This window comes from Brassica oleracea, chromosome C7 (assembly GCF_000695525.1).
Source record: "Brassica oleracea var. oleracea cultivar TO1000 chromosome C7, BOL, whole genome shotgun sequence".
In the NCBI taxonomy this organism is placed as follows: Eukaryota; Viridiplantae; Streptophyta; class Magnoliopsida; order Brassicales; family Brassicaceae; genus Brassica; species Brassica oleracea.
In genome coordinates this window covers 45,254,916-45,310,017 of record NC_027754.1, presented here as the reverse complement: position 1 = coordinate 45,310,017, position 55,102 = coordinate 45,254,916, and the positions used below count along the sequence as shown (strand labels likewise).

At 33.5% G+C, this 55,102-nt stretch overlaps 8 protein-coding genes across 10 annotated transcripts in view; 3 read left to right on the top strand and 5 right to left on the bottom strand.

Moving 5' to 3' along the window:
* Window positions 1-1,632, bottom strand: part of LOC106306795 (villin-4-like) — a 7,094-nt gene extending 5,462 nt beyond the window's left edge. Inside the window, exons 1-4 of the mRNA XM_013743548.1 lie at window positions 1,373-1,632; window positions 477-603; window positions 257-356; window positions 112-180 (exon numbers count right to left, since the gene is read on the bottom strand). Coding sequence (XP_013599002.1) covers window positions 112-180; window positions 257-356; window positions 477-532 — 225 coding nt within the window. The 5' untranslated portion in view covers window positions 533-603; window positions 1,373-1,632. The remainder of the gene's footprint in view (window positions 1-111; window positions 181-256; window positions 357-476; window positions 604-1,372) is intronic.
* A 1,405-nt stretch (window positions 1,633-3,037) lies between these two features.
* Window positions 3,038-3,844, bottom strand: LOC106303428. Its single transcript, XM_013739699.1, has one exon. It carries the CDS (start codon window positions 3,842-3,844, stop codon window positions 3,038-3,040), a length of 807 nt encoding a protein of 268 aa, XP_013595153.1.
* A 10,406-nt stretch (window positions 3,845-14,250) lies between these two features.
* Window positions 14,251-18,959, top strand: LOC106305763 (cadmium/zinc-transporting ATPase HMA2-like). 2 transcript variants are annotated; one of them, XM_013742137.1, is made up of 9 exons: window positions 14,251-14,404; window positions 14,707-14,913; window positions 15,614-15,871; window positions 16,152-16,249; window positions 16,323-16,716; window positions 16,811-17,138; window positions 17,226-17,428; window positions 17,514-17,710; window positions 17,786-18,959. In XM_013742137.1, the coding sequence occupies exons 2-9, from the start codon at window positions 14,721-14,723 to the stop codon at window positions 18,821-18,823; spliced, it is 2,709 nt and encodes a 902-aa protein (XP_013597591.1). In that variant the 5' UTR covers window positions 14,251-14,404; window positions 14,707-14,720; the 3' UTR covers window positions 18,824-18,959. The 2 variants fall into 2 exon arrangements, with proteins under 2 accessions (XP_013597591.1, XP_013597590.1); XM_013742136.1 differs by having other exon boundaries at window positions 17,508-17,710.
* Window positions 18,960-19,022: 63 nt separating this feature from the next.
* Window positions 19,023-24,605, bottom strand: LOC106305762 (probable helicase MAGATAMA 3). Of its 2 annotated transcripts, none has more exons than XM_013742134.1 (8): window positions 24,395-24,605; window positions 22,983-24,216; window positions 22,153-22,332; window positions 21,947-22,042; window positions 21,745-21,868; window positions 21,508-21,640; window positions 19,662-21,425; window positions 19,023-19,578 (listed from the first exon to the last, which is right to left on the bottom strand). In XM_013742134.1, the coding sequence occupies exons 2-8, from the start codon at window positions 24,163-24,165 to the stop codon at window positions 19,183-19,185; spliced, it is 3,876 nt and encodes a 1,291-aa protein (XP_013597588.1). In that variant the 5' UTR covers window positions 24,166-24,216; window positions 24,395-24,605; the 3' UTR covers window positions 19,023-19,182. The 2 variants fall into 2 exon arrangements, with proteins under 2 accessions (XP_013597588.1, XP_013597589.1); XM_013742135.1 differs by having other exon boundaries at window positions 22,983-24,213.
* An 8,090-nt stretch (window positions 24,606-32,695) lies between these two features.
* Window positions 32,696-35,852, top strand: LOC106301220 (auxin response factor 16). The gene is made up of 4 exons (XM_013737572.1): window positions 32,696-32,853; window positions 33,401-34,498; window positions 34,719-35,536; window positions 35,632-35,852. The coding sequence occupies exons 2-4, from the start codon at window positions 33,422-33,424 to the stop codon at window positions 35,699-35,701; spliced, it is 1,965 nt and encodes a 654-aa protein (XP_013593026.1). The 5' UTR covers window positions 32,696-32,853; window positions 33,401-33,421; the 3' UTR covers window positions 35,702-35,852.
* Window positions 35,853-42,504: 6,652 nt separating this feature from the next.
* On the top strand, window positions 42,505-43,381 carry LOC106305466 (defensin-like protein 183). The gene is made up of 2 exons (XM_013741831.1): window positions 42,505-42,585; window positions 43,071-43,381. Exons 1-2 carry the CDS (start codon window positions 42,528-42,530, stop codon window positions 43,379-43,381), a joined length of 369 nt encoding a protein of 122 aa, XP_013597285.1. The 5' UTR covers window positions 42,505-42,527.
* Window positions 43,382-45,030: 1,649 nt separating this feature from the next.
* Window positions 45,031-45,631, bottom strand: LOC106305481 (defensin-like protein 182). The gene is made up of 2 exons (XM_013741845.1): window positions 45,539-45,631; window positions 45,031-45,401 (listed from the first exon to the last, which is right to left on the bottom strand). Exons 1-2 carry the CDS (start codon window positions 45,594-45,596, stop codon window positions 45,067-45,069), a joined length of 393 nt encoding a protein of 130 aa, XP_013597299.1. The 5' UTR covers window positions 45,597-45,631; the 3' UTR covers window positions 45,031-45,066.
* Window positions 45,632-51,247: 5,616 nt separating this feature from the next.
* Window positions 51,248-52,002, bottom strand: LOC106305445 (defensin-like protein 182). The gene is made up of 2 exons (XM_013741813.1): window positions 51,901-52,002; window positions 51,248-51,611 (listed from the first exon to the last, which is right to left on the bottom strand). The coding sequence occupies exons 1-2, from the start codon at window positions 51,956-51,958 to the stop codon at window positions 51,307-51,309; spliced, it is 363 nt and encodes a 120-aa protein (XP_013597267.1). The 5' UTR covers window positions 51,959-52,002; the 3' UTR covers window positions 51,248-51,306.
* Between the last annotated feature and the right edge of the window lie 3,100 nt (window positions 52,003-55,102).

The window sequence follows — 55,102 nt, the reverse complement described above, 5'->3', positions numbered from 1 at the left end:
TTTTTTTTTTTTTTTTTTTTTTTTTAAAAAAACGAGCATCATCTCTCAAAAGTTCTCTGTTCATTCTACTAAACGAAGAAGAGATAAGTGAATGTTAAAAGAGTGCTTTACCTGAGAGGTATCTTTACCAAGCCAGTAATGGATATCATGGCGCAATGCACCCGTTTTTAACGCTGTTGTCTGACCATCAAAGGAGTCAAAACACTTTAGCCAAGGCTCCATCAAGAAAAGAGTAGTTACTAGGGCGCCTAGTTACCTTCAATACTATGTAAGAGTCTCCGGTGAAAAACCTCCCAATGGAAGACTTTGGGATGGGGGTAGGGCTGAAGTTCTCTATACGCCATACCTCAATACCGCTAAATTAACCGTCAAGGAGAACATCATGTAGATATAAAAAAAAAAAACAAAAACTGAAATGATTTGAAATCAAAAGTACACAATAAGACTTGAGTAAGAGATGCGAAGGTGAAGGATACGCTTTCTGTCCAGCTCCTTGGAAAGCTGGATCCAAGTCTCTCATGGAAACAGACATACTTAACCAGTCTTTTTACCCCCACTCTCTCCAACTTATAAAGGCCGCAAAGGATAGAGAACACTAATAACCTATGAGGCAAACACCAAGTAAGAGTAAATATTCAAGATTCAACAAAATGCAAAACCAATTCTATCAAAATCAATACTCAAACATGCAATTCTATCAAAAAACAATCCAAGAACACATTCCATCATAGACAACAAAAAGCTTATTGTAGCAGGCATAGTTCAAATTAAAGCCAAAGAAACTAATATCTATTTCACCAATAATACCATACACTAATGACTAGAAGGGAAACCAGAAACCAAATAGAAGCCAGGAACAAACAAACAAAAAAAACAAAAGTTTTCTTCTGGGTTGAAATCAAATGACTATACAACTCAGAATCCAAACCAGTCAACATCAACTCAGGTCAAAATCCAAGGCGTTAACATTCATTATCAACAACCCCCACTCAAATTAGCCGCCAAAGAAAAAAAAATTCTGAAACTCATGTTACATTGGAACTTGGAAGTAAGGTTTATGTAGTTTTAAATTCCCCAGACAATATGAAACAAAGGCAAAGACTCCATTCAATCATCATCATATCTCACCAAACCCCAACCTTTCTATATCACAAAGCCCAAAGTAAAGCTCAAGGATTTAAATATCTCTACAAATCTATTTCACTTATTAAACTAAACATTTTGCCTTCACACCGATCAATAACAACAGAGGACATCTATATACTCCCAATCAGATCAATGGCACCAAAGATGAATCCACGACAAAAACCCAGAAAGCTGAAAACTTTCAGAGAGAAAACAAAAAACCCAGAATATACGTTTCAGTATTTACCTTATTCAGCTCAAAGCCCAGATCCAATCTGATGAGAACAAATTGCAAAAATTACAAAACGTTAGTCAAATTTGCTTCCTTTCCTTGAGAGACGAAGCAGCAAAGATGAACAGAAGAAGCAGACGAAGGAGAGAGAGGGAATCAAATTGAAAGCTTTATCTAGAGAGAGAAGGAAAAGGCAAAGGAACAATTTTTAAGAGAGAGAAAGGTTGGAGGGAATGATGATGAGGAAGCCAGGCGTGCTTATCACTAACCCATGAACTGTAAAAATCTTTTGATTCTTCTTTTGATTTTATTAAACATTAAACAGAAACAGAGGAGTCAACAGACCTTTGCAGAAAAAAACTGTTCTTCAGAAAACAAAATACAGTAAAAACCAAAACTTTTTACAGTTTTTGATTAGTGATTAATGTCGTTACTACTCCTGGGTTTTTGACCATATTAAACCAGTAATGAGTGGAGATTTGTCGCAAACATAAAAAATTAAAAATCCAGTTTTTTTACCATAAATGTTTTGACTACACATACCCTTCAGGTTTAGACCACAAATGCCAGAAAAATTGATATATCATTTAATGAAACATATTTTTCGGAGTTTAGAACTAAAAGACCATGGTTCTCTTTATAAGATATCAGTGAAAAAAAAAAAAAACTAAAAGACCATTAACAAATAAATTTGGTCACATCTCTTTTTATTCTATTTTTTCTTTCACAAGTAAGAAATTAGATTATTTCCATCAAGTCCATCTTTTCAGAAATACTTTGCCGTCACTAGTTATGGAGTCCCAAAACATTTTTAGGAATCTGAAAAAGAAATTGATTGTTTCAAACGTCTATAATCATAAGTTCAGAAAATCAGATTTAAGTACTGAAATGAAAATTTGCACAAAAAAGAAGAACAAACAAAAGGTACCATTAGTATTACTATTACCTTTAACTTTAAGGCTGGTTGTAATACTTTCTTGCTCTTTCTCTTCAGTCTTGGTTTAAATAATGTTGAGCTTTTTGATGATTGATTAGAAATGGGTTAGTTTCATGAATTAGGAGAAAAGAAAAAGAAAACTCTGATAGTTTAAATAACTTCCTTAGGTGATTTAACTAGACCAATCTTTGTTGATAGAAAAATGTATTTCCTCCATTTCATCGTTACAGTTTTTTGGAATTCTCACAAATGTCAAGAAATTGTTTATAATTGACTTATTTAAGTCATTTGCATTATTGTAATTAAACTACAACTATAACTTGTATAAGCAAATATTTGCTAGCTTTCCCATAACTAATTTAAATATCTTTAGTTTGATTTATTTATTTTTGGAATTATCAAAAATATTAAGAAACGTTTTAATTGACTACTTTAAGTTATTTTATAATCCAGTGTTTAAAGTATTTTTCTTAAATTGGAATTTTTAAATTTTCCCAAAATTAATATAAATATCTTTAGCTAATTTATTGATTTTGATTAATATGAAGTACAAAGAAATATAATCTTCAAGCATTGATGCACGTACGTACCTCTGGTTAGTAAACAGAAAACGAGAATTTCTCAAAAAAAAAAATTTTTGGTTTAAATGTTAAGATTTATACCAAGATTTTCAGTTTTTTAGAATTGTGGCAAGCCACTTATTACAAGAAAAATAAGAGAGAGCAAAGACAACAGAGCAAGAATTACAGACCCGCGGGCAACAAAGAGAGATAGAGCAGGAGCAACGAAGGCGATGGCGGAGGTTGGGCGTGACGACTGATGGCAAGCAGGCGGTCCTTGATGAGACGGTCCACCCGAGAGAAGACTTCAGCAACTGATGTAGAGACTTGCTGGAAGATGCGCACGTTACGCTCCCGCCAGATGCAATACACAATTACCTGCAATATAAGCTTCAGCACAGCATCCATACCAGCAACTCCAGCGAGTTGGGGATGAGCAATAACACCAGCAAGCGCTTGGATAGAGACTGGAGCAAGCAGAACTGGAATGGCAGCGAACTTAGCCCAAATTGCTGCAACAAAAGGACATTGAAAGAAAAGATGAGAATGAGACTCTGTTCCGAAGAGACAAAGAACACACTGCGTTGGAACGTTCATGCCCCACGAAGCAAGCCGATCCCTGGTGGGAAGCCTAGCGAGAGCCACCATCCAAGTAACAAAAGAACATCTCGGTATTTCTTCCTTGAACCAGACTAGTCTGCTCCATGGTACCAGAGGTGAGGGTTCTCTTAGCCTAATCCAAGTAGCCTTGGTCGAGAACTTCTGGACATAATGGTCCTCTCCATTCCTCCACAGATAGACATCCCTGCCATTCTCATCAGAAGGAGGGGTCATTGTTGAGAGGACAATCTGCGGAGTCTCTGCCTCGTCGGACCGAGCATGAGGAAGTAGCCAGTGGCCACTAGCAGCCGCCTCACACACGTTTGCCTCCCTTCGAAGATGAAGCTCTCTGGTGCCAGATTCACCAAACGCACAGATCAAGGGTCCCATATCATTCCAGAAATCATACTAGAACTTAGCTGTTTTCCCATCACCCACACTACATCTTAGGAACACAGCAACACTTTGATAAACCAACATTTACCGAGTATTTTTAAGCTTTGATAAAAAAAACGAGAATTTCTAAGCTTGAATGAACGTACCTCATTGGTCGGCATATATCTAGTATTCAATGGTCTTAAACTTAAAAAAAAAAAGTATCAACGGTCTTTTTTTGCTAAAGGCTAAGTGCCAATGGTCTTGTCTTCTTCTTGTTTTTACTATGACGTCTGCTGTTTTTTCTTGAAAAATGTATAAAGAATTAGCACAGAGATAGGAAGACTGAACAAGAATGTTCTTTTTCAGAAACGAGGACCATCTTGTCTATAGATTTTATGTGTTTGGTATAGTTTTTACTTTTTTGTTAATTTTCGTTTACATATGGTTAATTTTTTTGTTTACATACGTAGACGCACGAAAAGTTTACAAACCAATAATTGTTTTAGACTTGCATCTCTCTAAAATCCGAATATATAAATGTGAACTAGTTTAACTCTTATTAGCAATAATGGACACACGTTTCCCATGCTTTGATTCCATGATCTTGACCCGAAATTTGATTCCATACATATAGACCCAACAAACTTAAATATATTAAGTACTCTAGTGATACTTTAAATCATTATACAACAAGAACAAGAACAACCTATGATACCACTTTTATATTTCCTTTTCGACTACACGTCCACAACTATACACATATAATCACAGAAAGCCTATTAATCACGTTTCACGTAATGAATAAATAAGTAACAAAAGCATTAACTTTCGTTGTCAAAGAAAACAAACGTACGTTAGCAAACCTTGCCAGCGTTTTTATGGGACCGAAATGAACAGAAAAATTGTATGTAGTGTTTCCCTAACTAAATTTTCTTCTAATTCATGTACGTCACTGTTATCATAATGATAAATATCTGAACGCGTTCAATAATTATGATGTGGTTGGTTAACATTTTAGATTGTATATATGAATACTTTGGTAACTAATATGAAGTATACAAATAAAATCAAGAAATGAGAAATGATAGGAATTTTTGAAATCAGCTAGCAACAATCAATACTGATGTATTTTTTGTTAAAAATGTAAGAAAATAAGAAATTCATCGATCGACTGGAAAGACCATCATCATAAGTTCATAACATTAACCAAGATGATTCCCATATTATATAAACCAGACTGCAATATACAAAACATACACAAACCAAATAGTTACTGCAGTGTTTTTTAACCAAAATTGTTCGTTAATATTTGTATATGTGTAATGTGTGACTCAGGAAATACTAACCGTGTTCTTTTTTTCTTCTTTCTAACAACTACTAAACATGTTCGAAAAACAATAAAATACTGTGAAAAAAAAATTATTAGTGACCAGTTGCCTGTAAAAATTACCCGTATTTTACAAATGCAAATTGAGTTTGTTTAATCTCTTACAGATGGTTTTTGTTATATCATGCAGAGAAATTGACATTTTAATTTTTGTGGGAGTTCAATATGTTTTATTGTCTTACAGGAAAAGCATACATCAAACTAATTTTCTATCAAAAAATAACAATTAATAAATATAAAAACCCGACCATACTAAAGTACACTTTCGGCTCCGATAGATATAATTCGACTAAAAAGGCTATGACTTTGTCTTTTTGAGTCACAACGACTGCCGCACTAATCGTCTCCATGAATATAAGTCAACATAGCCGCCGGTTGGAAACTGGATGCCAAAGCCGCCACAGAGCGGGCCGAGAGGCCGTGGACCATTTGGTTTGACAATCATTGGCCAATTTTTAAAAATACTAACTATCATACTATATTTTCAACTTTCAAGCAAGGAGGGTGGTTGATTAGTGGCAGACACGAACCAAAATATCTTTCATGGTTTGAGTAAATCTTGTCTTTGGGCCCGACTGGTTTAAACGCAGCGGTTGCGGTTACGGTTGCGGGTGCAGGAGTTTGCGGATGCGGGTGGTTGCGGGTGGTTGCGGTTTCAAGTGTTATTAAGTGTTTTGTATGACTGGTATAACGTTTGAAAATTGTTGCGTTTGCGGGATATTTGTGACTGGTTGATTATAAGATATTGCAGCGGTTTAATAATAAATTACCTATATTAACTTATTATAACATTATAAAAATATAAAAAACATACTATTGTAATAAAATATAATAATTATAAATATAGTATGATTAATATAAATTTTATTTTTATATATAAAAATTTTAAATTAGTTGAAAATTATAATTTTAATAAAATTTGTTTTGAAAATTTATACATGTGTACATAAATGTTTAAAAATTCTAATAATTAGTTAGTTTAAAGTTTTTATAAAACAAATTATGATTATGTTTGTGAATTTTAATTAATATATAAAATATGTATATATTTTTTTTATAATATTTCTATTTTAAAATTTTAATTTTAAAATTTAAAAATATTTTTGAAAAAAAATTATATTTATTTTTCCACCCGCAACCGTAAACGCTAGCTGGAACCAGCTTTTGATTTTAAGAGGTTCGGAGCGGTTTGGAGCGTTTTGTAGCGGTTTGTATGATTGTTTCGAAATACTGTCAACCGTTACCAACTGCAAAAGCTGCGTTTGTGGGTCGTAACGGAAAAAATACCCTTAATTACTGATTACTATTCTCTAAAATTAATTAATAAAGGTATCTTTTCAAGATATCTTTACCAATCAACAAAATGAGCATATCCCATTAGCGTTTCTAAGCAATTTACCCAGTTATAGAATTAGAACCTTGAAAAGATGGAACAAGTAAATAAGAAAAGGGTATTTACCATCAAATACTGTATGGAGATACTGAAAATCTTTAGGTGAGCAAGAGTCTATACGAGCATACACAATAGGCCTTAAAGCTTCATCTAACTGACCTTGCAAAAGTTGCAAAATTATTATATTCTTATCCACTTGTTTTGGTGACATCTTAAAACTTCAGGAAAAAAATCACCATCTCAAGCCATATTTGCCTTAAACTGCAGTTTATGGAGTCTGTCTGAACTAGATTCTTAAGGGTTTAACGGAAAGTGAAATGTATGAAGAGAGATATAAAAGGAAGAAACCCAAATGTAGGTTGACAAGAACTTGAAACAGTGATGTCTAAAGACTTCCTTCTGCTTTCTTAGTTGCAGTTCAGTTGTTTTAAGAGCAAAAATAAATAAAAACGAGATATTCATAGTTGTAGAATCATTAAGACATCTGGTCTTAATTGCTCAAAACGTCAATCTAAACTTAGTTGATAGCTGTTTATTACACAAGCTTTGTAGAACTTAAAACAGGTTTACATTCTCAAACCCAAAAGGAAGAACAATAAAACAAGCACATCTGATACCCTCTTCCACTTCCAAAGAAGCACACTTGCAATATCTCTTCGATGTGGATGCTAAATAAAATTCCGTGCATCGAAGCTAATATGAAGCGGGGCTAGAGAGTTTCTACAAGAACTTGTTTGCTTGTAATACTCAATAGTATGATGCCTACTACGCGATGAGAGTGAAGCCGCGTCTGCATGTTCCCATGCTTCTCCTTCGTGGCCAGTGAAGCTTGAGGAGCCTGAAGCAGAGGATCTAAAAGTGGACTTGTTGCTGAAGAGAAGGGAGACAAGTTAATAGAGTTGTTTCAGTGGGCCTAAGCCCAAAGGACAATTAACAAAACTGAAAACCGTCTCCTGATTTGGTATATATCTTAGTCGCTTGCAAGCTCCGGTTATTGTGTTACCATATTATTTATTTGAACCGAATTTCGAAGTCCTTTTATTTTGTATAATAACAATTTTTTTAAAGTACTACAAATTCAATTTATTCTGCAAATAATATAATCCTACAACAAGGTTTTCTTTTTGTTTTTAACATCCCTACAACAAGGTTAGATCACGCTGGAGTTCTTTTTTCATAAAAATAAGAAATATAGCTAACTAGAGTTATATTTCAAATGTAACTATAATCATGTTAACTAAGCCTACAATTTTTTTGTAGGCTTTCAACTCGACTAAGAGTGTGATTGATAAATGTGAGAAGAATTGAGAGTAAATTAAAATAGAGGAAATGAGTAGAAAACTTTTAGAGTAAATAAAAAAAAAAAAAAAAAACAGTAAAAATAGCGCAACCATTTTTTTCCATAAATCATAAAGTACAAAAGTGAATGGTTTTACTCCATTTAAATAGTATTTAGAGTAACAAGATTAAAAAGTCTTTTACAAAACAACAAAAGTTGAAATGAAAGTAAATATTAAAACCAGAATAAAATTTTATTTTATTCTAGTGAATACATACAGTCATACCCTAAGATCAAAATATATATGTTATAAACATCTACTCGCCTAACAAACATGTTAATTTTACGGTCTAGTATTTTTCAAATTAGCATATTAATTTCAAATATAGCTTCACAGTATACAAAAAAAATTTTCCACGAATCACTTTGTATTTTATATGAATTGGTAAATAATAAGTATAATAATTATATAAAGAATTGAATGTTTTGTAATTTGTATTCACTCAAGTATTGGGAAACGCTTCTGGATCTCTGAGACTGCATTTTCAGAAATCCGATGTTAATTTTTTTTCAAATGGATAATTTTACAAAATAATAGTTTTTTTTTCTGCTCAAATCAAAATGATAGTTTAACATAACTCAGATTCCGTCCAAAAACGTTCGGGGAAAAAGCACGAAAAAGTTTATGAAATAAAAGAAAAGAGCCATGCGTAGTGGCCAATGGATAAATCGATGGATCATATATGCACAAGTAACTAAGCAAGGGCCCTATCACAAATCATTGCGTCTTTGATAACTGCTAAACCCAACATTACATTATTTGCTACAGTGAGTGTCACATTTAACGTTTGACTAATATGAAATGTCACCACCAATAAGAGGAATATATTGATACTTATGGCTCATCTTGGTAGCCACTAGCCATTATAGATATATATATACTTATATAGTATCTCTTCTATTACCTGGTTATAAAGTTGATATTGAACTAACGTTGATTTTGGGATCGAACTTGGTATTCTATTAAATTTTAGCAATCTATTAAATGATATTATAACACGCATGATCTTGAGAATGTTAACGTTTAAATTATTTATCGTAGATGATATCCATATTAAGGATATTTAAATATGATATTTTAGTAATTTTATATTAGTATATAGTTTTTTTTGAAACACATATTAGTATATACTATATAGTATATTTTTAGGGAATTTTCACCCTATATACAAGGAGAAAAGTTTATTTAGGTATTTGCCCACTTGGTTCGTCTTCTTTTTAGTGGTGATTCTATATATGGATTCGTTTTGGTATAGTGTGTAGAATCCGTTTGCAATCCGTTTCCGATTGTATGATATTGTGGGCTACTGAGTCATTTACAATACACTTTTTTTTTTGCAACTGATTTTAATTACAATGCACTTACAACTATTGTCTTATTGTCTTTTTTTTTTTTTTGAAACACTTTTGTCTTATTGTCTTAGATTTTTTAATTTTTGTTTTTACGTTTTACAACAGATTTAATATTGGTTATGGTTTGAACTAATTATATTATACTCCTTCTGTTCCTTAATATTACATATTCTAGGAAAAAAATTGTTTTAAAAAGATCCATTTTACATTTTTAATACATGTTTTATTAACTAATTACAAATTTCAAAAAACTTAATTGCACTTATTGAATTGTTATTGGTTTAAAATTATGAAACAAAGATAAACACAAAAAATATGCAAATTTAATATGTTTTATTAAAATGTGTGAAAAATCTAGAATATGTAACATTAAAAACGAGGGAGTAGCAGGTAACTAAATTAATCTGGTGGGCACTAATATTGCTGGGAAAGTGTTATATAAATATTTAGAAAATTGAAGGAAATTAGTAACTTTTTGACTCGACAGATTATGACATGATATCGATTTACAACCCGAATATTCCTGGTATATTCTTTATCTATAATATCATAAACAGTTCTTTTGTAATAATTCGCAATTTACTTTTAGCAAATCCGATATGCCAATATCTTCAGCGCTCCTATTTTTAATGAATACCAATTTTTTTTTTTGAGCAACATAAAATTTCATTAGAAAATTAAAGAGAGTTTTAGTTTGGGTGTATAACAGGTTGGGCTACAAGACAGGCTTTAGCAAGCCCATCAGTCAACCCGTTTTTGGCCCTAGGAATGAAAATAAAACGACAGTGGGGAGAAGAAGAAGAAAGGCGAGTTCCGTCGTATGCCGCCCAGAGTTGATTGCTTGTGAAAGTACTTGAGTCTGTTTGAATACAGATGTTGGAGTAGTGACTGGAGGCTGCTTGCAGTAGAGCTTCTCTGGGAGTATATGATGAATGCCGAATCATATATTACTATTATTACATATACTATTAGGTTTCACCTTTAAGATATGGATTCACTGGAGCGTACAGTGGAGTGTAAATCACCAAAAAATAATGAAATGCATAAGCATTGGGAGTTGAAGCCGTATGGCTATAGAGTCTACGTATATGCATATCAATATTGGTTAGGTACAGTTCGATTCTTGCTAATGTGGTCTGCTGAACTATGTCCACTATTCTCATTGTGTTCCATTATTATATGACTTGTGCTGATTATACACTTGTGTAGTGTTATGCTTTTATCATTCTTTTTTTTTTGTGGGCTCGTGAGTTATAATATATTTTCTAATTTTATTAATTTTCTTATTGGTATCATGAGTGATAAATCATACGAAAAAGGATGATTAGTGTCTATTCGAGAACAAGCATTAATGGATCATGAGAGTCTATCAAACATCCGCAAATGTTTCTGGTCTCCTTGATTTTACATAAAAGTTATCTCCTCAAACATTGAATGTACGTTCATTAATGCATATTTTGCACAAGTTGAGATATTAATTGCAAAAAAAAAAAAATTGAGGGGATCTGTTTAGGTCATAACATGGTTAAGTTTTAAGCCTACTAAAATGATACGCATCGATATTTATTTATTTTAATTGATTAGAACAAAAAGATGGGATATATGCGAGCAATATTTTATAGAATTAACTCTAGCGTAAAAGCTTGAGAATAAAATTTTTGGAATTTTTTTATTTACTTGATTTATTTACTCTAGTGATCAATAAGACATATCCATCAAGGCATCAACATTCTGTAATCCAATAGATCTCCGAATTAGTGCATCACTAATACATATCCACCACTATTATAATTCATATTCGCAAACTAAACTTTTGAAAAAACTGACAAACTAAACTTTAAAATGCTCGTCTTGAGGTAACTTGTAAAGTAAGGTATTACTTCAATCTGAATCTGAGTTCTTACATCTTTCAAAGGAAGCAAAAAGAGAGATGTATAGGTCACTTCTTATCAAACGAGAAATATTTTGGGAATTTAATTCAAGAAACAAATTCACTGAATTATTTAGAGATTTTTTTGGTAAAAGTAATTTAGAGAATTCGGTAGCTATAGATGCCTTTCCCAATTTATACTATTTCATAGCAATAAATTATTTCTAATCATTAGCAACAATATATATTAGTTTTTAAAATAAATAATATATAAAGGTAAAGTTTACTATTTCAGGAAACAGTTCCGAAGATTGAGGAACTAATATTTTAATATTTTAATGTATCAGGTGGTAGAACAAATATAAGTAGAACAACTTATCGAAACACAGAAGAAGGTTATCTATCATTGCAGTTCATATTTCAATTATATTCTCTACCACTAGACGTTTGTTTATAATAATATCTGTTTAGTGTTTGGCTCATTTACGTTGCCTTTTACGTTGATATATATTTTGTTAAAAAGGAAAGTAAGTTGTTTTGTTTTGAAACATTAGTAGATTCCTCCACTACTCGAACCTTTTGGAAAGATAGTGGAAGTGCGCTGCTTAAATTATTTCTGGTCTTCTTTTACGCAAAAGACTTTAGTCTTTGATTCTTTATGATCTCAAAGGGACGCATATATAAACTTTCAAATATAAAATAAATGTGGAATATTTAGGCTATAGGGGGGGGCTTAGGCCATCTTCGGTCGTTCAATGCTGAAAGGTTTTAAATAGCGTCATACAATCAGGATGCTCGGGCCGTTTTTACATGTTCGGTTCTATAATTAACTCCTTTAAAAATAACCCTATCTATATTCTAACTTCGTTTTGACAAACATTATAAGTATACACATGTGTAATACACTAATACTTCTTGCTAAAAGTGGATATACCGAGAAGTACGTGCTAGTTAAGATGTCAAAATAAATCTGAGTATGGTTATATAAACAATTTATGTATACTAAATAAATCTGAGTATGGTTATCAAAATCTCCCTAGAGAAACTAGACAAAGTGAATGTCACTTGGGAAATATTTGGTGAGAATCGACAACACGAAAAAAACAGTGTGGACTATACTCTGCAAGTTGGGAACAATGGCAATAAAGGCCAATAATGGAAGATTTGGTGGGAAATGCCACACTTTAGCTCTAATGACATTTTTTTAAAAAAATATTGAAGATTAACTCAATCCAACAATTACAAAACATTTCGATAATTATGGTGATGACTATCTTCGCAATCATATTGACGACGACAACAATGATGCGAACAGCCACATTGTTACTGTAACCACTCTGAAATTGTGGCTTCTATTTAATCTGTCAACAATAACATGTTTATCTTGATTAGATTTTTTTGGGTTAGATTTAATGTTTATCTCTTTGTTAAACCAACATAATTTCGGTAGGAGAATGTATCATATCCATAATTATTTTCAAAATATCTGCTAATTCAAAGTATACATGTTACAATTGTTACAAGTAATCTCTCTCAGGGGTAAAAGGCTTAAAAAGCAAGATTACTTTTTTGGTACAAATGAAAGATTACTTTCTAGTAGAAAGTTTCTATTGTTACCGCCATCGACAACAACAAAAATTATGTGGCCAAGTTGGGCCAAGTCTTAGGTTTGACTATGGTCAGTGGTCCCATTACTTTGTGTATGTGAATGTGATGGTTTTAACTTTTAACTAGCACTCTTCTATGATAAAAATCCTTTGACGCTCCTTATTGTATAATATGTGTTCGAGTTTACAGAGGTGAGTATCGCGGCTTGTAATAGTTATGTTAGTTTGGTGGCCAAATCAAACTCCTTAAGGAGTTACATTACAAAAAGCTAGGAACGGAAGCAATAAAGAAACTCAATCTCTAAATAGCCATCAAAATTGATTAGATGAAGTCAATTTAGTAAACAACGTCTAGGTGACTAGAAAGCTAAGAATTAAATGAATCGGTAGGTTGAATTTTGGTGAGATAACATATGTTGCTCTCTCGCCATAGTTCATAATTAAATGGTGATCATATATAGGTCTGGTCTCAAGCCTACGCCAGTAAAGGACATAAAGCCAAGCATGGGAAGGTGGCACAGCTAGCACCTTCAGTAATGCACGTTAATAGATTTTTGGTTATATTTTACGAGTATTATTTACAAGTATTAATGAATGTAAGTAAATGATATTTTATATTTTCTATACAACTTCAAAATAAATTTGGATTTTATATTTCTTAGAACAAAAAGCAATTCTGAAACTATTTCACATTATATGATGTTTATTCCCCTAATACTTTCACATTTAGCCTCATTTAGAGAATCTATCTAACCTTACCAAAATAATAAGGAAAAAAACTGTAAAAAACATTGAAATGAGGAATCACACATAGATTTCCATTCTGTAAGCTTGTACTTTGGATTCTCCACTATAATTTGTAGTACACTATCTTTTGCCAAACATACATCTATCTTTTTGCAAAGGCTTGACAAAAATAGTTTAAAGCATATTGTATAATGTATGCCTGCCTAAAACCGTGAACCATCGAACAAGTTCTCTTTTTCCCCTATTTTTTTTAACTCAAACGTTTCTTCAGTCTCAGTATGTTTATTATTTTAAAGTCTTTGAATATGTAAATAGAAAATTCTTGGATAGATATAGTAGTTTAATTTGTAGTCTCTGAAATGATTTAAGTAAATATAAATTCTTAAATGTTTTACCAAAATTAATGAAACTGCAAAACTAGAATGGAACATTGAGATTTGAGAGAATAGGAATCAGAAACAAGCAGCCTACCACAGAACTATGGAATTTACATTATTGTCATACTATATATGAGGATTCTTTACACAACCATAATACATTATTATCAACATAAATAAAGGAATTTACATTTATTACGATAATTTATTCAAAGATTCTTTACACAACAAATATTAATTCGGAAAGCATATTATCATGGCAATGAAGTTAATTAAACCCACCAATGATCTTTAACCACCCTTTCTAACACATTTGCCTATATAAAGAAACCACATCTCTCATCTTCTTTCACCCTCAGATCATTATAATCTCCACATAGGAAAAACAAAAAAACTCTCCTCTCTTTGACTAATTAACAAAGTATATAAATGGAACCAAACTAAACCGGTCCGGTAATTGCTCTCTGTCCCTCGGCTACCTCTGTCTCTATCTCCTCCGGTATTCTTCTTCTCCTGTCTTCTTCACATACATCTCAATGACCTCTCTTTTTTTTTCTGAAATGTCAGTATTTTTAATGAGAGAACTCAAAACTCATTTCTTTTTTTCGACAAGTGTAGAATGAACCTAACGACAACGTAATCAAACATCTTGTTATAGACATATCTTTGACACGTTACGTGCATTTCCCCAATACATTCTTGCTTATATCTTACATCAGCTGCCACGAAATCGTGTTCAGCACATAAACACAAAAACCCATAAGTAAGATTCTCACAGTTTTTGGTTTCGTTCTTTCGCAGATTTGTAAGCAAAAATGACGTTCAAGAACGAGAAGAAGATGACGAAGAGTTACTTCGACGTTCTTGGAATCTGCTGTACATCAGAAGTTCCTCTGATCGAGAATATCCTCGAGTCTCTAGACGGAATCAAGGAATATTCCGTCATTGTGCCGTCAAAAACCGTCATTGTTGTCCATGATAGCCTCATCATCTCCCAGTTTCACATTGGTAACGTTTTTCATTCCAAAAGAAAAGAACAAATTTTATAAAATGTATTTTGTCTATGTGGTTGTTGATATAATAAACGTTACATCCGAACAAAAACGTCACTTTCAAATAATTAATAATGCTATCTACCAAGGACTGCACTTGAAATTCAATGGGCTAGTTTAGACTCATAGACCCTCGCATACACGCATCACCATAATTTTTGAAATAATTTATGTTAAAAGTTTGGTAAAAAAAAATTAATGTTTTAGAGTTTTCACACCCATTAAAAAAAATTAATTAGAAATGCATTATTTTTGTGATTAACTACTTTCTTAACTTTTAGTCAATCAAAATTTAATAAGAATTAATTTATTCAAAATTTATAATTTACTATGATTACCTAATTAAAAACACATTAAAAATAATGTATTTAAAAAAAAAAAAATTTGTCTAAAACATGAATCATCTTAGTGAGAACAACTACCATACAACCATTACATGCTATAGATGCTAGGCAGTTTACATAACACTTCAAAATATTACATCGTGACCTCATTACATTACGTAACGTACCTTTCACATGATTAACGTTTATATATTTTCCCTTAATAAATTTTGTAATTTTTATTTTCCCATTGACTCATTAGCTTTGATTACTACTTACTAGAATACAATAGAATATGTTTCTGAATTTATTAAATAATTATATTGGTTGCAGTTAAGGCACTTAACCAAGCCAGGCTAGAAGCAAACGTGAGGGTAACCGGAGAAACGAGCTTTAAAAATAAATGGCCAAGTCCATTCGCGGTTGTTTCCGGCGTTCTCCTCCTCCTTTCATTCTTCAAATATCTCTACTCTCCGTTCCGTTGGCTCGCCGTCGCAGCTGTCGTCGCCGGAATATATCCAATACTAGCTAAATCTGTAGCATCCATTGCAAGGACTAGAATCGACATCAATGTTCTCGTTGTAATAACCGGTAATATTTCCGTGTCATTTTTCTTCTATTTTTCTACACTAAACCACACCGACCGGATCCGATTTTTATATATTTTTATAAAAAATATATTAAAGTTATACTGAAAAAGTAAAAAAAAAATATCAAATATATTTATTTTTTGTTTTCATCATTTATAATATTTTTGTAAAAAATTATTAAAGCTTTTAAATTAAAAGAAACATTAAGAGTCAAAATTAGAGCTCATAGAAATGTTGAGCAGCCCTGAGTTAAGCTAATACTTTTACATTGTTACAAACAGTGGGAGCAACACTCGGTATGCAAGACTACACAGAAGCTGCAGCTGTTGTCTTCTTATTCACAATAGCTGAGTGGCTCCAATCTAGGGCAAGCTACAAGGTTTTTACTTCCACCATTTCTTGTCATGCAAGTTACCAAAGATGCTGTGATTTGATCAAGTGTTTGGTTTCAGGCAAGCGCGGTGATGCAGTCGCTAATGAGTTTAGCGCCACAGAATGCGGTGATTGCAGAGACAGGAGAAGAAGTTGAAGTGGATGAGCTCAAGATCAACACTGTTATAGCAGTCAAAGCTGGCGAAACCATACCTATTGATGGAGTTGTTGTGGATGGAAACTGTGAGGTTGATGAGAAAACTTTAACCGGTGAAGCCTTCCCTGTGCCTAAACTGAGAGATTCAACTGTTTGGGCTGGAACCATTAATCTAAATGGTTACATAACCGTGAAAACAACTTCTCTAGCTGAGGATTGTGTTGTTGCAAAGATGGCTAAGCTAGTGGAAGAAGCTCAGAACAGCAAAACCGAGACTCAGAGATTTATAGACCAATGTTCTAAGTACTATACTCCAGGTTAGTAAACAGAACCAGCAACTGATTCTTGTTCTTTGTGTGTTTTGAGTTGTGTAGTGATTGAGACCTCATCTTCTATTTGCCTTGTATGCAGCGATCATCATAATATCACTCTCTTTTGTGGTTATCCCATTCGCTTTAAAGGCTCACAACATGAAACATTGGCTGCACTTAGCACTAGTTGTGTTAGTAAGCGCTTGTCCTTGTGGTCTTATTCTCTCAACACCAGTAGCCACTTTCTGTGCTCTCACTAAGGCAGCCACATCAGGACTTTTGATCAAAGGAGCTGATTATCTTGAGACCTTAGCCAAGATCAAAACCGTTGCTTTTGACAAAACTGGGACCATCACTAGAGGCGAGTTCATCGTCATTGATTTCAAGTCACTCTCCAGAGATATAAGCCTGCACAGATTGCTTTACTGGTGAAACATCTGTTATGTTCTGTCCTTTTAACCCCATTTTAGCTTTCTTTATTTTGTTTGAGAGTTTTGGAATGTAACTTCTGCTAGGGTATCAAGCGTGGAGAGCAAGTCAAGCCATCCAATAGCTGCTGCACTTGTGGACTATGCAAAATCTGTCTATGTTGAACCAAAGCCTGAAGCGGTTGAGGACTATCAGAACTTTCCAGGAGAAGGTATCTATGGGAAGATTGATGACAAAGAAGTCTATATTGGGAACAAAAGGATTGCCTCCAGAGCTGGATGTTCATCAGGTGCATATCAAATGAATCTTTGAGGTTTTTGGTTTTTGTTTACACTCTGATTGTTCTTTGCTTTGGTGTATGTACATAGTTCCAGATACCGATGTTGATACTAAAGGAGGAAAGACTGTTGGATATGTCTATGTTGGAGAAACACTTGCTGGTAGCTTCAATCTCTCAGATGCTTGTAGATCTGGTGTAGCTCAAGCGATGAAAGAACTGAAATCTTTAGGGATTAAGACTGCAATGCTTACTGGAGATAACCAAGCTGCAGCAATGCATGCTCAAGAACAGGTGAGAGTCAGTCTTTTGAGTTTAATGCCTCTCTTGAAACTAGTTTTCACTGAAAATGTTATGTTGAATAAACAGCTAGGGAATGCTATAGATATCATTCATGCAGAGCTTCTTCCAGAAGGCAAATCTGAAATCATCAAAGAGTTTAAGAGAGAAGGTCCAACGGCTATGGTGGGAGATGGATTGAATGATGCACCAGCTTTGGCTACGGCTGATATTGGCATCTCAATGGGTATCTCAGGCTCAGCTCTTGCAACAGAGACTGGCAATATAATCTTGATGTCTAATGACATCAGGAGAATACCACAAGGGATAAGGCTTGCACGCAGAGCTAAAAGGAAAGTGGTGGAGAATGTGGTCTTGTCCATCACTATGAAAGGAGCAATTCTTGGTTTGGCATTTGCTGGTTACCCGTTGATTTGGGCAGCTGTGCTTGCAGATGTGGGGACTTGTCTACTTGTGATTCTTAATAGCATGTTGTTGCTTAGGGATAAACAAAAAGGTGGAAACAAATGTTATAGGTCTTCTTCTCCTCCTTGTGTCTTAAACGGGGAGAAACATGAAGGTGGTGCTGCTGGGGACATGGAAGCAGGCTTGTTACCACCAACGAGGAGTGATAAGCATTGCAAGTCAAGCTGTTGTGGAAAGAAGAAACAGAAGAAAGTGATGAAGCCGCACCATGGTCACTCTGGTTGTTGTGACAAGAAACAGAAAGAAAATGTAAAGATTGTGAGGAAGAGCTGTGACTCAGGGTGTTGTGGTAGTGGTAACAAGACTCAGCAACCAGACCAAGACGAGGGCTGTCATGACATGCTATCGGAGGAGATAAGACTTGACGTTGGTGATGGTGGTGATTGCAAGTCCGTTTGTTGTGGAACTGGCACAATTCAACAAGAAGGTTCTTCAAACTTAGTCAATCTGGATGGAGAAGTGAAAGTCTCGGTCACAGGTTGTTGCTCAAGGCCTGCTGAACATGTGGTAGCTAGCTTGAAAGTGAAGAGCAATGGGCACTTTGAAAGTTCCAAGGAAGATAAAGAAGAGACCTGTTCTGAGGTGAAAATGAACTGTGGTAACAGGGAGAGGAGTCACAGTCATGATCACCACCATGCTTGAAAGAGATTGTTATTGAGTTCGCTTTAGCTTCTCGCTCACTTTTGTAACCTTTTTCATCTTGGAATCATATATCAGCAAAGATGATGTATTATTGATGTGGATTCATTGAGGAATCCTTTTCATTTGCTATCTCAAGTCAAAAAGTGTTCAAAGTATATTACCAACGACGCAAGCTTCATTTCCAAAGTGGTTGAATCTGTTAAAACTTAAAAAGAGAAATTGACAGACATTTAAAGAATATATGATTTTTCATTGATATAAAAAAAGATTATATGTACAAAACGCCAACACATTGAACTGGCCAGTGTGGGGGGGTATGGAGATTACTCGGGTAAGAACTATTGTAAGACTTAAACAAATTAGTCTCTTCTCCCAAAAGGCCGTCCAAAATTTTGCCTCCTCTGGATCGTCCCATGTTGCCAAGACTGATCAGAATCATCAACTACTGAATTCTCCCTTCGAAAATTACCATTTCTTGGAAACGTCGTCATCCTTGTGCTAAGCTGCTGCTGCTGCCTCTCGTCGTCTTCTGATGGTGTCCCTGACCTTGTCTCATTGTGCAGCATATCGATGGATCTGGTCCTTGACCCACCTGGCCTAAAACCTCTAGCATTAGGCGCTTTAGGGATAAAGCTAGGTACAGGAAAATCCTTGGGAAGAGACTCCATCTCCATAAAACAGTTCCTTTCTCGGGCGTCCGTGATCAGTGCTGCCCAATCCTCACACTTCATCAGAGCAGATGCGTTTCCCATCACCTGTTCAAGAAAAAAAGACAAGAGTCTCAAGAAACACCAAAAATATTATTATATCAACAGAAAAATAAGTACGTGCATCATACCCATAGAGCTCTTTTGGCACGTGTGAGAGCAACATTCATCCGTCGTATATCAGCAACGAACCCAACCCCGTGACTGGAAGCACGCACACATGACATGATTATGACATCACGTTCTTGACCCTGAAACGCGTCTACGGTATTAATATAAATCTCTTTCACTTCATCTGGTCCCAAAGCGTTTCCAAACTCCATTTTCAGGCATTTTAGCTGCAGTTTATATGGAGTTATCACCCCAACAGAGACTTTACCCCCACCCAATGACTTGAGAGTTCTCTGAAGATGCATGTAAAGTCCAACACAGAAGCGAGCTTCATCAATGTTCTCGTAAGAAACTGATCCACCTCTATGGGATTCTCGTCCATGACTGATGTTAAAGAAAAGGTAAGGCTTGAGGACAGAATCTTTGTAGTAAATCTCGTCAGGAGCAGTGGTAACACTTTCACTGTCAGTGAGGCGTCCTTGGTAGAAATATCGTGAAGGGAAATCACGAATCTGAGGATGCATCCTATACTGAAGAGTTAGCAACAAAGTTGGGCAGCCTGCTAACTGAAACCTTTCAAAGAGACTTCTGCTGTATAACAGGGTTCCAGCAGCTTTGCTGATAACTGTAGCAGGAAGCTGCTGAGGATCACCAACAAGTACACATCTTGCAGCACCAAGAGCAAGTGGAGGAAGAACTCCAACTTCACTAGCTTGGGCAGCCTCGTCGATGACCACCATATCGAAGCCATGTGTAAGACGAGAAAACAGTTTACGACCACTGCTTGATACGGTTGTAAAAACAATTTCAGCCTCGTTAGCGAAACTCGCCTCAAGACTTGCGCGAGCTTCTTCGAGGTTAAAACTGTTACCAGCGCGAAACTTCCCCTCAACAATTAGAAGGCGAGACATTTCAACAAGATCTTTATCTCTGGCTTCCACCACAGCAGAAAGGCGCTGTAACAATGCATCTCTGGTCTGGTCTCTAACCATAAGAACATCAGGGTCAACACCAACGGATCCCTGCGAACGATTAGTAAAGGCCGCAGCAGTAAGTTCCCTTTTAAGTCCAGCAATTTCTTGAGAGAGCTGAGCTTCTCGTAACCTGAGGTTGTGCATGTGTCCTAGAATTTCATCACGGGACTTGGCTAATAGCTGATCACTTCTTCGCTCCACAGAGACTGCTTGAGCAGCTCTAGTTTGAGTATCAACACCTACTCGAGCAACATCAGGTCGATAAACCCTCATTTCCCCATCAATAAAACCACGATCAAGGACACGTGAGAGAAGTTCATCGGTCGCAGCATTCGAAGGAGCACAAACGAGCATCCTTGGTTTCGCACACAGTTTTGGCAGAGTACGGAATAGGTTCTGATCCATGTTTTGTAGGACTTCGTCAATAGACCCCGACACAATATTATCTGAACTGCCCTCATTAACTTGTTTATAACTTTCAGGAGCTAATTTCTTCAGCAAGGAAGTGTAATACTGCTGATACTGAACCAAATGGATGACATTCAACATTCCCCACACGGTGTGTGTCTTGCCTGTTCCAGGAGGGCCTTGGACAAGAGTAAATGGCCATGGATCTTGCCTCTTAGCCCCACTGCTGGTACCAGCTGCAGTGTGCATTGCAGCCCAATGGATTGCAGCCAACTGTGGAGCATTAAAGCTTCTATGCAAATGGCCAGCAAAGCTCGGAGTAAAACAATCGGGTACTGTAGGAGTTTGCTCACCGTAATTAGGAAACTGCTCGGGGCTGGGTCTGAGAATTGCATTTTGCATCTGAAGGATATAATAAGAATTTGACAGCGTCAGAATAACTGAAAGCGTCTATGAAAGATTTGTTAGAGGAAAGATTACCAACCTGTGGGTTAAGCTGACCAAATGCATGCAAAGCAACATATTCCCTCTGTGTGGTTGCAAGCGAACCAAGCACTGTCAGATGCCAGATCTCCTTAGGTTTAAGCTTTCGTAAAATATGATTATCATCAACATTGCTGGAAAAGAAAATTACAAAGGAAATAAGAGAAATGAAATAATTCTTTCAGTAAGAATGGATAAAACTCAGATATAGTATCAATAGCTAAAGGTAAGTATATACCTGCCGGAGTCATAAGAGTCTCCAACATAGAAATGGAGAATCGCTCCATGGGGATCTCGAGTATCAACAGGTATATATCTCCTAACTGTACCAGCTACACGTCCACCATCCTCATGCTCTCCTTCTAAACATAAAAGTACAAAATTAAAGAATTCGGAGAGAAGCATAGCAATATGAAAACCACCAAGAATTATAACTTTACCTGATTCAGGCACAGGAGTTGACAGAACTGCAACATCACCCTCCTTAAAAGGCCATTTACATTCATTTAGTGAATTAAGTATCACATCATACCAACCTAAACCAGGTGAAAACAAAGGTTAGCAGTCAGGTAACAAGAGAAACAAAGGGTTAACATTGTTGGCCACGGGGCTTTTAAATGTCTATTAGGTCAGTGGTGATTATTACCTCGCTCTCTTCGTTCCACGAACTTTATTCTGACCTTCATGTATGAATTTGCCTCGCATGATTCTTCCCATGAACTGTAAAGCTGTGCCCGGCACTCCTCAAAAAGTAAAGGTTCAAACACTCTAACATACTCATCCATGGATTCAAACCGCTCAGGAACACACTGGAGCTCAGTATCCTCTAAGATACAAGAAAATTGTATGCCAAAGTCAATAACACAATGGCAAAAAAAAAAAACAGAAAAGACAAACATATGAAAAGGTTAAAGTGAATCATTATCATCCATACAAGTCAAGCATCTCCAGTGTGAGGTGTACAGAAAATACCAGAAGCATGTCAATCATAAAGCCAATCAATGTCCAATATTCAGTTTCATTAACAGATCTATCAACTTTTATATAAGCATTTAAGCATCCAATTTCCCCATACTTGACCAAAAACGCCTACTTACCCAAGATAATTGAAACTTTTATATTCCCGAGTGTTCAGTGCCGTAACAGGCAATAGTACCAAAAATGAAAATATTACAATACAACAGGAGAGAGTAACATTTACTGCAGAGAACTGAGATATGAACCAGGACAAGTGCATAAAAATACTAACACAAACTAGAAGTACTCTGTCATCTAAAAGTATGATTTAATCGTATCACCTTCCAAATCATGTGGCCATTATGATTCTCACTGAGCCATGATTGAGGACACAGGGAACTGGCACCAATAGATTTAATTGGCATATAAATTTCTTACCTTAAATCAAGAGAACTTAATTAAAAAAGTAGGAGCACTCAAACACGAGTTCCATAAGCAGATAAACAATATAGGACATACCTGGATGATGCCAGAACTTTTCGTTGGTCACCTCTCGTATAAGACGCTCCACAGACGTATCTTGGTATTGAGTACTATTTGTGACTGGCTTCTTGAACGAAGTAAGCTTCTTGTTTCCGAACTTTGAGTCTGCAGAACTTTGACTGCGCAAGGAGACTTGTCTACTTGACGACTGACCAGGCTTCGACTGTGAATATGTTGGTTGCTTCCATGAACCCTGCCTTGACACAGATGTCGTTGTCCCCTCTGAAGAAGGTCCTGCATCCCCGTTCATCCGCCTAGTTTTAGCAACCAATCCGGGTTGTGATTCCCCATTAGATTCTGACTTCTGTTCAGACGTTCCTTGCTCAGCACCTGCGCGAGATTCTCTAACAGTGCGTGTGACAACAGGCTGTGGGAAATTCTGTCTTCTAGGTGTTGTGGTCTTAATAGGGCCAGCTTGCTTGACATCTTCGGGGTTGAGAAACATAGTCTGCCTGTTGCGTTTCTTTCCCAACATGGTCTCTTTCTGTTGATCCCACTTTCTTTTGACAGTGGTATTTGCGCACTTGATTGCATGCCTTGCTTCAACTCCTTTCGTTTCTCTCTGCTTCACAGTTAAACCCTGCTCTTGCGGACCATCTATAGACGCACCATCTTTACCACTGCCTTCTGAAATCAGGTTGACGTTCCTCTTTTGAAGACCAGAGTCTGAGGTAACATCTAATCCTACTGTGCTACAACCTTTCTCTGTAACTTTAGAATCATCAGAAGAGACACCAGTTTCTGGCATCGCCATACTACCATGTACATTCTCACCGGCAGGAACCTCAGACTCCATCAATTCCCCTTCTTCTCTCTCAGGTGCTCCAGCATCATCTGGAACTACTGATGATGAAGCAACATTCGCTTCCTTATGAGCAACATTCGCTTCCTTATGAGCAACCTCGTCTGTCTTCCGTTCAACCACTACATCTGTATGTTGAGAAGCCGTGGGGCGGACAAAAGGCTGAAAGCCAGACGCCGTTGATGCATGCGAGAACACTCTGCTGTTTGCTTTATCTTGGGGTGTTGCCAGCAAGCCAGCAGAAGTATTGGGGCTTGCAGATGGGATAGCCTTCTGAGGCTGATTCACACTACCACCATCATCATCTTCCGTAGGAAGTTCATTAAGATCAAATAACAATTTTCCTTCTGAAGCCATCTCGAAATGTATTATAAACGCAATCAAAAGACGTATCGTATCCCCCAGCTTCTGCAGAGGAAAAAGTTCAAATCACAAATCAAACAATATCGTATCCCTCAAATGGGATCCAATCTAGTGCTTTACTCAGTTCGAATGGATTCAATTCGAATTCGATTCAGGCAAACAGCAATCACGCACACGAATTAACAAAAGTCAAAATCGAAGATCGAGATCTAAGCAAACGAACCACTGACGGTGTCGGTGAGGGGAGGGGGGGCGGCAGAAGCAACGAGGAGAAAGTTTGAAACGGCGGAGGATCAATCGACGGCGACGGAGATAGATCGGAGATCTGGGATCTTGGTTTGACGGAGGAGAGAGCGGAGAATCTGGTGGTGGAGAGACGATGAGGGAGAGAGAGAGAGTTTTGATCGAAACTAGGTTTTAATGTAATTTTTATTTTATTATATGGTTTGCTGATAGCGAATTTATTTAAAAAATCAGGGATACGCTATTTATTACGATTAAAATAAATAACTAAGAGCTCCATCTTCTGGTCAACATGTGTCGTATAGGGTAGATTTTGTACCGAATATGGTGTGAGTTATTTGGGTTTTAGCAAGGATAGTTGAAGTTGTATAATAATTACAGCAGAAATATATAATCTATATACGGTGTAAATGTGAAATGATGCATGACGATAACAAGTTGGCTGAAGAAGTTGAGCCAGAGCTGTTCTAAAAAAGCCAGGTCTCTTGACTCTCAGTAGCGACAAATCTTAGAACAATCTTTTCATGTAGATCCAGAGATGGCATGTTTATACGTCCAGGCCCAGAACAATTGGGCCGTTACAAGTCATACTAAAAGTCTTAACTAAACGGGCTTAGTGACAAAAACTGATATTTTCAAAAGGATCAGGTTATATTGGAATATATTTATCTATTTACAGTAGAGTTGGAAGAGGCTCATCACAAGCCCACTAAGAACTACAAAAATCAGATCTGACTCATTAAATAAAATAGTGACAAAACGTACTTGATTATAAATAGAAGACTAATCGGATCCGCGCACCTCATCTTTGTATATAAATAAAATAGTTAAATGATATTGATATATAACAAAGAGTTGTTCAAAAAAGATATATAACAAAGTAATGTGTTTAATACGAGCGCCTATGCAAATATTTTCCAAAAATTACATGTAACTGATATTTGAGAATGTACTTAGGCCTGGGTTCGCGGGTCAACCCGCCCCACACGACCCGCCAATCCGCGGATCGTTTCTTTTTTTTTAGTTAAAATTTCGACCCGCTCAACCCGCAAAGAAATAAACTAATACCCGCACCCGTCCCGCTTTATTTTGCGGGTAACCCGCGGGATCCGCGGGATATATTTTTAATTAAAAATAATAATTATTTAATTAGTTTTTCTATAAAATAATATATTTATAAGTAATTTATTATATTATTTTTTAAAAATTTAATTATTTTTTTTTAAAAAAAAATTATTTTTCTAAAAAAAATCGAATTTTTCAAAAAAAAAAAAATTATTTTTTATTTTATTTTGTGGGTTGGCGGGTATCCGCAAATCAAAATCCACCAACCCGCACCCGCCCCGCAAAAAATAGTCTTAACCCGCACCCGCATCCGCGACTTGATTTTTTCAAAACGCTCGACTCGCACCTGTCCCGCGGCGGATCAAATGGGGCGGGCCCCGCAGGCTTTGAATTAAATTCCCATGCCTAAATGTACTCGACTTGAATGTTCTTGTTTGTGTAGTCGATGCATATGTTCTGTTATTAGATTTATATACTTTTAAAAAAAATTAGTCGCTAAACTTTATAATTTATAACGGGTTTGCGGGTGTTTTCTCTACTATTATATATGACTAACTTTTGAGAATGCACTCAACTTGATTCTTCTTGATCATCTCGTGTTGTCGATGCATACATTTGTTTGATTTTATATTTGTTAACCTTTTTCTATGAGATTGGTATTCAATTTCTTTTAAGATATCTATTCTCCTAAGATGCAAAAATTTTGAGATTTAAGTATACTTGATAGCTTTAGTAAATTAAAAGATGGCTATTTAGATTTGAAATATATATAATAAGTATAAATTTGATTTAAGAGAAATGATATTGTTATATTAAAAATGAAGAAAGAATTTTATAACTGATAAAACCCAAAATATAAAAATAAACATACAGGAACTGATCAACCTTGGTATTTTCCAACTTTATTGTCTTCGTGAACAACTTCTTAGATTTAGATTTTATGTATTTCAAGTAGGCATCTTCTTCCTTGCACTTGGAAAATAGGGTTAAAAATCTTCAAAGAATATTTTTTTTAAGAAAAAAACCTTCAGAGAAATTTTGAGAGTTAATACTACCATAAACACTTATATATTCAATACAAACCTCTCCATCAGAATGAGTGGATTAATCAGTTTCAATCCGGGAACATTAGGGTCCAAAATTTGGGTTTACAGTTTGGGTTTAGGGTTTAGAATTTGGGTTTATCGTATAAGATTTGGGTTTAGGGTTTACTATTTGGGTTTACTATTTAGGTTTAGGGTATAGGGTTTGGGTTTAGTATTTAGGGGTTAGATTTAGATTTAGGGTTTAGAGTTTAGAATTTAGAGTTTTGTTAGGCATTATTCTTTTTTTCAACTATTTTAAATTTTTTAAATAAAATTTAATATTTTTTATTATTTATCTAGGTGGCAATTTAATTGGTTATAAGAGGGCTGGTGAATTTAAAGGTTGGGTGAACCTAATTTTTGTCCAAAATAAAACGTAAGAGATGTATATAAATAAAACGCAAGAGATGTATGGCGATTTCATATGAACAATACTTAGGTTCACCCCTATGGTGAATGGTTAAATTCACCACACTCTTCATAACCAATCAAAATACCTTGTAGAAATAGTTTAAAAAGACAATAAAAATAAATAAATAAATAGCTGGAAAAAAAACAACACTGATATTAATTAGCGTCATCTGCAAAATTCTAAATTCTAAAAACCTAAACTCTAAAACCATAAACCCTAAATCTAAAACACTAAACCATAAACCCTAATCCTAAAATCTAATCCCTAAATCTTAAACCCTAAACTCAAACTCTACACAATAAACCCTAAATCCTAAAATCTAAACCCTAAAGCCTAAACCCAAAACTCTAAACCCTAAACTCTAAATCTTAAAATCTAAACCCTAAATCCTAAACTCTAAACCCAAAACTTTAAATCTTAAACCCAAACCCTAAATTATAAACCTTAAACCCTAAACCCAAAACTTTAGATCTTAAACCCAAACCCTAAATCATAAACACTAAACCCAAACCTCTAAACCGTAAACCTTAATCTTATTAACTAGCAGATGGGTTTACGGTTTAGAGGTTTGGGTTTAGGTTTTAGGATTCAGAGTTTAGAGTTTAGGATTTGAAGTTTTGGGTTTAGAGTTTAAGATTTGAGTTTAGGGTTTAGGATTTAGGATTTAGGGTTTAGATTTTAGGGTTTATGATTTAGAGTTTTGGGTTTAGGGTTTAGATTTTAGGATTTAAGGTTTATTGTTTAAAGTTTGGGTTTAAGGTTTAAGATTTAGGGTTTAGATTTTAGGATTGGGATATATGGTTTAGTGTTTCAGATTTATGATTTATGGTTTTTTAGACGGCGTTAATTGACGTCGGTGTTGTTTTTTTTCAGCTATTTTTTTATATTTTTATTGTCTTTTTTAACTACTCCTACGTGGTATTTTGATTGGCTATGAAAAGTGTGGTGAATTTAACCATTCACCATAGGAGTGAACCTAAGTATTGTTCATTTCATATTAGTGAGCTAATCAATTTCGTATTTAATAATTAAAGTTTTCATTGATTGTAGGGATTTTATATTTGGTATATTCTTTTCTAAAGTTCGGAAAGATATGTTGGGTCCGATTGGTAATGGTTGTACCTTAAAATTTTTGCCGTAAAAAAAATCTGTAAACTTTTTGATGTGGCTTTAAATTTTATTGCTATAGAATTTTATGAAAAGCACTAAAAAATTGCTTTGGATATTTGGCTATGCAGAGAACTTATACAACTGTAGGTTATTTCAAGAGCTGTGGTTTCAAAAAAAAAATTAAAGCTTGATTTCTCTGAATCCGGTGCTGTAAAAATAAATAGGGTTGTGGATAGCAGCACCTAACAATCACCCCGTCGTAAAATTTTATGAAGAAGGAATGTTAAAAGCAGAGCATATCACACGGAAGATAAATGCTAAATTTTAGGTGTAGATATGTAAAGTAATTAATATGACAGTTCATTTTAATCGAAAACCAAGATATTTTTTTTATAAAACTATGGTTTATTTTGTTAGTGGCATAAGGTTGTAATTATTAAAAAAAACTAAGGGGTATTTCAAATTTGTACTCTTGTTTTATTAGTTTATACATGTTAAAAGCATAGCATATCAACGCTAAATTTTAGGTGTAGATATGTAAAATAATTAATATGGCAGTTCATTTTAATCGGAAACCAAGATAATTTTTTATAAAACTATGGTTTATTTTGTTAGTGGCATAAGGTTGTAATTATTAAAGAAAACTAAGGGATATTTCAAATTTGTACTCTTTTATAGTTTAGATATCAGATTAAACGATGGAACAGTCAAAAACGTATAGAAAAAGAGAGCATAGCTTCTTCGATCACCACAAAAGTCTTGGACGAGCTCGTCCTATATGACCAGACACCAAAAATAAAGAGATGGTTGCGAACACTTCTAGTTTTTGCAACTGACCAAGCTTTTTGTTTATTTCTGATTATTAATACTAAAATCTACGGAAGTATGAATTTTATAATTCTTCATCATTGACAGGATATGCAATCCACAAATAGGATAAATGATTTTAAATAATAATATGTTATTTGTGAAGACAAATAGTGAGAAAGAAAAGGACAAGAGAGAGTCAATGTCTATAACGACTGTTTGTGTCTGATCCCAGTTCATGTCTTTATATGTCTCCTCCTTAAAAGGTCGCTTTACAATTTACTCTCTTTGTTGTTTGAGCTTTCATCTCTCTTTATCATCTATCTTTTCAAATTAACTCCATAACTGTGGGAAAACCCTTTAGTAAAAAAATAAAAATAAAAAAAAACCCTTTAGTCAAAAAAAAAAAAAAAAAAAAAAAAATTAGTCAAAAAAAAACTGTGGGAAAACCCCTTAAAAATCTTGAAGCGTGCGTCGTTTACTATCTCTACAATTCAAGATTTTATTTACAACAAAAAAAAAACAGGTTTATTCCAGTTTGATTCATATAAATTACTTTGTATTAATTTTCTTTTCTCTGTGGTTTGACAATTGACTTAGTACACTTGTGCACTCGCAAGAACAAGAATAACTAAACGCGATCAATTTGCAAGTACAAAGTTAACGCTGAGAAGAGACTACAGCAAAGTTCTTAATGATAAAAAAAATATTATACTAATGTTCTCGTAATTAAATACTTGGTCCTTTAATCTACGGATTTCTAAGTATTAATTTTACTTGACATTATCAAAGTCCCAAGGAGTATATAATTCTAAACTTGGCGTACAAAACTATAAATTATACCTATTAGAAAAATATTAACAATCTTCAATTGGCACGCATCAAAACGTATGGTCAAACATGAGGAGTATTTACATGCAAAACCAAATCTGACCGACTAAAGAAGACATTCAGAGATCAGATTTCAGATCCACTGGTTTATCTCTGTGACGAAATTGCCCTCGTGACATGCAAATATTACTGAATGGACATAAATGGAGACACACGTTAATAACTATTGACAAGGAGAGTCCTAATGTTGACCTACAATATAACAATATATAAACAGACACTTCAAAATTAACCATGGTTAGTCGCACGTGTTATGCCCTCTGGTCAAATATGTTTTCTCATTGTTGATTTCTTGTTATGAATTCTTGTTCATATTACTGTTTAAACTTTAGTAATGTTTTAATTTTGAACTGGAATAGTATTTTCGGGTTCGCATAAACATTACTATAAAAAGCTGACACAATGGCAAAAATGTGATGATAAAATCACTGTCAAAAGTTGTTCAGAAAAAGTGTTAAAATATGTTTTGCGTTTACTTTTTTAACCAAAAAACTTAACCGTCAATCGCGTAGATTTTGGCGAATTTATATAATATATTTCATAAATGTAATAGATCTTGAACTATATTAGGTTTATCTGCACGTAGATAATTTGATTTTTTTTTACTAATCTGATAATGAGTGTTTATTTACGAATGGCGTAGATCAAACTCTTCGTAATAATGGAGAAGCTTATCTCTTACGACAAGAAAATACAAAGACACATGCGGAAATTTATTGAGCCTTGCGTGCTATCATCGTAGTATTGATATCTGGAAACATGGGGTCATAGTTATAGTTTTACAAGAGAAATTTTCCAAATGTTTTCTTTTTAATTTCTTTCTATATCAAAAGCATTTAGTTCATTCTTTGCAAGTTAAGCATACATTTTAATATTATTATTTACTCAAAAAGCAAGTAAAAACATGAGTAACTAACCATAATACCATATATACTAGATGCCGGACATTATGCAACATTTTTCATTTACATCGTTACTTACAAGATTACTACTTATTTAGTCAAAAGTCTAAAGGCAATTTAAAACTTAAGAAACGAACCAAAGTAAAATACAGGAAACTGTGCAGCATGTTTAATAAAACATCTGAATATAGTTGCTTATATTGGTTAGAGAAGGACTGTTTGGTATCAAACCGATATTTGAACTGTGTGTATGATAATGGATGATTCTAGTTAATTAGTCTTCGCATGTGTTGTGAATTGATTCCAAATCTATTCAAAAATAAAATGACACTAAAAGCAAAATGTTTCTTAATATAGATGAAAACAAAAAGTATAAAATACCATATTCTTTGAAAACATTGAACTATTTCAGATAATCAAAGTATATAATAGAAACATAGTCAAATAGTAGTAAAAATAAATAATCTTGAAATACAATGGTAAACGGCAAATGATCTTTTAATATCTATTTGGATATCACTTTGAAATAAATGTTAGGAGGTTGATTGTTTCCAGTTTTTGAAATAGTTTTTGGCTTTTGTTTTTCTAAAACAATTAAAACAATATATACTAGAAACAAATCAGATTTAGTAAAAAGCATATGTTTAATATATATATAATACAAAAATAAATTTCTAATAAGAACATTTCTAAAACTTGTCAATAAAATTAACTTAAGTATTTAAATTTACTTTTATGTAGAGTTTACATGTTTTGTTAATAATCTATTGGTATTATTTATTTATTTTTGATATCTTCTTTTAGTAATTTAAGTTTGTTTTTAAATCAATTTATAATTTATAAATTTTTAAAATAAAAGAAACATTAATTAAATCTAGGAAAACAAAAATATTATTAAAAAATTAAAATTTAGAAAATAAAAAATCTAAACTCTAAAATCTAAAACCAAAATCCAACATTTTCTAGTTTGTTGTTTTAAAAAAATTTATATTTATTTTTAGTACAAATAAAAAAATAATGATCCAACTTAAGTAAGTTTTTTAAACTAATCAACACGTATTAATTGTTGATAATAACATTTTCTTTTTATTAATATTAAAAACAGAAACTAAAAACTAAAAACTAAAATCTAGAAAAACCATTCATGTTTTAAAAAAAAAAAAAAATCTATTGCAAAAACAGAAACTAAAACTAAAAACCAAAATCTAAAAATATAAAATCTAAAAATTAAAAACTAAAATCTAAAAACCAGCAAAACAATGAACACCTAAATATGATGCTTGTATGCACAATATTATACTAGCAGGAGATAAGTAGTATATGGGTTTATGAGTCGTGCCATACTGATAAAGGCTGTATTTTAGACAGTCTTGTAATTAATTACATAAAAACGAAAGCAGGACTGTATTTTTGTAAATCGCGTTATTACCCTTTGAACAGAGTGGTCTTAATAACCAATATAACCATGGTCAGCGACAGCAAATTGATAACATGAATAGCATCAACAAACTATCGTGTTCCGTAAACAATAAGATAAAAATTAAATGATATTGGGATTACCAAACGGTTAACATTAGTAAATTCAAAGAACAATTAATGGCTGAGTTAGAAAATAAAATTTGAATAGTAAAGTAATTAGATGCTTCTAATCAGATTTCAAGGAGATATGTCGGAAGCACCGACGACACGTGCGGACCCGTCACGTGCCCGATTTAACTCTTTACTCGTATGTCGATATTTTTCGTTATATATAAACATTTTATAATATATTTTTACACTCCGTATTGTCGATTTTTATGCCCGGAATCAAGGGTTTGACTTACCAAATTGTTACCATTTTGGGAGCGTAATTTAAATGATTTAAAACATTGCAATTTTTAATTTTTAATTTTTAATCTGATCAAAATCACAACATGTGAATGAGTTAATGAAAGTTGAAAAAATAAATGGCTTTTATATATTTATTTTATTTTCCAGAAAGCCAAACCTTTCTCCTTCATATACACGAACCCTTTTCATTTCCCTCTGTACAGCAAAAGTGAACTCTTATCCGATTCTGAAGCAGAAACTTAGCTGCAGAATCTTCAGATTCTCAAGAAACCAAGAGAAGGGTTTTTTAGAACATAATCTTCAAGAACTTGTCTCAGATCTACTACTACTGTTCAAGGTTTGAACTCTTTAACTTCTGTCTTAAATCTTCTCTGTTTGATCAAATCCTTGTATGAATTTCATCTTTATTAAAAAATATTAATCAGTTCCGTGCGATATTTTAATTTGATTAGCTTAATCTTGATCTGTTCTATGTTCTTCTCTCTACTTTTCAAAAAGTTTTACTGTTTCAGTTCTTCCCAAAGTGACCGATCTGTGACTTTCTTGCTTTATCTTCCTAGCAACACAACCTGGAGCAGGCTTTTAAACTTGAACTGTTATTGATCTCTTATTGAATTATCTGAAGTTTTCTTGATAATCATATTCAATCTCTCACCGAATCTATCTAGACATAACCCTTTTGTCGGATTTTCAGGAAACTTTTTTTTTCCGGGAAAATCTCGGTTGTTAGGTATAAGAGAGTTGACTGATTCAAAAGACTAAAAGCTTTTTAACATTTTAAAAGTACTTCAAACAACCAAAAAAAGCATATGCTTTTGTGTTCTGTCTTATCTACTTTGTTCAAACAAAAACTGATAATCTTTTTATTTCATTTTCATTTGTAGGTATTATTACATTTGAAAGAGATGATAAATGTAATGGATCCGATGAAAAGCGGATCAGAGAAAGGTTTAGATCCACAGCTATGGCATGCATGCGCTGGCGGCATGGTCCGTATGCCACCTGTGAACTCCAAAGTCTTCTACTTCCCTCAAGGACACGCTGAAAACGCTTACGACCACGTAGATTTCAAGAACCTCCCTATCCCTCCCATGGTCTTATGCCGTGTCTTGGCCATCAAGTACATGGCTGATCCTGAATCCGACGAGGTTTTCGCCAAACTGAGACTGATCCCTCTAAAAGACGACGATCACGAGTACGGAGATGGTCAAGAAGGTAACGGTTTCGAGAGTAACAGCGAGAAGACTCCTTCCTTTGCCAAGACTCTGACTCAGTCCGATGCTAACAACGGTGGGGGCTTCTCTGTCCCGCGCTACTGCGCGGAGACGATCTTCCCGAGGCTGGATTACAACGCCGAGCCGCCTGTTCAGACCATTCTCGCCAAAGATGTTCACGGAGATGTATGGAAGTTCAGACATATCTACAGAGGCACGCCGCGTCGACATCTCCTCACTACAGGGTGGAGTAACTTCGTGAACCAGAAGAAGCTTGTGGCGGGAGACTCCATCGTCTTCATGAGAGCTGAGAGTGGAGATCTCTGCGTAGGCATCAGGAGGGCTAAGAGAGGAGGGATTGGGAACGGACCTGATTATTCGCCTGGTTGGAACCCTATCGGTGGAAGCTGCGGCTACTCTTCTCTTTTGAGAGAAGATGAGAGTAATAGTTTGAGGAGGAGTAACTGTTCTCTTGCTGATAGAAAAGGAAAGGTGGCGGCTGAGTCTGTTATAGAGGCCGCCACGCTTGCTTTAAGTGGAAGGGGCTTTGAGGTTGTGTACTATCCTAGGGCTAGCACGTCTGAGTTTTGCGTCAAGGCGTTGGATGCTAGGGCAGCGATGAGGATTCCTTGGTGCTCAGGTATGAGGTTTAAAATGGCGTTTGAGACTGAAGATTCGTCGAGGATAAGTTGGTTTATGGGGACTGTGTCGGCTGTTAGTGTCTCTGATCCTATCCGTTGGCCTAACTCTCCTTGGCGGCTTCTACAGGTAAAAAACCCTAAGAAGTTTCGGTTATGTTTTATGAGCTTCCAACTTAAAACCAAGATTGATCCGTCTCGCTTATATATTATTTAGGATCCCTTAGCGATAAATGGATTGATCCGTCTCACTTATATATTATTTAAGATCCCTTTGGACTATGTTTTCTCTTTTGTACTTTTCTTGTGACCCAAGAAAGACTAAAGGTTTGCATTTTGTGTGTTTTCAGGTGGCTTGGGATGAGCCGGACCTACTCCAAAACGTGAAGCGGGTTAACCCGTGGTTAGTTGAACTGGTATCCAACGTACACCCCATCCCACTCACGTCGTTTTCGCCGCCAAGGAAGAAGATGAGGCTTCCTCAGCATCCGGATTACAACAACTTAATCAACTCAATCCCAGTACCTTCTTTCCCAAGCAACCCTCTCATAAGATCAAACCCGTTAAGCTCTGTTCTGGACAACGTTCCCGTGGGTTTACAGGGAGCCAGGCATAATGCTCATCAGTACTACGGGTTATCATCTTCTGATCTCCACCATTACTACTTAAACAGACCTCCTCCTCCTCCGCAACCATCAGCTCTCCCTCTTTCTCAGCCATTAGGGTTGCGAAACATCGATAGCAGAAACGAGAAAGGGTTCTGTTTCTTGACCATGGGGACAACACCGTGTAATGATGATACAGAATCTAAAAAGTCTCACATTGTCTTGTTCGGGAAGCTGATACTACCTGAGGAGCAGATCTCAGAGAAAGGGTCAACGGATACTGCAAACACGTCAGGCGGATCGAAACTATCTTCATCAGACGAAGGTTCACCTTGCTCCAACAAAGCTCATGATGCAGCAGGTTTGGAGACAGGGCACTGTAAAGTGTTTATGGAGTCAGACGACGTCGGTCGAACGTTAGACCTGTCAGTTCTTGGCTCGTACGAGGAGCTGAGTAGGAAACTCTCTGACATGTTTGGTATTCAAAAGGCTGAGATGTTGAGCTCTGTTCTCTATAGGGATGCATCTGGAGCCATCAAGTACGCAGGAAACGAACCTTTCAGGTAAAAAAACAAAATGCATATTCTCATGTTTTTAAAATATGCATGTGATGGTGAATAAAACATGTAATTAATAATTGTTTTGTATTTTTGATCAGTGAGTTCTTGAAGACAGCTCGGAGATTGACGATTGTGACTGAGCAAGGAAGCGAGAGCGTTGTAGTATAAGTGGGTTGAGTGTTTTTGTTGGAGCTTGGAAGTCAAAGCTTTGGAGCTTGAAGCGTTTTTTAATTTTATTATTTTAGTTCCACTATTTTTGAATTTCTGTAATTTTCAAAATACAGTCGCAATCTATTGGCAAATAAATAGATTCATCTTCTCTCTTTTTTTTCAAGATCACTAAATGTATATATCTTTAATTTTTTTGTAAGACTGTTTCAAAACATCGAATCAGCGGCCTAGCTGATCGAATCAATTATTAGTACCTAACAATTTTTAAAAAAAACTATGATAGGTAAAATCTATTATTTTGTCCGTAGGCGTAGGATCCTGTGGTTGTATCCAACAATGTATTTTCCCATGTTGCTCCAATACCTAACATTTTAAAACGACTAACATACCTAAAACGATTTTAACAACATAATTTATTTTCAAAAGAAAAAAAAAACAAAAAGAACAACAGTTTAGCATTGATGAAATTGTATTTTATTTACAAAATCTGAATTAAATGATTATGTAGCTTGATAAAACCTAGCGACTAAAATTGATCTTCGCATTGTTTTTTGTTTGTTTTGTCTATAATTTGTAGTACATACAAACCGCATGAACTAACGGACTTCAATCAAAGATTGGTTTCATGGCATTAGTTTATAGTTGGTTCTGTATCGTGTATTGATTGATATTATGTAACATATATAGTGTGATATCTTTTTAACTAAATGGTAGGAAGGTATGAAAAGTATTAAATCTGTAAGACAATTAGTTATGGATGATGCGAGGGCCATGTTTCTAGGCACATGCACAACAAACAACGGTCGGATCCTATGTTTGACAAAACACTTAGTCCTCAACAACAAAGTTTAGTTGGATCTTCCTGTTTTCATTTTGTTACTGAATTTTTTATTAAAATAATTACAGGTTCTGAAACGAAAATTCCTTATCATCTTCGGCCTCTTCTAATTAATTGCATTTAATTTTTTTTCTTTCCAAAAGTACTATATTATCTCGGTTGTCGACGTCAAATGTAGTTCTAGCTCACTTTCTCTTTTCTTGTTTAATGTAAAAAGTTTTCTAAGTACAAAAGGTATTGGTCATTTGCACCCTTACGTTCTTTATTGGCTAATAGTAATTAAACTAAATGTGATGTATCCATGAAACATGATTATTTATATCATATTAAGAAGTGTTATTTGAGATTTGAGAGATATGAACATTGTAAATGGAGCCAAAGCCCGATTCATGCGACTTGATTAGAGTTTATATAAATGGAGCCACAGCCCGATTCATGCGGCTCAAAGAGATATGAACATTGTAAAGATATATGAGCATTAACTGCATATCTGAATAAAAGCAAAAACTAGGGGTATACATTATTCAAAAGTGATAGTGACAACCCTACGTCTGAAGTTGACTCTTGAACCACACATGGTCACAATTCACAATCCCAAGAAAAGATTATAAGAGAAAGCAAACAACAAAACGAGAGATACATGGGGAGTCTTGATTTGGATTAATCATACAAGTTTTTAAATGACGATGAATATATGTATTGGAAAATATAATATCGAGGAGTAGCAGATACTTATGGTTTTGCAATAAACTTTGTTAACCATGGTTGAGTTAAGACGATAGTGTGACAAAAGTCAAAGGGGGGAGAAGAGACAGAGTAGCGAGCGTTGTGGCAAATAATTAATCTATTAAAAAGGAAAGAAAATAAGAAGACAAGAGAATTAAAAAGAAGCACGAGGTAGACAAAGATTCGTGAGGCAAGGAAATGCCAACTCGAAGACCTTTCTTTACGTGAAGAAACATCAATGCATGTGTCATCTTCCTTCACAAAATATTATATCTGTCATTGTCTTCTCCTCCACGTTCGTTGTCAATGTGTCCATATCTACGTTATTTCCTGGTTTTTTCCCCTTAATTGAGTTCTCTTTTATTGTCTACTTTTACTAAAAATATAATACTAATCTCGAGATTTACAACCACCGAATAAATTTCATAGCGCTTAGCTTACGTAACATTAGAAAAATATTTGTGTTTCTTGACTATATGATCTCAGATTCGATCGGTGTTTATACTGTTTAGCAAACAATCGGAACAAGTGTCTTGTTTGCATTCTCTTTTTTTTTTCATACAATATAAACTACAAATACGAAATGTAAAGTTTGCATTCCTCAGCTAACTATTATATTATGTATACAATGAACTATAGTTTATATATTTTAGTTGGCCTTTCATACCTTTTGTTTCTTTTACTATATAGATATGTATGTATATCGATATTATTTGTTCTATATAGCATTTTGCTTCTTGTAGTAACTTTTACAGTTTTGATGTCGGCAGTGGTAGTAAATAGTAAAAATAATTTTATAGGGGATTTTGGTGGAGGAGCATTGTCGGTTTTTATTGGATTCGTGTCGTCGGTTTTCACTAAGTTCGTGGTGTTGAATATCGCCGGTCAAAAGATTACTCATAAACTTTGTTGGAATTCTTGGCTTCGTACCTTGTAACGTTATCGGAAGATCGGGTTTGAAAGTTTCAGAGATCCTTGGGTTTTGGCGTTTTTCGATCATTAGTCGTTTTTCTTGCATTCGGTGTTGTTTAACTCGTTATTTGATTAGTCTGTTACGAGTTACTCTGTATCGCTATCAAAAATTAAAATGGTAATAAATCTTAATCATTTATCCAAAAAAATTTGGTGGAGGAGCATATTTTCTGATAACTGTAACACAAATTAAAACTCCGGTAAAAATACTAGTGATAACAGTTGCCAAATTTTATATGGTAGCCATCTAGACTATGGTGTATTAATATTTAATATATGTTGACAAGAAATTTAAACATTAGGACAAATTTTTTTTTTTTAACATATACTAGATTTTGACCCGCGCTTCGAAAGGACGGATTTTAGATTATAGACAAAGTTTAATATGAATTAATATTTTGGGATTGTTGTACATTACTATGTTACAAAATCGTATTATACCGAGAAGAAAATCTGTTTAAAATAATATGAATTAGTTTATTTGAGATTTTGTATATATATTTATATAACTCTCTCTCTAACTTAAGCCTAGGCATTTACTCGAATCCAAAAAAATTGATCGGATCCGAGTCCAAGGAAATGTATATATTGGGTATTTTGTTGGACCAATATATCTTGGCTTAGTTTGGATCCTACCCATGATTCGGTCGGGTACCCAAAGTACATGAAGTGTTTTGAGTATATTATGTACATTTGAGTATTTCAGATATGTTTTTGATATTATAGATGTTTTTCTTTTGGGTTTGAGTTTTCAGTTATAATTTTTAAAATATATTTCGGATATTCAGATAAAAGTTTGGGTATTTTTCAATTTCTCGGGTTATATCTCGCAAAGCATTTTAGATCTTTAGCAGGTATTTTAATATATTTTGAGTATTTGGTAGGCTTTTTAATACTTTTCAAGTTTCAGATCACTCTGTAAGTTTTCAAGTATTTCTAATCTTTTTCTGACTTAAAATATCTGAACCGACCTAGACATGCTACGTACCCAAATATTACATGTATTTAATATGTATTTGAGTTATTATTCCAAACCAATCTTGACATGAAAAATATTTCAAATATCTATTTCGGTCCACACACAACAAATGATTGTGATCTCACGATATTAGGGGATTTTATTAATTTTTCATGGTAACCGAAAAAGATAAATGCGTTGTTAGATTTATTAATTGTATATAGTTAGAGTAATTAATTGTATGACAAAAAAAAAGTCTAATAAAAGGGTCCAACAACTTTTAATTAGTAGATTTTTTAAAAATTTTTCTGTTTTAATAGTATAGATAAGTATGTAAATATTTAGGCTTTTGGGACATGAAAAATGTTAATTACTCTATCTTACATCACCTATCACCTGGTTCTAACTATAAACTTGGCCTTTACTTCCTCATCTCCAAAAAGATGGACTCAACATTTACCGACAACAAATATTTAACACTACTGTGTTCAAACATAATCTTTTTATAACATGTTTTAATTTGCTGACCCTAGTTTACTACGTAAACTGTAAAGGCACATTAAGCATCACACATCCATCCAGCTGAGAGACTTGGATTATTTCCGAATCCGACCACAATTGTCTATTATATTAGCCGGATACATATACTATATATTGTTTTGGAGGTTTTATAAATCATGTATGTAAATTTGAACCAGGAGACTTGGTCTACATTTGGTTTCACTTCTGAGACAAACATTGTAAGATAAGGAAAAACTGAGACAATTCAGTTCTCATCCATTATAATATTATTTTTTATTAACATTAAATAGTAATATTTTGACAATATATTATTACAAGAAACGAAGAACCAATACAATATATCATGAGGATTATAACCTTAGCTTATATATTTTGCGAAATTGAGCCTTTTCCCATGAAAGACGTATGAACTCTATCAGCTGGACAGAGGTGAGAGAGGCTGAGAGCAAACACCGTCCACGATTTTTCTAAAAGTTGCATACGCCAGTGGGCTTTTGTCCAAATTCTGATATGCAAGATACATAATATCGCAATCTTTTAAGTTCATCATACATATCCCAACATATGTAAAGCAGCTTCATATTTTCCTTAATTATATTTACATCAAAAACCATTTTTCATACTTAGATAAGAAAATCATGAATACTTATATTATATAATAATTTGCAGGAAAAAGTGATTAATACAATGGGCAAGATATATTAATTCTAGCTATCTCATGTGCGCATATACAACATTTGGCATATATATGCAGTAACAAATTATTCGAAACATGGATTATTTTCTAACAAAAGGGAAAGTAGTTTAAACGAAAATGAAGAGAGAAGAACAAATCCGCAAATTTCATGAAACTAAATAAAGATGATTATCTTTTCCTCTATATGCATTTTGAACGCTTTGATATTCTTTATCTATAAAAAAAATTCTTCATGATAAGAGGGACATCCGGTTGGATAACACAGACCTGATCCAACTCAAGTCGATGTTGTTGAAGGATGAATGCGCTTGATATTTGTGATTTGTGTATGTTTTAAACTTTGTTTTCGTTGATTCTAGCCGTTTTAACCATTTGGTAGTTATGCTATTGTGTTTGGGAGTTGTTTTTCTTATCTTGCATTATAAAGTCTTAGGTTGTGTATAATGCATTTTCATAATATTTTTTCAAGTTTATAGTGTCAACTGAAGCTTAGGAACATAAGAACTACAATGAAATACATATCTTTTCTGCCGACTGCTCTGGGATTAGGTGACATGAGACAAGTACGTGATGTTATCATTGCTGGTTTTCGCATGTCATCATCAAAAAGCAAATGAAAAATAATAATTAATTACTTAAAATAGGTTTTAAATTAATCCATAGTACTGTATATTTTATCTGAATCCGAAGATCCGAATTGGAAATGACCCCAAAAACCGATTCGGGTCGGTACATGTAATGTCATTTTATCCTACTGGATCTTATATGGAGGATCATGGGTCTTGAGTCCCGCCTGAACTGAACCCTAGATCCTATAGGGTAATAGTGGATTCTAATTTTAATAATCCTACCCTAATATCTATTACAAAAAAAAATTGGTTTTTATTCTTATGGATTTGTGATATATCGAGTATTTAAGTTGCGGGTTACAAAAAGTCCGAGTGCAAATTTAGAATAGGATAAAATAGATTCGAGTTATCCAAATTATACCCGAAAATTATAAAATAAACCTAAAAATTATAAAGTAACTGATCTGAAAACATGAAAAAGTCGAAAATACCTAAAAGACTTGAAAACCGAATCAAATATATCTGAATATAGAGGTTCTTTACATGTATAAAAATTGTCTATTCGAACCAACCAGGATCCGAGAAGACCCAACTCGAAATCAAACCAAATTTTTTAAATACCTAGTTGGATCCGAAGAACTCAAACCTGAAAGAACCTAATATAAACCTGACTCGAGGATCCGTTTGTCCATGTCTATTAATACGAATATATTTTGCACATATGAAGGATAATCAAAACTCAAAATAAATAACATAATATTTTGTAATTAAATAAAACAACAGTAATAATATTCAACATTCCTTTTACATATAATTTAAAGATTTGTAAGGTTTGTTATAAAATAAGTAAGACGGTAAGCTGAAAATATATATTTGGTCTAAAAATAGTATGCTGAAAGATACTATTTTATATGTTTTATGGCTGATCCGGTCGGCTAACGTCTACAGAGTGGACTAGCCAAAAGCGTAACATGCTGTTTAATCCGAGTTTAGAATACTTTCTGACTAATGTCAGAGAATGAACCGATCATCTATTACGGCACACCGTATAAACCACTTTGGACCGAAACCTAATCTATACTGGCCAAGTAATGATAATTTAGTTATAAGGAAAAATCGAACCAATACTGATGTGGATACATACTCCCAAAAGATTACCACTGTGTTGAAAGATACTTTTACAAATATTTTTAGTTTTTACAAAAAAAATATCATACAAAATATCATTATATTCCATCTAGTATCCATTTATGTCTCTTTAGAAGTTTGACTACAAATGTTTGTGGCTCATTTTGGCATTTGACTTCAAATGTATGTTTGAACTTTGAGAAATTAATTCGATGCTTTTTGTTTTGACTAAGAAATTAATTCGATGTTATCATCAATATTCAGCATTCAGCAGAAATGACCATTTCTTTTGGAAACAAATCATTACATATAATTTGCTATTGGCGCACTACACTATATATATACCAGCTAGATGTTCCAATGGTATACCAATAATTGTCTCAACCAATTATCAAAGAAAAAAACTAGAAAATATGAAGAATACATTTTCACTTGTGGTTGTAATCATCTTCTTTGTCATGCTTTTTTCCGGTAATTTTTTTTTATTATTAGTTATTATTATTAATAAATAATTAGGCGGTGTATACTTGAGACTTTCTAACTTTTCTGGTAACCTGTTCCAATGCATCTTAAGATAACTAAATAGTCCAAAAGGTTTTTTAAAATAATATTTTGTTTTTATTTCATACAATGATTTATTTTAAACTGAGATGGAGAGAGTATTGTTTTGATCACATGCTTGATAAACTGAGTTACATTTAGCCAAATTCTTCTACCAATTTAGTACACTATCAGTAATTTGGCTGCATCATTTTGCTCTTTTATGCTATTTGGTCTATAATTTTTATGTTTTTTCAATATTGAATGTATCTTTTTCTGCATTATGATCTCAAAAATAACTTTTCGTTACAGTACATTCTGCTCTTTAAATACGTTTTATTTTCAAATTTTATTTTCATAGATAAATGTTTCTATCAGTGATTTATTTTCCATGTACTAAAGAACACTTTTTACAGTTGCTAATAAGGTGAAGGCAAACTCATGCCAAGACCCTCTAGGTAGTTGTCTACAATGTGATGAGAGATGCAAGGCTAAACACGGGCCAACAGGCCAAGCAAGTTGCGACAACAGAAACCAACTTTGCACGTGCTATTACACGTGCGGACCGCCATCACCAACTCCTCCACATCACAAACAATGCTACGGTGGGACTGGCTTGTGCAGCAGTGCATGCAATCAAAACTGTGCACAAAAGTATCTTGGTGGATCTGGATTTTGTGAGAGCATTGGCAACTCTAGACTGTGCAAATGCCAGTATCCTTGCTAATTTTTTTTTAAAAAGTTATAAATGAAACAAATCAATAAAACGGAATCAGTTTACTTTCGTATTTTTATTTGGATGGTGGTAATTAGATAGGCTTTCGGACATTAAAATGTTAAATATTACTCTATTCTGCATGCATCAACTGGTTCTAACTATAAAATGGTCTCTACTTCCTGCTCTTCGTAAAGTATGGACTCAACCATTTACCAACAAAGAATATTTTACATTACTGTGTTAAAACATAATCTTTTTGGTACATGTTTTGCTGACCTTAGTTTATATAGTACTTAAAACTGTAAAAAATATGAAGCATTAAGCATTCGATTGAAAGCACAACTAAATTATATTATACTCCCTCCGTTCTTTAAAGTTACATATTAAATTAACTAGTTGCAAACTTCAAAAAACTTAAACGCACTAGTTGAATTTTTATTGGCTTAAAATTATGGAAAAAGATAAACACAAAAAAAATATGTAAATTTAATGTGTTTTATTAAAACGTGTGAAAAATCTATAATATGTAACTTTAAGGAACGGAGAGAGTATATATTAGCCGGATATGTTATATATTGTTTTGGAGAATTTTGGTTTAGATCCTGTAGTTTTATTTATTGAGAGATAAATTTGTATAGAGTTTGTGAATTTTAAAAATTGATAAATTTATTAAAGTTATGTAGATTGTGAAAATTTATATACATTGACTTATGAAATTTGATCATATTTTTTTAGATTGGCTAATATTCTTTTGTTTTTTCCAAATTTTCTGTCAAAATTTCTTTTTTTTAATTATAAAATGCTTTTTGAAACTGTTTTAATTTTTTTTTTTAATTTTTTCTAATATTTATAAATATAATTATATATTCAAAGATGGTAAAAAAATATAAAAAGAATTATATATCCAAAAATGTAAAAGTATATAAAATGTAATGGATTATAGTTTTGGACATATAACTTGGATTTAAAGTGCAATAGATATTTGGTAAGTATAACTATTTTGTTTTCTAGTTATTGTATCACATAGATTCTGAAAATCACATGGATACATATGATATTTTGAAAATTGAGTCTAATGAATAAAAATGAATAGAATTCACCTCCCAATAACACTAGATTTAATTAAAATTAGAGAATCAATAATAACTAAAAAATTTGAATAATAAAGAATTTGAATGAATTTTGACAATTCTTATACCAACAACAATGAATTCTATTAAGATTTTTGAAATCCAAGAACCAGTAATAATGAAATCTCAAAATTTTCAAAGTTTACGAGTATAGAGCATTTCTTGTTGCTTCATAATATACAGAGTTTAGAGGAGATATCCATGTGTACGTACAACATTATTATTTTTTGTAACATAAAAATCTACGTACAACATTATTGGGTGGTCACTTTTTTGTATTTTGAAATAAAGGGTTATGCTTTGGTTTATTTAGTTCATTCGCGATGTCTCAAGATATATTGTCATAATTTCCGATGATTACAAAGATTCTTTTGCACCAGAAACTAAACAATATGTACAAAAAAAATTGTTTAAAAAAAAAGATATAATAAAAAAATTTAGCTACGTTGATCAATTCAATTCATAAAAACAACACCATCCACAAACCAATAATAATGGAAATTGTTATTATTTTATCATCGTCCTACATATAAAATAGTTGGTTTACAATTTTGTCAGCCAGCTTTAACAAGGATACTTGCACTGGCAAACGCTAGTATTACCGAGGGTTAAACACATCCCACTTCCACCTATAAACTTAAGTGCACAGTTAATATCGCAACATTTTTGGGGACAATTTACACTACATAAACCGGCCCCACCATTGCAAGTATTGAGTGGAGTCGACGTCAGCGAGGGTGGTTCACATTGGTAGTGGCACCTGCACATAGGCACCCCAGTAGAGCGGTCATCACAGTCTCCGTGGCCTGATGGCCCGTGTTTGGACTTGCATCTCTGGTCGCAGTTTTCGCAAGTGCCTAGTCCATCGACGCATATATCTGCTCTAGTCTGATTCACAACTGTAACATTGTACACATCATTAAACTTATCATAAAATAAATGTGATCACAAAATTATATTAAAAAACTTTTGAAACTGTATGAAAAATGCGGCAAATAAATAAAATAAACATAACAATTGAGAGATATAATAATACCTGAGGCAGAAATGATAAGTAGGCTAACAAGTAATACAAGTGGAGTTATTCTCTCCATATTTTCACGTTTACTAGTTTTCTTCTAAGCTTACCTTTCTCTGAGGTATTTGTTTGTATATTGTCGGGACATTTGTTATCTATTTAAAGGCAATATGTAGACTCCAACTTAAAGATTTTTTTTTTCAAGTAAGGACATTTGTTTTTCCGTCCGTCCGTTATAAAATAAAGTTATTATGATGGTCTTTTGTTGGGTCAATACTATGATGATCTTGACAAATACACTGATTTATTGCTAAAACGGTATGGTCAATAAAAGTACTTCCGTATCCCCTATATATTATTTGAGAAGCATTACAACTTCTTTTTATAGCCACGTGTCATCACTTGAATGATTCTTAGAATCATTAGAGAAATATGTTGGCCCATCTAATTATATAATAAGTTTTTTTATTAAACTAACAATAAATTTATCATTAATGTATTTTATTATTTCCTTAAATAAAATTTACGGAATTTCCTAATGTGGCTAAAGTATATATGGCAATTAATGATTTTGAATAATAAAGATTTGATAAAAAATAGTGTATCTTCTATCATATTTGTTTAATTTTAAGCTATTAAATAAATTAATATTAAATAAATTAAATAACCACAATAACCATATAATAAAAATATAGATTTTTATGTATATGTTATATTTTAAATTTTTACAAACGGCTATAAATTACTAAAACTATTAAAAGTCTTACATTCAAATTTTATGATCCATGGTTTAAAATTTTTGTTATGACAAAATACAAACGATTACAAAAATTATATAAGTAAAAAGTCTAATTTAATTAATTAATAAGATTAATATATATATCGTTTTAAATTAAACTATAAACCTTATAAAATACAATATTTTAGTTTCAAAATTTGCTTTGAACAATTTTTTTGAACGATCATTGACAACTTATTTTTTTTTAATTATAAATTACTAAAACTATTAATCCCACAATGAAAATTTTGTTATCAGTAATTTAAATTTTTTACTATAAAAGATACAAATGATCAAAAAACTATATGAGTATAAATCAATATTTAATAGACATTAATATTAAAAATATACTAAAATATATTATCTATGTTAGTATAATTTAAATTTAATAACATATCCTATCAAATAAAATAAAAATTGGATTAATACAATTGATTTATATGTTTGCACCAATTTAATTATATTTTTAATGGTTACTGACTTTTAATTATTTAATATATATTTATTATTTTATAATATGTAAAAATATTTAATACATAAAATAATTTATATATATAATGTTGATCCCGCGCAAGGCGCGGGTCTTAACCTAGTAAATATTATTCTCTGTCGTCAAATGAGATTTTATGCCAAAAGTGTGAGAGAAATAGATGATGATATGGACCAAAAAAATTTCTCAAATCTCTCTTATTACAGATATATAATATTTAGCAGTTTTGGTTAGATTTTTCACAAAATAGTGACATCTCTAAAAAGATACAATTAAACAGAGAAATAATTTTTGTCAATGCAAATCATTTATTCATCAATACGTTTTTTGTTTTTGAATTGACCGGTTTTTAACTATATTAAAAATAAAGTTTTGTTCAATTTTAAATTTTATTACAATATTTAATATTTAATTTTAATTTAATTACATGTACAAATGAAGATAAAAAAAATATTTTAAATTTATATTTATATTTAATAATAATATACATATATATATGTATAGAAAATATATAATTAAATAATATTTCGAAAATTATTTATATTTATATTTGTATCTCTACAATTATATTATTTATAGTTATATTAATGATGGTATATGATTTGTTACCATATTTTAAAAAACTTACCAAAGATCAACATTAAATATAAATGTCAATGTCACAATTAACTTCAAGCCATGTCATCATTGTTAGTATGTCATGTCATCATCTTTTTTTCAAAATCATTATGGTGATGATTTTGAAAGAAAAATGATGACATGACATATTAACAATGATGACATGACTTAAAGTTAATTGTGACATTAACATTTATATTTAATGTCGATTTTGATAGTTTTTTGGAGGAGATAGGGCCATCAATTTCTCCCCAGATGAATCAAATGCTACTGCGATTAGCAACGGAGGAAGAGGTTTGACAAGCTTTATTCATGATGCATCCAGAGAAAGCGCCAGGCCCGGATGGAATGACAACTCTCTTCTTTCAGCACTCCTGGAATATCATTAAAAAGGATCTGGTTGAGTTGGTGAATAATTTTTTGATCACAGGAGATATGGACCCACGGTTAAACATAACTAATATTTGTATGATTCCAAAAATAGAGAGACCTACAAGGATGACGGAATTAAGACCGATAAGTTTATGTAACGTTCGTTATAAGATTATCTCCAAAGTTTTGTATCAAAGGCTGAAAAGTTGTCTCCCCCGTCTAATTTCGGAAACAAAATCGGCTTTTGTGGCAGGAAGGAATATCGGATAATATTCTTATTGCCCAGGAAATGTTTCATGGTTTGCGAACCAACAAGTCTTGTCAAAATAAGTTTATGGCAATTAAAACGGATATGAGTAAGGCATATGATCGGATAGAATGAAATTTTATCGAGGCTCTCCTTCACAAAATGAGATTTGATCCTCATTGGGTTAAATTAATGTGAGGGTGTATATCTTCAGTTCAATATAGAGTACTTCTCAATGGGCAGCCACGAGGCCTTATAACCCCTCAGCGGGGATTATGTCATGGGGATCCCTTATCTCCTTATTTATTTATTATGTGTACTGAGGCTTTAATTACAAATATAAAAAAGGCGGAGGGAGTGAAACAATTAACCGGTATGAAGGTAGCAAGAGTGTGTCCAGCAATTTCTCATTTGCTATTTGCAGATGATAGTCTGTTCTTTTGTAATGCAAACAAAGAAGAGTATCAGACTATTCTCAACATACTAAAGGATTATGAGGCTGTTTCAGGGCAACAAATTAATTTTCAGAAATCCTCAATTCAATTTGGACATAAGATTGATGAATCCAGCCGTCAGGAGTTGAGAGATATTTTGGGGATTCAGAACCTTGGCGGAATGGGTTCTTATTTAGGCTTGCGAGAAAGTCTAGGAGGATCTAAGGTACAAGTGTTTGGTTTTGTACAAGATCGTCTGAATAATAGGGTGAATGGTTGGACTTTTAGATTTTTTACCAAGGGGAGAAAAGAGGTGATTATTAAATCGGTGATCACGGCTCTGCCAAACCATGTGATGTCTGTGTATTGGTTACCGAAAGCGACAGTAAAGAAACTAACGAGTGCAGTAGCTCAGTTTTGGCATTGGAAATCATGGGATAAATTATGTGTATATAAGGATAATGGTGGGCTAGGCTTCAAGAATTTGACTGATTTTAATATGGCGATGCTTGGAAAGCAATTGTGGCGGCTGATCGAGAAGCCAAATGCTCTTTTCTCTCGAGTTTTCAAAGGACGGTACTACATGAATGCTTCACCTCTGGAACCGATTCGCTCATATTCCCCGTCATATGGCTGGAGGAGTATTATCTCTGCTAGATCTCTGGTTTGTAAGGACTAATCAAAAGGATTGGAACATGGTCATCTATTTCAGTATGAAATGATCCTTGGATCCCATCCACTCGCCCGAGACCAGCTAACAAAAACTTTCATAACAGTTACCCGGACCTCACAGTGGATTCTCTCATTAATTAGGAATCCCGAACATGAAATTTACAGGCAATTAGGACTTTGGTGGAACCCCATGATGCAAAAATGATTGAAATTATTCTTTTGAGTAGAAATCAGATGGAAGATAGGAATGGTTGGCATTTCACTAATAATGAAAAATACACGGTACAATCATGGTATCAAGTAGAAAGGATCTATCCTGACAAGGAAAAATCACCAGAATTTTATGGCCCCAATGTGGACATACTTAAGGCATTATGTTGGAAAGTGAAGTGTCCTCCGAAGTTAAGGCATTTCTTATGGCAGCTGCTGACATGTTGTATAGCAGTGACAAAAAATTTAAAATCGAGAGGAATACAAGGATATACAAGTTGTGCACGGTGTGGAGACCCAGAGGAATCAATAAATCATGTGTTTTTCGAATGCCCCCCTGCACGTCAAGTGTGGCACTATCTAAGATTCCATCGAGCCCAAACCTTTTTCCTATTGGCTTTCTTTTTGCTAATATGGAACATCTGTTTTGGAGAGTTAACCCAAAAATGGAGGACCATCAGTTTGCATGGATATTATGGTACATCTGGAAGGGCCGAAATAATAAAGTTTTCAGTAATCTTGATATTGATCCGAAGGAAACGCTTAACTTAGCAGAATTGGAATCAACACTTTGGGCTGAGGCACATGTTATCAATAATCCCAGGTTGGTACCTGAAGTACAAATCAGACCTAATTCATGGACTACAGGAAGATGATGTTTCACAGACGGTTCTTGGAAAGATAAGGATTTATTTTCAGAGCAAGGTTGGTTCAGCACGCTACCGGGGTTTGAGGGTTTGTTAGAGGCAAGTAATGTAAGGGCATGTCTCTCACCTCTTCATGCGGAGATGGAGGCATTAATTTGGGCAATGGAATGCATGAAGAATTTAAGACAGTTTCGGGTTACGTTTGCAACGAATTTTTCTCAATTGGTAAAGATGGTTTCGGAACCAGAGGAATGGCCAGCATTTGAAAGCTACTTGGAAGACATTAAGTTTTTGAGAAGAAACTTCACCAACTCAGATATCGTTCATGTACCTAGGACGGAAAACATAAAGGCGGATCGCTTGGCACGCAATGCTCAGAAACAACCATCTTTCGTTGTACACATAGATGCAGAGTTGCCGCCTTGGTTCACATTGTCTACATGAGTCTGTGAATGTTTCCTATAAAAAAAACATTATTATATAGCAAATCACTTCTCAAATAGTACAATGGATGTCAAACAACTCATATTCTGCTCAAATGTATCAAACACAAACGTTTTTACAATTAGATAACATAGAAAATATTAGTATTTTGAGAAATTACTACTCCAAACAAGAAAACTTATAATATATGAATTAACAGGATATTTTTCATAAATATTAACTATATTTAGTTTTATAAACTGAAATACCTAAAAATGAATAATTAGAATATTTTTATCGAGAATATTTAAAATTATCTGAATTATTCAAATTTTGATCCGAAAATCCTCCTCCCAAAAAAAAAAAAGAAATTGATATTTAATATGAAAACTCGAATTTTTGGACTTTTAACTCAAATTAACCAAAAAGGAAACCGAATGAGATCTAAAATTACTTCAGATACTAGCCGATTTCCAATTTTATTTTCTGAACATAACCGAAAACTAAAATAATTGAATTGAAACCAAACCGAGTTTTCTAAATACCCAATGCATTTTAAACTTCTAGAACCAAATAACCAAACTAGAACCTAAACCAAAAACTAAATGTTCAGGGCTAATCAAAGTATTAAATTTATTTTGGATTTAGGACTTAAATGGTTTTACATATATTTTTGGATGCGTCTGTTCGGTGTCAGAATTTTTGTTGATTACTGTATGTAAGAAAACAAACAAAACTATATCATGCCTACCAAAATATAGCAAATTGATTCAATTCCAGTTCACAGAAAGTCTCCACAAACCGAGAATGATAAGAATAATTTTATATATTATCGCATTATTATGGTTACAATAATCAAAGAAAACCATCTGGTTTAAAAATTTATCAACCGATTCTAACAAGGGTACTCGCATTGGCACAAATTAATATTACCAAGCGTGGCACAAGATCCATGTCCACCATTAAACTTTGTTGCACAATTCGTATCACAGCATTTTTCAGGACAATTCTGAGAACAGAGACCTGCCCCACCGTTGCATACTTTAGGCGGTGAAGGTGGGCACTCGTAGATGCATAAGCACTGCGAATTCCCACATTGGGTGTTAACTGATGGTCCGAATTTGGCCAGGCATTTCTGGTCACAGTTCTCACAAGGGCCTTCAGTCTTAACGCATGTTGCTGCTCTACTCTGATTTACAACTGCAACATTTGAATACATTATTAAAAAAATTACATTAAACATATTATTATCGTTGTACCGGTTAGATTTGTACATTTTTTTTAATGATTTTCACATATTATATTTTACATACCTTATCCTTATAATTATATAAAAATTAATCCTTCCAAAAAGACATCATATAACAATTACACTGACATCTTTTTTTTTATGAAGAAGCGAGTTTCGACAGTATCAAAATTTGTTATATATTGTGATCACATAATCATATATGAACCGTAAGTTTATCGAATGTATGTAAAACAATACCTGAGGTAAATATGATTAGGAAGTTAACAAGGAATACAAGAGAAGTTGTCCTCTGCATTTTTTCACGTTTTCTAGTTTTCTTCTAAACCTCTTTCTCTGGGTAAATTGTTCGCATATCATCGGGGAATATTAGATAATCTATTTTATAGCAAACTAATGATTCCAAAATAAACATATTCTTACTGATTTATTTCCCAAATAGCATGTTCATTTTCAATACATAAATAGCTAAATAAGTCAATAAAAATCTTGCAGTGCTTAAAATAAAACCGGAAAAATATCCTACCCGATTTATTGCTAAATATTATAATCTATTCCGTATAAATATTATTCTCGGTCGTCAAATGAGATTTTATGCCGTAAGCGTGAGAGAAATAGAAGATGATCTGGACCAAAAAAAAAGTTCTTAAAATCACTCTTATAATCTCTTCCATATGTAACACATGCATGTACACAAACTAAAACTTCACCATTGCCGTAATCTGTCAAGCTCCAAATTCTTGAGCCTACAAACAGGAAAATAGTGTTTGACATTGGTAATAAGACGTGCATAATGCCACCCCTCCCCCAACACTGTGGACGCATCCACTTTGGCTCAATGGTTCCGGTTTTGTTTAGCATTTCTCGTTTCTAGCTAGACCATCTTTGTACGGGCATGATTAGAAAAATAGGATTTATACTTTTGCCAAAAACATTTTTATTTATCCATTTTTATTTATCCATTTTTATTGAAGAGAGTTTTATAAAAATATAATTCATTTAGAAGACTGAGAGATTTTAAAGCAATGCAGAATTCGGACTCATGTAAAGTGGACATGGGTAGATGCAAACACATCGCCAAATACCACCGTCCGGCTCAAATAAAGAACGTGTAGCTGGTCCAAATCTATCCTTGCATGTGGCACCACAGGTGACACCACGTTCATCAAGAATTGTCAAACAACTCATATTTTGCTCAACTGTATCAAACACAAACGTTTTAACAGTTAGATAACATAGAAAGTATAAGTATTTAGGAGAAACTACTACTTCAAACCTGAAAACTTATAATATATGCTAAGATATATAATATAAATGAAATATTATAAATGCTAATGTTAATTAAGGCTAACACAACAAAATACTACAACATTTAGGACATGCTAATAAATACCGTAGAAATTAAATAATATTATTAAAATTTGTTTTAAAATAATTATGAATAAATTTAAGATAAATGCATACCTAAAGAAAACATGATAATACAGATCATTGGGAACACAAGCGAAGAAGTTATCTTGATCATATTTGGGTTTTAAATCTTAAAGCAAATTTTCAATAAAGTGAATTTCGTTGATAGATTCAGAATTTCGATACCACCAAAAGGAGTTTTATATCATTTTGCGGTCAGGTATGAATGGTGACCAAGGAACGACGAGTAATAGTTCATTCCCTAACATTCCTAAAAAAAAACACCATTCATAATAAATAATTTTTCCTTCTCATTTCCTACCATTCCTTTTTTTTTAGAGAAACAAAGAACAAAGTTATTCCTTGTTAAATATGGAATGGAACAACTATTTCTTTTCATTCTTACAATTTTATTCCTATACTTTCCTTTCTTAGAAATACACAATTTTTTACCATGCTAACCAGAATTTTATTTAGCAGTAACTTCATGTTTACAACATACATAAATATGGAAACTCACTCATATCATGTTTTTCTTTTTCGTAAAAATGTTAAATAACTTATATCATGTTGAATATGATAGTTTGGGAAGATATTAAAGTATAGGAACTACAGTAGTGTGATAAGTTTTCTTTTTCAATATCACTAGAAGAGTTTAATTTCAAAGTCTTCAATCCTCAATCAATAAATCTAAATACACACAAATTAGAAAATTATTTTTTGAACCAAACATCTAGGCTTACTAGTTATTATCTGAATACTTGTAAATTGTTAGCTAACTACATATCATTTCCCTTGCCATGGATATATTTGAATACATCGGGTTTATATACAACTACAATCCCACGGTCATGACACTGCATGGATGCGAAAGTGATAGACGTGCGAATGTTCCATGCACATTTTTAATATAATTAGTTTCTTTTTTCAGCCACAATCGTCCAAAAAATCATGTAAAATTTTAAGAGCTCTCATGTGGCCATCAGAAAAATTAAAATGTCATATGGTTGGTAATAATAATAAAGCGATAATTATTTATTCATGCTCTGCCTCAAAAATTTGCTTCCCCTGTTGGATAATTCCAATTAACTTAAAAAGCAAGTTAACTCATTAAAGTGAAGTTTGATGGGTTAAGGAAAAAGGAAAACATATCGAGCTTAGGAACGTTTCCATATTATTATTAAGAAAAGATGTAGCTTCGCCTTTAGGAAAAGATGTAGCTTCTTCCTATATAAAGAGTTCTCATGGAGAGATGTTTCATCAAGAGAAACACATTGAAAGGTTTAGTTTTGAGAGAGTTTCTAAATCTAATAAGAAGAGAAGTTCTTATCATCTTTGTGTTTGTGCAACTTTAATTGGTATCAGAGCTCCAGGTTTCGAAGGTCGTTTATAAGAGTTGTAACTTCGATCAAAACATGAGAGACGATTCTCAAGCACGTGATAAAGGTCTTGAGATGAATAAGGACATACGATGTCCGATGCTAACATCGACCAACTACACCGTATGGTCGATGTGAATGAAAGTGATGCTTCGTTTATACGAAGTTTGGGATACGATTGATCCAGGGAGTAACGATGCAAAGAAGAACAATATGGCGATTGCTATAATCTTTCAATCAGTCCCGGAGGCGCTAATACTTCAGATTGGAGAACATGATACATCGAAGAAGATTTGGGAAGCTATCAAATCCCGTAACCTAGGTGCTGATCGCGTGAGAGAAGCAAGGTTACAAACTTTGATGTCTGAGTTCGACAAACTAAAGATGACAGACACAGACACGGTGGATGACTACGCATGAAAACTTTCAGGCTTAGCATCGAGAGCAGCCGCATTAGGAGAGATAATGGAAGCATCAAAGCTGGTAAAGAAGTTTCTGAAGGGACTTCCAAGAACGAAGTTCATTCACATCGTAGCTTCGTTAGAACAAGTGTTGGATCTAAATTCAACGGGATTCGAAGACATTGTTGGGAGATTGAAGGCTTTCGAAGAACGCATCAAAGAAGAAACCCAAGATGAAGATCAATCGAAGCT

Bases quoted from the DNA above. Each gene is read 5' to 3' on its own strand.
- LOC106305445 (XM_013741813.1), bottom strand. From the start codon at position 51,958: ATGCAGAGGACAACTTCTCTTGTATTCCTTGTTAACTTCCTAATCATA. The intron at 51,612-51,900 runs GTATTGTTTTAC...CAAATGTTGCAG, and splicing joins CCTAATCATATTTACCTCAG to TTGTAAATCAGAGTAGAGCA.
- LOC106305762 (XM_013742134.1), bottom strand. From the start codon at position 24,165: ATGGCTTCAGAAGGAAAATTGTTATTTGATCTTAATGAACTTCCTACG. The intron at 21,869-21,946 runs GTAAAGTTATAA...TTTTATGTTTAG, and splicing joins AACTCCTGTGCCTGAATCAG to AAGGAGAGCATGAGGATGGT. The intron at 21,641-21,744 runs GTATATACTTAC...TTTCTTTTCCAG, and splicing joins GACTCTTATGACTCCGGCAG to CAATGTTGATGATAATCATA.
- LOC106305481 (XM_013741845.1), bottom strand. From the start codon at position 45,596: ATGGAGAGAATAACTCCACTTGTATTACTTGTTAGCCTACTTATCATT. The intron at 45,402-45,538 runs GTATTATTATAT...ACAATGTTACAG, and splicing joins ACTTATCATTTCTGCCTCAG to TTGTGAATCAGACTAGAGCA.
- LOC106301220 (XM_013737572.1), top strand. From the start codon at position 33,422: ATGATAAATGTAATGGATCCGATGAAAAGCGGATCAGAGAAAGGTTTA. The intron at 34,499-34,718 runs GTAAAAAACCCT...GTGTGTTTTCAG, and splicing joins CTCCTTGGCGGCTTCTACAG to GTGGCTTGGGATGAGCCGGA. The intron at 35,537-35,631 runs GTAAAAAAACAA...ATTTTTGATCAG, and splicing joins GCAGGAAACGAACCTTTCAG to TGAGTTCTTGAAGACAGCTC.
- LOC106305763 (XM_013742136.1), top strand. From the start codon at position 14,721: ATGACGTTCAAGAACGAGAAGAAGATGACGAAGAGTTACTTCGACGTT. The intron at 16,717-16,810 runs GTTAGTAAACAG...CCTTGTATGCAG, and splicing joins TTCTAAGTACTATACTCCAG to CGATCATCATAATATCACTC. The intron at 17,429-17,507 runs GTGCATATCAAA...GTATGTACATAG, and splicing joins CAGAGCTGGATGTTCATCAG to TTCCAGATACCGATGTTGAT.
- LOC106305466 (XM_013741831.1), top strand. From the start codon at position 42,528: ATGAAGAATACATTTTCACTTGTGGTTGTAATCATCTTCTTTGTCATG. The intron at 42,586-43,070 runs GTAATTTTTTTT...CACTTTTTACAG, and splicing joins CTTTGTCATGCTTTTTTCCG to TTGCTAATAAGGTGAAGGCA.
- LOC106303428 (XM_013739699.1), bottom strand. From the start codon at position 3,844: ATGGGACCCTTGATCTGTGCGTTTGGTGAATCTGGCACCAGAGAGCTT.